At 36.0% G+C, this 72089-nt stretch overlaps 1 protein-coding gene across 8 annotated transcripts; it reads right to left on the minus strand.

The window, feature by feature from the left end:
* Window positions 1-19021: 19021 nt before the first annotated feature.
* Window positions 19022-58663, minus strand: LOC311192041 (sodium channel protein type 2 subunit alpha-like; the record flags this gene model as incomplete). 8 transcript variants are annotated; one of them, XM_084264444.1, is made up of 26 exons in its annotated part: window positions 19022-20205; window positions 20513-20783; window positions 21144-21268; window positions 22729-22870; window positions 23675-23728; window positions 26510-26791; window positions 27074-27196; window positions 30376-30549; window positions 30781-30935; window positions 33944-34061; window positions 40775-41227; window positions 42389-42745; window positions 43843-44016; window positions 45774-46012; window positions 46483-46615; window positions 47453-47833; window positions 48488-48778; window positions 49597-49803; window positions 50604-50745; window positions 52018-52081; window positions 54332-54568; window positions 55620-55711; window positions 56157-56285; window positions 57135-57229; window positions 57600-57710; window positions 58386-58655. In XM_084264444.1, 26 exons carry the CDS (start codon window positions 58653-58655, stop codon window positions 19022-19024), a joined length of 6003 nt encoding a protein of 2000 aa, XP_084120570.1. The 8 variants fall into 8 exon arrangements, with proteins under 8 accessions (XP_084120570.1, XP_084120572.1, XP_084120576.1 ...); XM_084264446.1 differs by lacking the exons at window positions 57135-57229; window positions 57600-57710 and having other exon boundaries at window positions 22729-22866; window positions 23671-23728; window positions 58386-58456; XM_084264450.1 differs by lacking the exons at window positions 57600-57710; window positions 58386-58655 and having other exon boundaries at window positions 22729-22866; window positions 23671-23728; window positions 47537-47833; window positions 48488-48769; window positions 57135-57217.
* Window positions 58664-72089: the final 13426 nt, after the last annotated feature.

Consider the following 72089-nt stretch of genomic DNA (forward strand, 5'->3'; position numbering starts at 1 on the left):
CTGAAGTGTTAGAATCACCATATTCTTTGGCTATGAATAGCCACTAGAATCCATTACCAAGATTCCTTCAGCACTCCTCTGGGGAAATTTCCTCCCATTCCCAAATACCTTTGCAGTCTATCTGCTGTAAATATATACTTATTAGAGAAAGAGGATTCACACAGTCTCTGGATGAATGGTGAATATCAGACAAGTTAATACAGGTTTTTGTGGCGCTGAGAATTCATCATTAATATAGGTTGGGATTTCTTGCCTGCAGGGACAAGGATCTCTGCATAGCTATTGCGTGCCAAGAGCTATTGATCTTAATTTTTTATTGAACAGAAACTGGAGGAAGCTGAAATAATTATAGACATATAATGTGACAATCTCCCAAAGGATCTTAAGCTTGTAAAAATAATAAGAAAAATAATTACTAAAGATGATTTAGATTATTTTGAAATGAAAGCTTACAAGCAAAGTGGAAAACATTTTTTTTTTAAATAAAATAATGATCTTTAAAAAAGATAAAAAATCCCTTAGTCTAAAACATTATCTGGCCTACTGAAATACCAGTAGGAAAAACCTGTATTTCCTATATAAATAAATTTTTCAAAAACCAGAATAAATAGCTGAATAAAATGTAATATATAATATATATACATTTTATAATATATATACATTTAAAATTTTGAGTTGTATTGTTTTCTGTGCATTAAAAATCCTAAGCTTTTAATAAAAACATATTATTACATAAAACTATGTATGGCATTTTCTACATGTGTGTCTTATCTGTATTTTTAAGGTTTCGCTATTGATGTTTTAACAGCTTCTTGAGGTATTCCCAGGGTGCACCTGTGTGAAGCTGCCTGCTGTTAATGCTGCATTTAGCTTTCTGGATTGCATTTGCAGACTGAAGTCTGAAGCCATTACAATCATTATTTTTATATCATTATTTTTCCTACAATTTGGCAGGGAAGAGCACAGTCATTTTTAGTAATGTAAGTCAATGAAATATACTTACTAGCTTATGTTAAAATTCATTTAACCCATACAGCTGGACACCTACTCTGTTTGGGAGAAAACACCCCAAACTGAGCAAATTATTCCATTTTTACTAGGCATTATCAAACCATAATCTTTGGCAAAAACTTTTAGGTTTCTTCCTCATGTGACAGGTACTCATGTCTAGATATGTATTTCTCTGTTGTTCAATGCTCACATGTTACAGTTCAATTACAGAGCTTGATTTCCCCACAGATGCTGTAATAGAGGATCACAGGGACTGAGGAGCCTTTACTACGACCTTACCTCTCAGTGTTTTCTTGCCTGTACTAAAATGATTTGGAGATAAAATCTAAGCCATATCCAGATAACACAGCACAGGAGATATTCTGGGAATGGGAATTCCTTTGATCATAAGGAACAAGAACTGATCAGAAACACAGAAATTTTGTGCAGCCAAAGTAAAGGTATATGTGTGTGCTTCTGTGTCGGCGAGTCTCTAGAGGAAAACATATGCATGCTGTTTTATTTACCATAATAATCTCTTTATCTTTCAAATATACCTGATGCCTACATTTCTATTTTCAAGAAGACTGAAGCATTATATATTCCAGTAATTTGAAAATCAAAGCGGAAGAAGTTTCAAAAGATCTTAACCTATTGTTCAAAATCTCAGTGAGCAAATATCATTAATTTGATGGACCATAATACCCAAAGTTGTTTTCTGTAACCCTTTTGCTGCTCAAATATTAGTGAAATTAGTGTTTAAAAACATTTTTGCAGTGTTTGAATGAAGCTGAGGCCTAATTTTACAAACTGCCACCTTTTAAAGAATTCAAAAGTCTTTTTCCAGCACTCTGTAGATGTTGTTTGCTTTTCAGTGCTCTGTCTAAATGGTTACGAACTAAAGTAAGATTCATTCCCCTCCCTTTCCATTTATGGTGCCCAGAAGGTAGCCTGAACGCATAACTGTAAAACTGACTACATAGTCAAGAGCTTCTGACATGGACAATACACCTGTTGTTTTCTTTGGCCTATTCTATTGCCCTTTCAGAGTTGAACTGGTTTTTTTTCATCAGCTGATCACCCGCCATTAGCCACATTTTACAAGAAGCTATATTTGGATCAGTTTGGTATTCCTCCTGGTCTGTTCCTTAAAACAAATTTGAATTTGCTGATATTTGTGATGCTTTTAGATTATTTAGAAGACATTATTGATATTATTGATACATGGATTTGAATACCTCTCTGTAAAAGGGTCTGAATGGTATGGGAAGGGTTGCAATGTTAATGAGGAATATCTGGTAACATGAACTGAAAAACGAAATAATGAACTGAGTTGCCGTGTCTTAATTTTTCTGAATTGTGCTTACCCAATTCCAGCTGACACTCGCACCTGTAGGTCTTCCATTTGGGAATTTGCTGAGTGGATGGTGGCTAGGAAGCTCTGATTTAACAGAAGAACAGGGAAAAGATTTAGAACAGTATACGTGGAATTCCTGTTTGGCTAAAACATTACCTAGATTTGTCCTAAATTCCGATATACTGAACAGGAGGAAGTTGAATAACTCCAAATACCTATCACCCCTCTTAGAAGACAGGCCCCCTTTTTTCAGTCAGCACTCCTGAGGTACTGAAAAGCTCCAGGCATTGGCTCACTAAGTTGATGTTTATGGAACCTGTAGCAGCCAAGCAGGGAGTCTTCTGACTCATTTGTTCTGACCTGGTACATCCCTCACCCTTCAGTTAGGATCCTCTAGAATGACCACATCCAACCCTTTTTTTCCATGTCCTCATTATAATCTGCTGACTTGTTAACAGTCCAGCCTACTACAAGTGAAGCATACAGTATTCGGAAAGCATTGCAGAGATGCTTTGTGTTTGTCATGATTCAATTACAATTTTCCTTCTATGTCTACTTTTTTCCAGAATATTTTTGTCCCTTTCCCTGCAAGCTTCAGGTCACCCACTTCCTCTTGCCTGTTTTTTCCTACCATTTTACCCTTTCTTTTTAGTTACAAAACTCCCTCTCATCCACCCACTTCTCACTATATCACTTTCGTACTAGTTATGAAGTCTTCCAAAAACTGGTAACTATGCTTGGGAGTCTGGAATGAATGGGACAGAGAAAGTAGAACTGTGGACAAAAATCCCAAATGTATCATGTACTAATTCTTGAGAGGAAAACCTACAAACAAAATCAGACATATTTTATTTATAAAAGTCAGTGTAGTGTATATATTTTGTTTCTTCAAGAGAATGCCACCTTTGCTTAATCTATCAATTCCCCCTTCCCCCCCTCCAACCACAGCAAAGTCATAAAACTTTCTGCCTTACCGAGAACAGAGACTAGTCAGAGGCCTTTCAAAGTAATATTATGACTCTCCAGCTATTCAGTATGCATCAGCTCTGACTTGTCTTCCCATCCAGAGATTCATTCTTTCTCCTCCTGAGGAGATTAACTTGAAATTTGATAGCTTTCAAATATGGTTTGAAACCTCAAATAAGAAATAAGAGCAGTTGGGACCAATTGTTCGGAACAGTGAAATCTGTCACACTGTATATAGCCAAGCATAGGCTGACAGTTCTTTCACTCTGAACTGGGTAATGTGAAAGTCAGTGAAGAAAAGTTACATAACCTGCCTTGAAGCCCATATTATCTGAGTTTTAGAGAATTAGAACAAAACACTAAGAAAACTGTATTTGTTGTATAGGAAAAGAATTAGTTGGTTCTGCTTATCTTCTAAAGTCAACTCCTCCAGGGAGGGACTGGATCTTTGTACTTTTTACAACATCAAGTGTGCTGCAAGCACTTAACAATTAATAATGAATAATAAGTAAATGCAAAGATTGCATGAAGTGCCAGACTGACATCTCTGGAGAATCCTCCTGTCTATTTATATAGAGAACAGGCAGAGCGGCAATGCAGGCTTGTTTACACTGCCCCACAAATCACTGATGCATTTCACATAGGCTGCTGAATGACCATCAAATGGTAACTGCTCACAGTCACTAGAATCCTAGAGAGATTTAGACTGCTGGCTTGATATTCTAGAGCTAGAAGTGGGGACTGCATCTCATTATGAATCACAAGAATGAAATAGCATCCTTTATGTTTGATTGTATTAACACTACTCTAGCAAATAAAAGTTTTGTTGGGTACACCAAAAAATATTGTAAGTAGGATTAGAGGAACTACTACTTGCCTGATGTCAGTTTATGTGCCATAGCAAAGTAACCTGTTTGCATTTTCGCCTGATATTTTTATTTTACTTAGCATGTCTTGTCATTTTCCAAAATGCTGAGGAACATAGGTGCAGCATAACTGGCAATAGGTAAAATTCTTAGGTAACTCATAATCATCCTCTTTGAATTTCCTTTTAAAAATATTGGTATGATAATTTTCAAAAAAACCTGAATGAAGTAGAAGAATACTTCATTCAGCATTGTACTTACCAGGATGGTAGAGTCAGGAGACAGGAGGAACTTCTTCATGCTGTGCAGAACTTATAAAACAACAAAAACCCACCCACCAAAACAGGAAAAAAAAAAAAAACCACCACAAACAAAACAACTGAAATTATTTCCCTGTGTCTCCATCATTCCACAGAACAACAGGTTTGCCTTCACATCAGTTGTTTTGTAATTAGTAAAGCAGCAGCAAATCAGGCTTATCTTTATTACAGCCACCAAAAATCAAAACAGTCTTTCTCATTACACAAATAATGGTAAAAATAGGAGTAGAAGGGTGGCATTGTGTAAATGTACCCATTTGATTTTTCACTGAGTCAAGGACAGGGCTCATGTTGAGGCAGGGTAAATAAAATCAATCTGACCAAAACAAACTCCTGCAGACCTATTGCCCCGTGTCTCTGCACTGTGAGTGTAAGGGGTTCAGGCACAGAAAGGCACAAATGCACTAAGATCTATGTCACCAAATGTTGAAGGCACTCAGTTTGTCTAGACACTCTGGCTTTTAGGAAAAGATGTTGCAGTGCTTGCTATACCCCCAGACCATAGCTGTTACTTCTAGAGAAGAACACCTATTTTACAACACAGAAGTCTCCTGCTCTGGCTCTCTGAACACTCATGGCTCCTTCTCTGTAAGGCAGGTAGAAATGAAGTCCCCTACAGTTAGTTTGCTACATTTGGTTTTGCTTACCAATAAAATAAAATTCAAAGTAATGTTTTTCTGCTTTGTTTGTGTGCTGATAACTTCACACTTGGCTCACTAATCATGTAACAACTACAGTAGTGAATGACTTCACCCACTACACCAGCCATCAGCCTGGAGATTTTTTTGCTGTTCCTGGCTATACCATGCACTAGAATTTCATTTGATGGTTCATATAATCAGTACTCTAATTTCACCCTGAAAAAAAATTCATCAAAATGCAACTATGTCTATTGTACTTAAGAAATTGCACATCTATCATTCACCTTGAAATAACAAGTTCACAGGCACTATTTTGGTTTTGTTGTCCTCCCCTTTACTCCCCAAAATATTTTGATAGTGAATATTAGTGTGAGGTGTTGCCTCTTTTTTTTTTTTTAATATTGAAGTTCATTATTTGATCCATTTGTTCCACACTTGGAACAAAACCCACAAAAACTACAGAGTCACTACCAATCTCTGTTCCTACAAACAGTCAAAACAGCACTAACAGGGTTTTTTATTACTAGTTACAATAATATGGACACTTTTCTGAGCAATAACATGGACATTTTTACACTTTTTTGAAACTGTATAGTGAACAAGGTATCATTTTAGCCAGTACATAGTTCTGGATTTTATAGTCTTAATTTATGTTTGTAAACTTCTAAGGAACCAGGAGTTTACTGAATTTCTCAATATTCTCTTAGAAGGCATCAGCAAAATCAATGGATCTCCGAGAACACAAACTGCAAAAGGCTGCTGCTGCCTGACAACACCTGCAAACTGCTGCAGAGTGTACTGGCTGCCTGCTTCAGAAATTTACTCCCCTGGTTTGCAGCCATGCTGCAGAATTAATCCAGTCTCTCAATTTTAGCCCCAAAAATCTTGGTGTATATATATTGACCGTGGCATCCAAATGAATTATTTTTTCTATTTTATTAGCATTTGTGTAGAGTCAGGAGAGATCTAATTTTAAAGCCTTCAGTGTCATTTTTTTGCCATATTCAGAATTCCTGGCACAGAGCCCAAAGATGAGGTAGGACGATTCCATTCATTTGTAGGGGAGTACTGCTTTAATTAAATTCTTTATTTTCTTAGGAGTTTAAGAGGCACAGTAATTATTAGATATAAGTATGAGTTAGGTTAATCAATTATTTTCAGATGCAAGGCTTAGATAATCATATCAGAAACAGTGGTTATTCAAACAGAATTTATGCATCTTCTTTATCATAGAATCACAGAATCATAGAATGGCATGGGTTGGAAGGGACCCCAAGGATCATAGAGCTCCAACCTCCCTGCCACAGGCAGGGACACCAACCTCCAGGCCTGGATCTACACAAGGCTGCCCAGGGCCCCATCCAACCTGGCCTTGAACACCTCCAGGGACGGGGCATCCACCACCTCTCTGGGCAGCCTGTTCCAGCACCTCACCACTCTTTCTGTAAAAAACTTCCCCCTAATATCTAATTTAAACCTCCCCTCCTTTAGCTTTAGTCCATTCCCCCTTGTCCTGCCATTATCTGCTCTTTTAAAAAGTCGAATCCCCTCCTGCTTATAAGCTCCCTTCAGGTACTGGAAGGCTGCAATGAGGTCCCCCCGCAGCCTTCTCTTCTCCAGGCTGAACAAGCCCAGCTCCCCCAGCCTCTCTTCATAGGGGAGGTGCTCCAGCCCTCTGATCATCTTCATGGCCTCCTCTGATCCCTCTCCAACAGTTCTACATCTTTCTTGTGTTGTGGGCCCCAGATCTGGACACAGGACTCCAGATGGGACCTCACGAAGGCAGAGTAGAGAGGGACAATCACCTCCCTGTCCCTGCTGGCCATCCCTCTTCTAATGGAGCCCAAGATACCATTGGCCCTACGAGCTGCAAGAGCACACTGCTGGCTCATGTTAAGTTTCTCATCCACCAGAATCCCCAAGTCCTTCTCAGCAGGGCTACTCTCAAGAAGCTCTTCTCCCCATCTGTATCTACGTCTGGGATTCTTCCAGCCCAAGTGCAACACCTTACACTTGGCAGTGTTGAACCTCATTAGGTTCCCCCGGGCCCATCTTTTATGAAAAGGTTTATTGCTGCTATGAGCTGAATTTCTTAAATATAATGATTGATAAGGATTTTGATGTAGGGAGAATATCTCATAGTTGCGCACATGTGGAGGTAACTTGTCCTGGGTTCATCATATCCCTATCTGGTTCACTTAAAAAAATCATCATCTGTGAATCATTGTTTTCTGCTTAGATATAATCTGCTTTCTGATGGCATGACTCAGGTTGGTAGGCCAAGGAAGCCAAAAGTGACAAAAAGCCACAAGAGGGGGGATGGCAAGATGCTAAAACACCTCACAGGTCATTATGTCTTAAAAATATTATCTGTCCTCACAAATATAAAGAAGTGATTTGAAAAATACAAATCCCCAATTTTGACTCTAATTACCTTAAGGACAATTAGTTTAGAAATTAAAAGTAAAAAATCAACTGCATGGTAATAAACATGTACACAGCCTATTTTACAATAAAAGTTGTGGAGACGTTTTGTTTCATAAAAAGATCTCTGGAATTCAAAGACTTACCTTTCATTGAATAAAAACTCCTTTAAAAAAATTAAAATCTCTTCTGATCCCTGGAAAACATAACTATGGTAAAGACAGTTATGCATGATACACTTTCAAGTTATGTAAATCCTGAAGAGGAAATCATATTAATCCCTAGATTCTATACATTCTTCAGTAATCATTTCTTCTGCCTGCTCAAAATCCATAAAGAATCTGAACTTAACACTTTTTTTTAAATGAGTCTAAACACTCACAGATCTTTGTGCAACAAATAATACCTGAACACGCAACCAAAAGATGAAAGTCAACTTGAAAGTGAAGGTAAATTCACTGAATGGATGACATCTTATCTGTGACCTTGGATTTTACACAAAGGTATTTGTTTATGGTAGTTGCTCCCAGACATTTTGAGCCACAACAATGTGTTCTCCTCCTAACTTACTAGGTCACTGCTTCTGCCCAAGCCCACTCACCTTGCTGCCATCTCACTGTCCCCCTGCCTTTTCATGTCAGACAAAACTATACTACAGCTGAGTAACAGATGAAATTCCTCTGCTTGGAACTAGAGCAAAGTCCTCCTCTTTTAAAATGGATGTCGCCTGTGTTGACTTTCTCTACCTCTACAGCCCTCTAAACATTCATTGACAAAAAAGTGGGTTTGGAAACTGGAATAACCAGAATGACATCTTGAGGGGTAGCACTGTCTATTATTTAGGTACTGCAGTGTAGTCATATTTTTGTGTAATTATTTGTGGCAAAACTGGGAAAGGAGAGGTAATGCTCAAGAAGAGTTATAAAGGATCTGGCTCTAAAAAATCATCACTCATAAGTAAGAGAATTTATCAGCTATACATCTTTTCTTTCACCTACAGGTAGATGAAATGAATTGCTGATATATCAGTAGCTACACTGCTGCAGTCTGCTTTGGAAGTGACAAATATAGGGACTAAGATGCTGAAAGAAGAGAGCAGTTTTCTGGCTAGGCAAAACTTGAAAGAAAATAATTCCTGTAGTAAAAGTAAAATGATTGAAAGACACAATTAGGAAATTTTTCATCACACTTTTGAAGCTATAAAAATAGCTGCAGAAGGCATGGAAAATAAAGCTATGCAAGCAAAAGCTACTCCTAGATATATTTTAACTGGTGATTAAACTCAAAGAACCTAAGAGCTATGAGGGGACATATCTATACTGCTGACACAGTTTATAGCAATACAATACCAGACAATGGTGTTTTTCACATAATCTTCTTAACAGAGCAGAAATTTAAATAAAAACTGAAACTTTAAATATTAGTTTTCCACAGACATGTTGTTCGTAAGTCATAAATCATGAAGGTTCTAATACAATGGTGCTGAATTTCTAATTTTCCATAAATATCTTTGGGTTTTCTTTGGTTGTTTTGGGTTGGGGTTTTTTGCTTGTTTGGCTTTGGTTTTTAATGAGCATCAGTTTATAACTTAGAAATTATAGCAGAGAGAAATATTTCAGAAAATTGTAACACCAATATATTATATATTAGCTGATGCTTGATGTACAAGTCAGCAAGCATTTGCATAGAGGTAAAGACAGCAGTCATGCTCCAGGGAATCACTGAATCATCAGAGGATGGTGAGGCAGGTTAACTAGTGCTACCTAACTTCTGGTCTCTACTGAGCTATGCACTCAGTGGAAGCTCTGGCTTCTCATCTTGGCAAAATCCTGCCTAGGAGGAGCCACTCACAAGTACATTCTGAAGCCCATTCGGTTTCTCCTAGTGGACTTACCTGGTAACCAGTTACCATTTTAAATAAAAAAAGCTCAAAATAAATTAATCATATGGCAATTTCAAAAGAAATAACATTTTGAGAAAATTGATGAATATTATCTTAATAAGAAAAATTCTATTTTGGCAAAGTGAATTTAATACACAAAGTGAAATTCTGTGGAGATTAAAATTGAATCTTCATCCATATTACAAAATTGACAAACTACCAATTTTAGTTAACAAATTTCTTGGGTTTAAGAACAGACTATGCCAAGGGTTTAAACTGAACATACACAGGATTGGGTTTGTCCTACATTGCTGTTTTGCCACAGAATACCATGAGGTCTGAATTCTGACTTTTAATTCTCATCATTCTTGTTTACTTTGTATGTCTGTACAGTGAACTTAATAGGAAAATTATCTAGGTTGAAAAACTTTTCTTCCTCTTACTGTGCTTTGTTATCCAATCTAGTCTGTTGTAGGGTTAGACAAATGGTTGTGCAAACCTAGAGAAAAGGGGAGGTCAGGGCTACTTTCACTTACATTGCTTACGGCAGTTAAATATGCTTGTGAAACTATGGCCTAATTTAGACATTTTACTTGAGAATTAGTAAGGATAAGACACTTTCAGAGATGTCAGCTGTCAGAAGTGCTACTGAAACAAACAAAAAAAAAAACCCCCACAGTGAGTCACCAGCACCAGATCTCAGTTACCAAAGAGTTCTCTAGAATTTTAAAGAGGGAAAGACAAAGCCACAGATATGCAAAATATACCCACTTAAATTGAATTATGATTGTATGGTAACCAGGCTTTATAAAAGTTATGGCTCAGTATTATGCGTACTATAGTCACACTTAATCAAGAGATCCAAGAGTAGCACGCTACATTTCAAGGAAAGACATACCGGAATACTGGGGGGGAAAAAAGTCTATAAATTAAGATAACAATTTTGCATTGACTATATGCAAGGAATGACATTTTCTTTCTAATCACTCAATTTCAGTAAAATACATTTATTTGGTAAGATTTCATCCTAACACTTCTCAGTGTTCCATTCACTGTCTAGAAGCTGTGTTAATAAGTTTCTTATATAAAGCCTGAACATTAAAAGTACCTAACAGTACTATAACAAATTCTTTTCAAAAACACTTTGAAAAGGCTTTCCCAGAATGCCTTTCACAACTGCATTGTGAAAGAACCGCTAAATTAAGAGTGTATCCTAGAAGACTTCTCAAGCCACTTACAATAGTCTTCAGTTATACTGGAATATAAATGTCTCCATGTTTTTAATCTGCTTTGAAAGGCCAGACAATTCTGGAGGGAACAGTGCTGATAAAACCAATGAGGTGACCCAGCTCCTCCAACTAGCTGAGAACAACTCAGATTAGGAAAGCGCAGTGGGATATGGAATGTTAACTGAAATAAACTCCAATATCTGTGACAGTAATAATTGATCATGACATGACAGTGTAATTGACAGTAATAGATCTAGATTGTTTTAGACAAAATTGCAATAATTCCTTAATACATACCAAAACTGATCAGAATAATCCAAAACCCCTTGAGCATACATTTTATATAAATAAAAAGATGTATTGCAATGGATTGTCTATAATACTACTGATAAACCAGTTCAGTTAATACAGTCTTTGACACTTTGGAACAGAAGTTACTGCCCAGCTTAATTTGTTCCTTTCCTTTGTGTCCTCACCTCCTTGTGAGCTTTCTGAACTGAGTTGCTGCTTCTCTTCCTTTCCATCTCTTTCCTTATTTCCCTCACCTCACACTCTGGTCAACAGTACAGAGCAGAAAAATGTGACAGAGAAACCCTGACTCAGCCCCAAGAGAGTTTGCCAGTTCTGCACTCAAAGCTTTCAGCACAGTGTGCAGCGTGGAAGAATGATTGGTTAACTACTGTGCTTTTGCAAACAGATGCATTGAAGGTTTAAGGGAATCAGCTAAAATTTAGTTTAGCTGGGTAATACATTTGGTATTCAAGATCCCTCATGGTCTCTCATCACTAGAATGGCCATGAGACATTCATCAAGGAATGTTTTCCAGATCGGTATCTCTTACCTACTTAGAAAGACTAGAAATTTACATTAGGCTCTATGACATTCTACTTTCTTTGTTTAGTTTTTTTAAGATACTTAATGGTGTATAAATTAGCAAGATTTATAGAAGTCATTGGGCACTATAAGAAGTTACATTTGAAAATGGCCTGGCATTTAATTATGTACTAGAAACTGTTAAGAAAACACAGTGAAACCTAAAGAAACTCACAAGTTTATGAATAAGCCAGATACTTTACAAAAGTCCATATTTTCATCAGATGGGACATATGTTTTAGGACAAAACTCATCTTAGACTTGACCATTGTGGACAGCATAGTGTCAAAATCAACTGTTGGTGCCAGCTGACATTACAAAAAACATTATCAAAACAAACAGTAGCAAAATTGTATCTAAAAGCAATAAATACCTCTTTTTAATATGTGTCTATCCCCCAAAAAGTTACTGGTAAAGATTTTGAAAAGAGCCATTAATAAAGAAAATCCCTTATCTAAGAAATCTTACTTTTGAAAGAGTCCAAATCATCAGTTTTGAAAGAACTACAGTGACAATGATAAATATTAGAGAAAGCAGTTGTAAAATACTACCTTGGAAAGACAGGTCTCATGTACTTGAAGTAATTGCTTTCATTTCTCCTGTTACATTCTCAGAGAATTGACAATAAATTAAGAAAGTATACTAAATGTAAATTCATTTTTAAAAGTTTCCTACCTGCTTGCTTTACCTTGAGATTATAAATCTTATTGATCATTAACAAAATAATGCTAAATCTGTGACCTCTTGTTTATACATCAAAATTAGCAGTAATAGCATATGTTGCCAGTCTTTGGCAAAGCCATCTAGAGAAAAATTACCGTCCTTCCTCAATATTGTACTGTTGAAAGCATATCTTGTACTCTTCCTTAGACAAGGCAATAAGGAAGCACCCACTTTACCATAAGGTAAAGACTGAGTAATTTTATTTAGACTATAGAGCTAGAAAAACTAGAAATACTTCTCTCTTAGGAAATCCGTAACTGGAAAACAGTTAAGTCAGTGTATATCAATATATGCATACTTGATTTAAAATCTCTGGAAAGCTGTTGCCGAACACACATTGTTTACAGTATTTTTCCAGCTAGATCTAAGTGTCTATACTGAAAAAATTAGTTTTCTTTTTTAGGTATAATTGAAATCATATGACAACTGCTGCCAACACAGCATACTATGCACACTGCTTACCTGTTCTTCCTTGAGACTCCCACAAATCTATTTCCATAAGAACAACGTTGAAATTAAACTCAGAGACTGTAGATTAAATGCAGTTCTGAATATTTTTTATGGTTTTGTTTTAGCTTTTATGCTTTATATACGAGTCAATACTGACAAAAACTTTCTGATTCAGTTCCTTTGATTTAACAGCCTGGAAATCTTTAAAAGCTAAGAACTGCACAAGAATTTGGGTTTTGAACAGCGTCTCATTGACCAGGCTTGGAAGGCCTACAAAATCAGCCTTTTCCTGTCTTTCAGAGGGGAAAAAATGTTTTACTTCATCATGACTTTTTAAAAGTTCATGCCCACCAATCTGAACAGTCATGCAAAGTGACTATTAAAATGGTTACTATCCTTTCAACACAAACATTCTCGCTTCCTTGTTCTTTCAATTTTCATACAAAGGTAAAAATTCTGAAAGATTGTTGCAACATGGCAGATAAATGAAATTTCAGGTAAATGCTTTTCAAATAAATGAGAAAACAAGAGCAGTAAAGCTGGTGAGTTTACAGTGCTCTTGAGCACCACTCCCCAAATACTTTTATTTCTGGATGTACACACAGCTCCGGACAGAGGCTATCATGGGCCTACATTTATCTGTCCACCTATTCATTACCTCATAAATCACATCTAATTTCCAGTCTCAAATAGTGAGAGCATGAGCAGCTGCCTTCCATCTTCATAAATATACCCGTATTTGCAGCAGTGCTGCATGAACCTTTGACAGCCATCAAGGCCATCAAGAAGAGAGAGGTTACAGGGAATCCAAATGCCTACAACTAGAGAGAGTATTTTAACTTTTTGCCTGCCTGAGATCATGAACATGATCATTGCCGGCGTAGTCTGGTTTGCCTTATGTGGTGGATGCAGTATTTACTAAACACTATATACAGATACTAATGCAAGTATTGCTGCAGCATATGGACTTATAGCAACTGTATATCTCGGCAATCAAAAAGTGCCACATGACAGGGGTTGCTATGGTATCTGCAGGCATGACATTTTTGTAAAGCAGTACTGCTAATAGCTGTACAGCATGGAATTCTCTGACCATTTTTGAACACAAGTATTACAGATACTACTATGAAAATAGCTTATTACAACATTGTTTCAGACATACATTTTCACAAAAATATGTTACAGGGTTTTTTAATCAGCTGTGAGATTCTAAAAAGATTACCGAGACCGCAGTTAAAGGCAAAGTAACATGGTTTTGAGACAATAGAAAATGCAAGTGCAGAGCATGTCTAGCACTGCTGGTTTTGATTGTTATAAATTGTTTATGAAGTGTCATTCCTTATTTTCATCAAAAGCTTTTCTTGCAGCAGAGATCATGTGTGCTTCAGCATGCAATTTTCCCTCTCTGGAGGGATGAGAATGTGCCGCAGTTTACTTTGCTTGGGTTACACTGCAGTACACTTTTTTCTTTTTTTTTTTTTTTCTTTTTTTCAAGGCAAGCACAAAGATATGTCTGTTTTGCTGTGCGACAGCTCCCACTGATCAGCAAGGAAAAATAAAATAAAATACACATAGACAAAACCTAGCTGGGATCAGAGAATGTGTACCATCCCCCACTGAAAATGATGTTACTAATGCAGAGGTTTGTGAGTCATTAAATATTCCCACACTGCAGATATGTCCGATTATTTCTCCTAATGTATTATAAAGCTAGATAAGCCTTTCTGAATATATACTACAGAATGAGTATTATAAGAATTTTCTATGTCAAAAATATTAAAAAAATTAAAATGCATTTTTAATAATATTTTGTGTCATCTATGACTGCTTGCCATGTAAACGCCAGAGATGCTTTCATATGTGATTCTTTTAGAAGGCTGGGGTTGTTTCATAGGTGTCTTGTGGAATTAACTGAATAAAGCCTAATACTACAAATACAGTTAATGCCCTCTGCGGAATTCCACAACGCATCAATACCCTTCAGCCACATTTTAGTAATCTCAGGTAAGTGTGGCAGTTCTTAATCAATGTGCTGTCAGTTTTGGATGTAGAGTCACATGCTCCCCTCCCAGCCCTCCCTGAGGGTACAGAACCTAAGTCCAAAAAACTGCTGCCCCAGTCACAAAAGATATACCAACAAAGCTATTTGAAGACCGTAAGGCAAATCACCAAGCTTTAGCTTCCTTAGTTCACCAGGGCAAGCCGCACATGAAACCTACAAATTCTGCGGAAAGCTGTGAGCTCTCCCCTCTGCCCGTGCCTGCAACCTGCACCGGTGGGTTCCTGCTGGGGCTGGACACCGGGCACTGCACCCCGGCATCCGGCAGGTGTTTGTGCCCTCTACCGGCCGCAGTCACGCTGCGCTGTTACTGCACAGCCCGTGCTGCTGACAGCTAGGGCAGAGGCGCTCGTTTACCGGATCTGACGTGTTTCCACTGCACAGCAACACACATTTCTGCTTAAAAATAATACAAACACCAGCCAGAAACGGCCTTTTTACAAAAGGCTCTCTGCCTGCCATCCTCCCCTTTTATATTTTACAAGTAACTTTGTATGCTGGGTGCAGAAGTCTCGTCCTTAGAAGTGAAACAGAGTTTTGTTATGGAGTTGAGCAAGGCCAAGGTTTCAAAATAATAGAACTTTTCCTCTTTTGTGTCCTAATACACGTCTGTTTTGTTGAGTGGTTTGGTTTTTTAGTGGGGTTTTAGGGGTTGGGGGGATTGGGGGGAGGCAGGGTGGGAGGGGCAGGTTGATGGCATCTTTATGAAATGAAATACATTTCTGGGTTGGGAAAAGGCAGGGAAGAAAGCTCAGTTCTAAAAAAAAAATTAAGGGCTCCTTTCTTAGTAATTTTTCATTCTCTGTGCAACTAGGACAGTAGGAGTGCAGTGTCCTCTGATTCTAGTTTTGCTTAACACTTTGCATTGTGGTATATGACTGACCCAAGACACTGAAATATCTGTCTTACATTAAAATATTAATATATTTTATACCTCCATGTTAAGGAGGAAGACTGCAATTCAACTGTGTCTTCCATAAATGCAAATATCTTCCAGGTATACTGGAATAATTTCAAAGATACATAAGGATGTAAGTTTTTCAAATATATACAACTTGAAATCTACAAATATATTACTCTCTTTGCAAAGGACCAAAAAGTCTAGAATTTGAGCCAACAAAAATGGAGAATGATTTCAGTTGGATGATGGTTTCAATAAACATAACTTTAACCATGAGAGAAATTTTATATTGTACAATGATTTTACGAATGACCTCCCATATTTCTGCACTCTACCAAATCTGTAGGAAAATTATTGCACGTACACTTCATGCATATTCCACATATAATTTTTAAGTTAACTACGTACCTCTCAAGCACTGATTTAAACCAACTTTGTTCTTTAAATAGCAATTCAAGAGTATGACCAAGATATTTTAAAGCATTTACATTACTGCTTTGTCCAATTATCTTTAGTGACTAAGAAAAAAACCCATCCATTTTGGACTAAAAACCAAAAAAGTTTTCATTCAAATCAGATACAGCTACTAAAGCAAAGCATCCCAACAACAGGGTGAGCAGTGTTTGCTGCATCCACTGCTCAGCAAAAATGTGGAGACATACTCCACTGGACTTGGCCACCACTGGAGCTCTTCCTGGGAAACTTGTAAAAATCTGACAGAAAACCACATAATTGGACTGCAATTCTGACTTTAGAAAAACTTCTTTGGTCAGCACAACATAAGCATCCCATTTCATCTAGATGGTGACAAGTTGGTATTGATCTAAGTCACAAAGCAATCTGTGATTTAGATATCTAAAACACACTGCTTCACTGCTAAAGTGCTTAATTTTTCCAACCATTACTTGTTAATGGGTATAAGCTACATACAATAAAAACCACAAAGACTAAAACAAGTACATAAAAAGATTATTTTTATTCTTTTGGGTTTGTAATGTAGTTATTTTTGGTAAAACAACTTCCTGCATGCAGTTCATCAGTACACTATGAGCCAATAATTTCTAGAAAAGCAGGAGCCCATCTATATATTAGGGTTTTTTTAAGAAATGCAAGGCATTCTGCTGTCCATTGCACAAGTTCACTATTCATTCTCATGAAGAAAGATTTTGAATAACAAACTATGTTTAAAGCACTTCTACTGCAGTATGAATCAAAGAAAAGTGGACTAGGTGAGACTAACACCAGGGAAAAGTAAAGGTTCTATGACTAAGATGAGCCTGAAGACTGGCAGACAGGGTTATAATTTCAAAAGAAATCCTTCTATCTTTCTTTTTTTTTTCACATACAAGGACCTACTGAAAGAGAATATTGTGCATTTCTTTTAAAATTATTCCTTACTAAAATGTGTCCAATATAATTAGCAGAAACGTAATTTCCAATTCACATTTTATCTTAGGATTCCCAACATTAAAGTGTCACAGAGAGACAGCAATAAAAATTACTAACAACATGAAGATATGTTTAGTTTCTTATTATAAGTATAAAATGTTATAAAATAAAACTATTTTCAAAATAACAAGAATAGATCAATAGATATATTATAAAAGTTTTTTTCTAGACCCACATTTTAAGCAATATATTTGTCCTGTGTAGTCTGATTATTTACTGCATTTTGTGGATTACAAAACTCAAACAAAATAAAATCTAGAATAGCTGCAAACTATTGCTTACTGGTATGAGGAATGATGGTCTCGGCAAACAGTTTTTTTTCTTTTTACCACTCATATGTCTTCCCACCTTAGACTTTAACAGCTGTAGGGTAATAGCAGCAAGCATGCATCAGTACAAAGCTTCACAATCATTTGGAGTATTACAGATTATATTATCTACTGAAATGTTCTAAGCTACACTTAGGGTATTTTATGCAATAAATACAGTACTTAGGTCACTGTCTCTTTGTTCAAACAGGTATCACTGAGTAAAACAATTGATTAAATAACAGAGGATATTTTACTTACATATATAGCGTCAGCCTTGATGATTAAAAATGCCATCTAAACCACAATGCAGGACAAAGCTGATTTAAATACACCTTTTTGGTTATCTCAGCTTCCTACAGATTGCGTTATATATAGTGGAAACCTGACTGAAGTGCCAGTGGGGGATGGTCAAAACCACCTCTGATGTATGTATTTTGTGTCTCTGGCATGACCCATGCTTCCAAAGTACGGAAAATTAAGCCTGAGGTATACATTAAGGTAGTATTTATCCCAAAAGGTATTCTGCTATCAGTTTATACATGTAGCTTTGATTATTGTCCTAAGGTGTTCACATGAAACAAGAAGTGTAGAAACAGACCTGGAATGAAGTATGGAAGCTACTCATGAAATTACAGGGTCTAGAGTTAAAAAAAGAAAAAAAAGACTAACCCTTTTTTTACTTCACTAATTTCCTGTAGGCACAATTTGGCATTTGCAGCATTTCTTACGACAAACTGTTTAAATCTATCAGGAATTATGAGACATCTTGGACTCTGAAATTAACTTTTTCATAGTTTCATGTTTCTCAAAACAGAAGTTGTGTGTTTATCATTGAACTTTATAATGAATTAAGAATTACTAAAAAGTACTAAACATAACTATATTAAAAACAAGATACTAAGCTACCAACCTCTTTTACGTGAAAAGTACTCCCTTGTTTTGCTTTCTGATAAATTCACTAGGTATACTCTGATCTTTTCTTATTATTTGTTGTTTATTTGACCTAGGATCCTGAGTTTCAATAATCTGGAGCACTGGCTTTCTGCTTTTAGAAGTGGATTGAAGAGAACTATGTTCATATTATAATGCCATAATTATGTATCTCTGACATTTGTGTTCCTCTGCAGGAGTATTTAGTTTTCTTCTCCGCACAGCAGAATTACAAATAGCAGTATGTGAATTAAAGCAAGTAAGATCATGAAAAAAATTGACACACATAGAAAATACATAGGAGATTAAATGTACATAGTGGATACACTTATTCCGCAAAAATATAGACTTATTAGGACTGGTAATTTTGCACTCCATTAAGTGTTCCTACAGTCCAAGTAGAAATTTTGTGTCTCCTCGCCATTAGTGCCAGCTGAGAATAAAAACTTTTTCTGGCAAGGTTATTTGCCTGTTGAAGACCAAAGTTTGCTCATGAAGGGTCATTGTCTTGTACAGGCACTGGCTGTAGTAGTGCATAAGTAAGTAAAATCTTGTAATTTTGGCATAATCCTCCAATAAGAGTGCTATGGATAAAAATGTCAACTTGTCAGGCTTGTGAGCATTCATCATGGAAAACTTCTCTATGCCTCTTACTTTTTATTTCCTTTTCTGTCTTTCCCCTTGTCTTCTTTTTCTGATTTGTCATCTTCATATTTTTCTTTTTCTGGTTTTGTTACACTATCATAAGAAGGAGGAGATGTGGCAGATGCAGACACATCCATTTTTTCTGGAGGTGAGTTTTCACTTAGCTTACCAATAATTGTATCTTTTTTGGTAAGCACATCGACCCCATCGTTACGATACATAAACGAAAGTTTCTTTACTGACTGTCTTAAAAGATAACGTCTGTAAGCACGCTGGATGATAGTAGCAGATACCTCCTCCTGTTTTCGTTTTAAAGTGGTTGTAATTGGCTCATAGGAAGCTTTTGAAGGATTGGCTGCCATAAACCGATCTTCCATCTGTATTCTGAGGGCATCCATCTCATCACTTTCCCCCAAAACGCGCTTTGTGAAAGCAAACAAGATGTCAAGGCAGTGAATTCTGTCACCGCTTACCATGGGCAGATCCATTGCAATCAGTTGAATTGTGTTTGGTTTTGGCATATTAAGAGGAGGATCCAGAGAAGCTGCAAAATCAGACAGCTTACTGTATTCTATGAATTGTGTTGCACCAGGATCATACTTCTCCCAAACCTCATAGAACATCTCAAAGTCATCCTCGCTCAAGGGTTCAGCGCTTTCTTCAGTAGCAACACTGAAGTTCTCCAAAATCACAGCAATGTACATGTTCACCACTACCAGAAACGATATGATAATGTAGCTGACAAAGAAGAAAATCCCAACGGAAGGGTTGCCACAGTCACCTTTCACTGAGCTCCCGGGATGTTCTTTGTTTGGGTCACAGTCTGGCTCCTCACTGTTGAGAATTGGGTCAAGCAAACTATTCCAGCCAGCAGAAGTGGTGATCTGAAATAGGCAGATCATGCTGTTGCCAAAGGTTTCAAAGTTGAACATGTCATCAATCCCAGCTTCCCTCTTAACATAGGCAAAGTTGGACATGCCAAATATCGCATAGATGAACATGACCAGGAACAGCAGCAGCCCAATGTTGAACAAGGCAGGAAGAGACATCATCAAAGCAAAAAGCAGCGTGCGGATCCCCTTCGCGCCTTTAATGAGACGCAGGATTCGGCCGATCCTGGCAAGCCGGACGACTCTGAACAAAGTGGGGGACACGAAGTACTTTTCAATCACCTTCGCTAGAAACATACCTGTGAAACATGAAAATTAAAACAGTAATGTTTCATCACAGATTACATTTTTCAAAGTAATGTATGAACAAAGAACAACTGTGCCTGTGTAGCTGGTGAAAATTATAATTGCAGATCAATTTTTCCCAGCAATCTTAGAAAAAAGGGAGCAATATTAAAATTAATACAAAATTAAGAAAGCAACTAAAGTGTATTTCCTAAATAATCAGGAGAAATTAAGTGTTTCCTGTAATCTACACTCTTGACAGAGATTATGCATTTAATACATATTTTATTATATTTAATTTTGAATATAAAAAAGTCTTACCTACTATTGAAAGTATAACAACCACAAAATCAAAAATATTCCAACCGATGGTGAAGTAATAATAACGGAGTGAGAACAGTTTGAGGACACACTCTCCGGTGAAAAGGACAACAAAGATTAAGTTAATCCAGTATAAAATATTTTGCATCAATTCACTCTGGTCATCTGTTTCTATCATCATGGTGACCATGTTAAGACAGATGAGAACCATAATGGTGATGTCAAATGCTTGCTTTGTTACTATATCAAACACCAGACCTTGCAATTTGTTCTGAGGGAAGAAAAATAAAAGGTAATAGTACTTTTTACATAACAAACAACCTTTTCCTCCCTCACATTTCCTTCTTCCTCCCCCAAAATATACAATGAAGCAAATTGGTGAAAAATCTAAGAGAAGTACTGTGCAGTAACTTCTTTATTTGCCATCTCTTAATTTTGCCCCTCAAAACGCAAAGGATTTCTATTTCTTCAGACTCTGATTCTCAAAAACGTGTACATGTTTAAATTCAGAATGAAAGGTTAACTTTAATTAGGCCTAAACCATTTTAGTTAAAAGAAAAAAGAACTGATAGTTAATGTATTGCTGCAATTTCTTCCCAAATGCAGATGACAGAGTAGTAGGACACATTACCCCTGGTCTAGGGATAGGTTTTTGTGGTTTCTTGGATCCCAGTTTCTTCATTGCATTGTAGTATTTCTTCTGTTCTTCTGTCATGAAAATGTCTTGACCTCCAAGGTAAAATGATAAAAATAGAACTGATTACAGCCAAGCCTTTAAATTCATTAATTCACAGGATTGGTGAAGAGCAAGAAAAGGGTGAAAAGCCCCGCAACTTCTATGTATTTGCTGTTAAAAAACAAATTACCTACCTGACGATTCAAGTAAATATGTAAAAAAATCCTTGTAAAAATATACATTCCATAAACACTTACAAATCTAACATCATAAAATCCTCACTGTAAATCAACCAACCAGGAATAAAAAAGCTTCAAAGGCAGAAAGTTTCACTGAGATCTGATACGCCTTCAGGAAAACAGTATGAGGAGAAAGAAGTTACTGAAGTTACTTTTCGGGATGCATGTTTTATCATTTGAGCACAGGTATCTCAGTTCAGATGGGCTTTTTGCCACAATGATACTTTTATAGCGTATCTGAGGCTTGATCATCCCTATATTGTACAGAGATCGTCAGAAGCATGGGGACACTATGGGATTCCTTGTCCTGGATAAGAGGATAATAGCCTGAGTAGAAGACACTGGTAGATATAGAAACACTTGTCGGAAGTACAATTATTGCTGATTTTTTTATTTCCATGCATTTATTTGTAGCTACATTCCAGGTATGGAAGATGCCAAAGAAACAACATTTGAAAACAATTTTTAGTCTCACAGGTGATTCTGTGACTTTGTCCAATACAGTGTCAATCTTACTCAATATGTAAGGATGAATTTGTATAAAGATATGTTTGACTCAGCTGTGGCTACACACAGACTTGAAGAAGTCAATAGAGATCTTGTTTAGCATGCCCTCCTCATAAGCCAAATATTCAAGTACAATTCAGTTCTTAGTAAGTGTTTTGGATGAGAAAGAAGAAATTAATTTGATCCTTATGATGGAAATGAGGAGATCGTAACCAGTAGGGAAATTAAAAAAAAAAAAAAAAAAATTGACAATTTTCTTTCTCTTGCAATTTCACTACTAGCTCATGAGACAATTTCCCAACCCTCTCTAATCTTACAATACAGCACAGTAGTTCCAGCATTCAGCTTGTCTGTACTGGCCTCTTTGTAATTCAGCGGGTCTTCATAGTATGATATACATTATCTGTTTATCACTTTTGATACTTGTAGTTTTGCTTATTCTCTTCCTTCCTGTCATCTATTTGTTTGAATGAAGTCATCTGAATTTTCACATAGCTTTGTCACAGCACTATAAGGGTAAGTGAAAAGCAAATCACAACTTTCTGATGTACAATGTATCATTGGGCTGTACAGTGATGTGAGAACACTCGGACACAGAGTATAAGCTTAAATTACTTCAAATGCCTCAAAAAGCAAAACCTTATTTCATTATTTTGAATAGAGTGATCAGAAATCTTAATAGCTGATTTCTTCTTTTTCTATTACCATGAGACATTTCAGACATATGTTTATCCTTACATACATTTGCTGAATGCATAACAACAATGAAGAGTTGTGATAATGGTACATGATACTTATCTTCTTTTTTTGTTGGTTGAAGTTATCTATGATGACACCAATGAACAAGTTTAGGGTGAAAAACGATCCGAAGATGATAAAGGCAACGAAGTAAATATACATGTACAAGTTGTCTTCATATTTGGGTTGTTTCCCTGTCTATGTATCATAGAAAAACAGCAACAGATCACAAACAACAGTTAAGACAAATTACAGAATACCAAGCAGAAACAGAGTTGCATCCAGATGGACAACTACTTGTCAAGGTGGAGAAAAGCAGCCTTTTTGGAGCATACCCTACACTTGCCCTGTCTCTGAACTTGAAAATCTATTTAATGGAGGTGTCTGCAATTGCACACACTCCTCCATTCCTCCCCTCTTCTGTCTGCCAGTCCCTTTCTAATGACTCTTGACGTTTTGTGTAATTACTAGTAAACGTGTCAGAATGAACAAATCTTGGTAAGCAATTCAGTTCCTATGGACTTTATGCAAATCAGGAGCCAGATAGAGAAAAGATGAAAACAAATACCAGCATTAACAGGAAAACAGGCGAAATTCAGCCATTTTATTTTTTTGCAGTCACTAGAGTCTGCAGCTCTACATTAGCTACTGCAGATGATGTCACTTGATTATTTGAGTTATTTTTGGAGACACAGGAAAAGCTTCTTTCCTCATCTGTATGATCTCAGTGACATAAATCAATAGGAAAACAGATATCATCAATTTTGTTATTTACAGATAATTTACAAAATTAGTAATACTTTATGCAGATCTACTGCTACAATTTTTTTACCTATTAAAAGTATATGCACTTAACTACTTCATAGTGCATAGATTTGTATAGAAAATTTATCAAGGTTTTATATTTTTATTCTTTATCTTTTACATTATTTCAATTGACATTCAAGAAGTATTACAACAATCTTATTTTTTTTCACTCTGTAAAATTTATATTGCACTCACTTCTCTAGAATCAACTGCAGCGTACATGATCTCCATCCATCCTTTAAACGTTGCCTAAAAACAAAGTTTGTTAATATTTTCTACCAAAGCTCCATTTTGTAAACATTTTAAATAAAATTGTCTTCTACAATATTGTTTTATCCCCAAAAATAAAGAGGGGTATTAAAAGTCTGGTAAGAGATGAGTGAAGTATTCATAGGAAGTAATTTACTGTGGAATATTTCTTCCTAATACTTAAAACACTGAACAAACCCTAATCTTCATGTAAATTTATATAAGCTTTATGTATGATGATATCTGAGCATAACAGAAAGACTGCAATTTATACCAATGCTCTCAGTCCTAAGTTTCTGGCTACCAAAAAAGTGCAGGACTCCAAAAATCAGCCACCATGGGTTGGCATTTTTCAGACAGAATATGTGAATAGTCCTAGAAGAAACTGAAAAAGCTAAGTAGTCCCAAGAAATCTTAAGAAAATTACAGAATTATAGAATGGTTTGGCTTGGAAGAGGCCGTTAGAGACTATCTAGTCCAACCCTCTGCTATGGCCAAGGATATCTTTTTACTGTATCACACACTTCCAATGATGGTGCATCCACAACTTCTCTGGGCAACCTGTTCCACTGTCTCACCACCTTGTTAAAAAAAAATCCTCCTTACAGCAAATCTGAATCTGCCCTCAAAAGAGTTCAAAACTATTGACTCTTTGTCCTGCCAGTACAAACCTTTTCTCTGTGTCTTTCATATAAGTCCCCTTTATATATTGAAAGGCCACAATAAAGGTATGATATTTTTCTTAGCCCTCCTCTGGACCTACTGTAAGAGGTCCTTGTCTCTTACCATCCACTCACAAGAGTCGAGTAGATAGTGAGAATCACCTCCCTTGATCTGCTGGCCGCACTTATTATGCAGCTCAGGATATGACTGACATTCTGGGCTGCAAGCATGTATTTCCAGCTCATACCCATTTTTTTTGTCCATCACTATCCCCAAGTTCTTCTGTGCAGGGCTGCCCTCAATTCATTCATCCTCCAGTCTGTACTGATGGCAGTACAAAACTGGGGTTTGCCCTCCCCCAGGTGTAGGAATTTGCACATGGCCTTATTGAGGTTCATGAGGCTCACATAGGCCCACTCCTCAAGCCTGACAAGCTCCCTTAGGATGGCATCCTATCCCTCTAAACATACGAAGTGCACTGCTCAGCTTAGTCATCTGCAAACTCCTGAGGATGCACTCAGGCTCATGATCTATGTAACTGAATAAGCTATTAAGTATTATTGGTTCCAGTGCACACCATTGAGAGGCGCCACTTGTTACCGGTACTGGTTTTACTTGGACATTAAGCCACTGGTTATAATCACAGAATCACAGAATAACAAAGTTGGAAAAGACCTTTGAAGATCATCAAGTCTAACCATTCCCATCCTATGCTAAACCATATCCCTCAGTACCTCATCTACCCTTTTTTTAACACATCCAGGGAAGGTGACTCAACCACCTCCCTGGGCAGCCTGTTCCAGGCCCTGACAACTCTTTCAGTAAAAATTTTTTTTCTAATATCCAATCTAAACCTGCCCTGGCACAGCTTCATGCCATTTCCCCTTGTCCTATCTTCTGTCACCTGGCTGAAGAGAGCATCGCCCACCTCTCTACAACCTCCCTTCAGGTAGTTGTAGGTGGTGGTAAGGTCTCCCCTCAGCCTCCTCTTCTCCAGGCTAAACATCCCCAGCTCCCTCAGCCGTTCCTCATCTGATTTGCCCTCCAGCCCCTTCCCCAGCCTGGTTGCCCTTCGCTGCACTTGCTTAAGGACCTCAATGTCCTTCTTATGGTGGGGAGCCCAGAACTGAACATAAGTCTCTGGAAACAGCCATCCAACCAATTCCTTTTCTTATCCATCCTGTGAGCTATCATATTAAGTAAAAAAAAAGGTATGAGCAGTATATTTAGATGAAACTTTACATATCTTGAATAGAATGGTTCAGCTAAAAGTACTGCTGTCCTCCACATTGGTAATTTATTCAAATACCTAGTGCTATGAATTAATTGCTACTGTTACTCCCTGGAGCAATCAGATGGTAGCCTACTAGCACAATGATAACTACTAAATACTACCAGTTAGAGATTTTTAAAGACAGGATAATTACCAAATGCTTTGAGCACAAATATTTTCCCAGAAGCAGTTTGTCAAGCAAAACCGATTAGGAATGTTGTGTCCTACTGACTCAAATTTACAGATACTGCCTCTACAGAAGGCTCGTGTTTAGAACTCTAGCACTAGTAAATTCTGCAACAGCTCTCCTAGAGTTTAAAACCAAGCTAACCATCCTACTTGACAAGAACAGACAATGAATGGAGTGGGACTAGTAAGAATAACAAAGAAAAAGAGAAAGGAAAAAGAAATTTAAAAATTTTTCTAAATCAATAATTGGGTTTCTTGTTTAATAATCAGATGAGCCCTAGGATGTATCTATTTGACTATCACAGGAAAAATTTAAGTGAACATAACTAAACAGATCAAGAAAATAAAACAAAACTCATCCTAGCTGCATTTAATTTCTTTTACCAGATACTGTATTTTTGTAGAACTTGAAAAGGCACTAAAGATTGGGTGCAGAGGAACTTTATATCCATCTGGTAGATATTAGACATTCCTCCTCTTTCAAAATGGCCACAGAATGTATCAGATTTTTACCATAATCAATATTAATAAACTTCATAGAACACAATTAAATAAAATCCTATATCCATTCAGATACTGTAAAATAATACTGAAAGTTAAGGAATTAAATGTCACTTTAAGATGTAAAACTAATTTATCTAAATTTATACACTTACTACTTGAAGCAGAGAAAGATAACCAGCTCCAACATTGTCGAAGTTTACTTTCACATTTTTCCACCGAACATTCCCAACAGTGCTCCTAAGATTTTCACACATAGTTACATTATTGACTTTCTCTGGTGAGAAATCCTCACCACTTGTGGTGTTAACACAGTGATAGAACTTGCCAGCAAACAAATTTACTCCCATGATGCTGAAAATTAGCCAGAATGTAAGACAAACCAGAAGTACGTTCATAATGGATGGGATTGCTCCAGTAAGAGCATTCACAACCACCTAGTAAAAACACACACAGAAAAAAAAAAAACGCTTTTTTAAAAACAGTATATAGAGCAATAAAACTATTTTACTTTCTTTTTTTTTAAACTCTAGCAAATGATTTAATTCAAAACATTAAAATATGCTGGCATAGTGCCAATAGAAAAGGAATAACACATTAATGCAAACATGCTACCATTGGCCTTGAAGACAGGCATGCAGTTCACTTTTCCCCCATGATTTTCTAATTAGACACATTTTAATAGATTTGTTTTAAAAACTATTTGGTTTTTTGCTTACCCTCATGCCTTCAAAGCGTGACAAAGCTCGTAGAGGTCTCAAAGCTCTTAATGTTCGGAGGGATTTAATTGCACTGAGTTCTGAGAAACCAAGGGCAGTAGCTACTAAGCTAACCAAGGAGACCTAGAGGAAACAAACAAAACATTTCATTCTTTTTTTCATAGCCTCACAATAGAAATGTAATGCCTAGAAGAAAGAAAGCTTTGATCTGGATATCAGAAAAAGTTCATAAGGACCCTAATTTTCTAGCAAGCATAAAAAAAAGAACAAAAAATTTTAAATATAATGGAACATTTTGTGCAAATTTCAGAACAGTTTAAACACAGTGAGACCTCACTCTCTAGAATTTTCATCACAAAGTGCTATTTAGAATTATGCACATTATACCTGTGCAAAATGAAGGGCAAGTTAGATAAAAAGAATCTGAGTAAAAGCTCATCTTCCCAACAAAGTCTGGCATAGCCAGAAATGTACTGAAAACCTAATGCCATTCCACCTGACATGTTACAATATTAAACAGTGCCCTATTATAGATGCAGCATGATAAAACGCTGTATCAGGAAGCAAACCTGTAGCATTTGCTTCCAATAATTTGCACTTAGAATAGCAGATACAATAATTCATATTGCCTGCAGATGGTAAGACTTGGAAGTGGTATATACCCAGTCACAGAGGACTCTGATATGCAAGATTCCTAACTGTAGACAGCACTATCCTGAGAAGTGGAGTTGTGACAGAGTTAATTTAATCATGAGCTTTGGCTTATTGTCTCTTCACACTACTGCAATTTGGATATTTAAAAATTATAATATCAAGTACCAGAAGATCTATGTTTGCCTCCATTTGGCAAAGAGCACTGTTTCCATTTTGAAGTTAAAACTGAAGTTAAAATTTCTAAGTCAAAGAATAACCAAGAAGCTGGCAGGTAGGTTTTAGAGTTACCTGCCATAGAATTCTGACAGGGATTCAAAAGTAGCAAAAATACACAGACCAGAAAGAGAACCTGGCTATTTTTTCATGTCTTTTAAATGTTTCGTGCTTTTTGTAAAACACACAAACTAGGTAAATCCAAATTAACTCAGGGAATTCAACATCTGTGCAATAGATGAAATACAAGCCAGTGATCACTACAGTGCCTTATCAAGGACAACCATATACCTGTATTTTTTAAATGACCCATCTAAAACTTTAGATAATTCAACTGCTGAAATAATAACAAGTTAGGCCATGTAGTTCAAGAGAATATTTAATTTAAAGAAAAGGAAAAAAGAAAACTAGAAGATCTGGTAAAAAACCCTCCACATTTATTGAGTGAAATGACCTTAGTTTATGCCACCAATCTAATTTCTAACTCAGCTATAAAACTCAGTTTTAGAAGACTGCTCATTCAATTCAAAATGTTAGACAAACATTTAGCACAGAAAGCATTAATTCATCTGAATCCATCAAGACCTTAAGATAATTATGCCTTACTTTTATAATCCTAGAGAAGATAGAGGAAAAAATACGGTTCAAATATTCCTGTTAGATAACTGTATTTTCTTAGATAATGCAGTTGTTATATTTGCACTGCAATAAATCCTCTTCCAGCAAAATTAGCACATCTCTACTCAATGATCCCATAATTTTATGTTTCTTTGGGAACCAAACTACAATTTAACCTATTGCTTTCTTCTGCTTTTATTTTTGAGAGGAGAAAGGAGAGGGAATATAAATCATCTCATCAGATGGTGCTGATGGCAATTAACACTTAATTCTTCTGTTACCATCTGTGGATGTGTGTGTATGTGCATGCAAGCATTTTTAATTTTTTAATAAATAATTTCCTCCTGTTCCTTACATATGATCATGGTTTGGACAAGTGATAGCAGCTCTGAAGTTTCTTTCACATATATAAGTGCAAACTGTAACATTTCTGTGATGTAAAATTAAAAAATAACAGTACATACTATCGCCAATACAGTAAATGCAAAAGGTGTATTAAAAAAAGGGTAGAGGTAAAAAATACACTTTAATAATATGTGACAGAATCCATCCTACACTTCATTTTCACTTTCTGTCTTGTAGCTACGGAACAGGCATTTGCAGAAAAGCAGATTATTAACTTAAGGTGGAAACATCTTATTTTGGATTTATTAAACTTTGTGCTTTGGATCATTAAAATGCCTTGAGATTTATTTCCTCTTTTAACATTATTACTCTTGTGGAAGTGACAGTCTAATCCACAAGAATTTTTGTAAACTTTAGTACAGGTGAATTAGCAGTTTTCTGGTGAGGGTCAATGATGTCTGTCTCTCAAGAGTCTTCCACTCCAGATAGCTGTCTCCTGTTGTATTTATATGTGAGGAAGCCTTAAGAAGATTTCTTTCTTCTAAGGGTCCAAGAAAGATGTCAAACACTACACAATGCCACATTTGTTCTTTTTCAGCATACCCTTTGAACTCACACATGGAAGGCTGAAGAATACCAGCAATTGTACTTGTTACCCAGTTAATTATCCTTTTCCAGAAACACTATGAGCATCACAAAGGGTAACAGTTTTTTGTTTTGTTCTGTAAATTCTTTCCCAAACAGGGACAGCTAAGGGGTTTAGATGGATAATGAAGCACTGGAACAGGCTGCCTAGAGCAGCTGTGGCTGGCCCCTCCCTGGCAGTGTTCAAGGCCAGGTTGGTTGGGGCTTTGGCAGCCTGGGTTAGAGGAGGGTGTCCCTGCCCATGGAAGGGTGACAGGAACTATGTCGGGGTCTTTCAGGTTCCTTCCAACCCAAGCCATTTTGTGCTTCTATGATCCTACAAAATGGAAATTTATATATCACATGGTTCTTGAAATACTTTTAGGATTCCAAGATAATGTAAGTGAGATTTGCCCCCATTCCTCCTCTTCTGCTGTCATCTGGATTTTCCAATGCTACTCTCCCCTTAAGTTCTTTACCAGTGATTCATTAAGCCCAGGATCAAATGTCCTATTGCCAGCCCCATGGGCTCACTCAAATTTCCCTTTCCTTTCTGTGTCTGCTTCCTTCTTTTTCTCTGTCACCAAATCAAGAAGACTGAAGCCAATCAGCTGTGTCCCTGGCTGGGACCCAGCACAGTAAAACGCAGGCAGGAGTAAATATAAAGGCAGATTCAGTTACTCACTGAATAATTACAATGGAATCTTATTCACTTGTATGTTATATTCGTCTCTTCTAAACTCAATTTATATTCTTTATTTTCTCTCTATATATGTATGAGATTGAAGTTACATAAAAGGAGCTGCCTAAAAACTAGAAATAGACATCTTAGAAAGTATAGTACCTACATCAACAATCAGGAAGTCCAGCCAGCACCAAGCATTAGTGAAATAAGTTTGAAAACCATAGGCCACCCATTTTAGCACCATTTCCAGAATAAAGACGTAAGTGAAGATTTTATCAGCATAATCCAGTATGATTTTTATAGTCTTGCGCTGTTCAATATATATATCTTCAAAAGCCTGTGAAAAATGGATTCATGTAAGTCAGAAATTTGTATGTCTTTGCAAACTAAAAATTAAACCAAAAGAATGGAATTAAAAATTGCAAAAATATTCTGGGAATTTAGGTCCAAACTCTCTTTAAAACTAACTTTACATTTTTTTCTTAATGAATACTGGTATCTTATAATACTATCTTTGATAAAACTTTTTTTTATAGGCACTGTTTTTGTGGGTTTATGTTCTACATACCAGAGCACCACTACTGAGAAGAATCATGAAGACAATGAATGTTTCAAACCAGTTGTGTTCCACTATCTTGTAGCACGTTTTTCGAAGGTTCCACCAGATTCTTCCTTTTGTACTTTCAATACTGCCTTTACAACATTTAAATTTCCGTATACAGCCTAATAATACAATGACAAATTGTTATATAGTAGAACGTTCATTATCCTGAAAAAGCAAGATCACTCTTAACTGGCTCCTGTTTCATGAGGTAGTTCATGCTTTGAATTACCATATCCTACTTAAAGCATCTTTACCTCCATAATTTGGTATTTTAGATGTAGGAAAACTTGCCTGTACACAATTTTTCTATTACCTGGATGCTACATCAAGCTCAGAATCAAAAGGAGTCATCTGATAAAGCTAATTTTCATTTATAAAGACATTTTAAGTAAATGGTTTTTACTTCTATTCAGATAATCAGAGAACATATGAGAACTGTCCAGTAGTAGAAACAAAGAGCATAAACATACAGCAGCTTTCATAGGAAGTAGTTTGAGAGCACAGCAGTTTCTTCTAAAAGTGCTTTTGTCTTTCAGCTATGAGCCAAACCACTGACATGTAAATACCCTTAATTTTATTATACTGAGGAATGACCTCTGCTTCAAGGACTGAATCTTTCATGACTTAAAAGTGATTCAAATAGAGATTCTGAGAGCTCTTCCATGTGGTAGAGAGTTGTGGCAATCATCCACACAACTTGCCTCACCTTGGAGAGCCCCCTACCTTATCTTGGGGCCTCGAGGCAGAGTTTTCAATGAAGCTCAGGATTCGCCTGTGTTGTAGTTTTGTGTGGCTGGGTTCTGGTGGAGAAGGGCCGGGGCTGCAGGTGTGGCTTCTGAAAGAAGCAGCCAGAAGCCTGCAGCAGGCCCAAGAGTAAACACCATCTGACTCAAGGCTGGAGTCGTTGACCAAGGGCAAGCCAATCAGCAGTGGATATAGCACCTCTGTGAATCACATTTAGGAGGAAAAAACCCACCGTGCAAGCAGCTGCTTTTTGCCACGAGAGAAAGGGGTGAGAAGATGTAAGAAATTGTACAGACACCAAGGTTGGTGAAGAAGGAGGGGGGGTGGGAAATGAAGTGCTCCAGGTGCCACAAAAAAAGATTCATCTGCAGCCCATGAAGGCAACCATGGGTAAAGCAAGGCTGTCCCCCCACAGCCCAGAGATGATGACAGGGAATAGAGATCCCATCTACAGCTTTTGGAGGACCCCATGCTGGAGCAGGGGCAGACACCTGAAGGACACTGTGACCCCCCCGGGAGTGTTGGAGCAAGCTCCTGGCAGCGAAACCTGCAGCCTGTGGAAAGACCAACCTATGCCAGGATATGTTTGCTGGGGAACTTGTGACTCTGTGAGGGACCAGGCTGGAGTAGTCTGGGCCTGAAGGTCAGCACCCCATGGAAGGCAGTTGGAGAGGAGCTAAAGCCCCGACAGAAAGGGTTCATGGAGAAGTTCAAGGAGGACTGTCTGCCGTGGGTGGCACCCCACAGTGGAGCAGGGGAAGAGTGTGAGGAATGGTCCCCAGCTAAGAAGGAAAACAACTCATGAGAAACTGACCAAAAAAACGCATTCCCTCCTTCCCTGCCCATCCCCATGTCACAATGAAGGGGGAAGAGGGGAGTGAAATCATGAATAAAGTTAAGTCTGCTAAGAAGGGAGGAATGGGGGAAGGTGCTTTAAGATCTGATTGCACTTCTTATCCAACTCTGGTTTCACTATGTGTGTAGTGTAATAAATCAGTGAGTTTTCTTCCCTTTATTCTGTGTTAAGTCTGTTTTGCCCATGATGGTGATTGCAGAATGATCTCTCCCTGTTCTCATCTCAACTCCTAAGCGTCTCAATATGTATGTTCTCCCTTGTGCAGCTGAAAAGAGGAGTGATGGAGCGACTTTGGTGGGCATCTGGCCTCCCGCCAGGGTCAAATAGTAGCTAATAGTAATCTCCTTATTTCTTTAAAAAGGCTTAATCACACAGAAACACAACCAAGTTTAAAAGACTTTAATGGGTCCCAAAGGCAGTATTGAAGTCTTCTTATGAGCGTCATTAAACTCGTATGTTACAAGTAAGTTATGAGATATTTCATCAGCTCAGCTAAAACAGCTACCACTGTGAAGAGCATGCTTTATCTCTACTCAAAATGGCTACCTCATGGAAAAATTAATCTTGTGCACAAGGATTGATAGATATCATACAATAATATTGCAATTCTTCTTTATCCTTAGTGCAAATATATTTGAGAAATGTACTTAGTTTTTAATGAAGAGATTGGTATGTTCAGTACAGACGTGCACTACAAAACAATTTTGTTTTTTTAAAGATGAGTGAAATTATGTTTCAAATTACAAGAGTCCTAGCCTAAATCAGATGTGTCTTCATAACAGTAAATGAAAAAGCATGGATAGGATAGGAGAGTTAATCCCGGAACATATTTTGTTTTGAATTATTTTAATCATAACCTAAAAGGACAAGATCTGTAGTATCACAAAAATGGGAAAAACATTCATTTACAGTAAATTTCAGTAGTCCCACAAAGGATACAGCAATGCAGAACTAGAATAAATGAAAAATTCTGAAGATATGCAAATATGGTGTTAAGACTTCCTTCCTAGAATAAAAATATAGGATCTCATCCACCTGTTTCATCCCACACTGCATTTATGTATCCCCTCACCCCGTAAATGGTCTAACATCAAGATAACAACTCTTTCATGAAGTAAGCTATCAAAGATCTGAATCATCCGCTGGATTGCTTTCTAGCACTGTGAAGGGACCACAAGTAATCACATGGTTCTGGTTTAAATTTCTCTTTTACGAAACCTTGGAGATTTCAACACTGAAAACATAATTTAAATCAACAGTATTACTCTGAATCAGTTTACAGAATTGTGCCTAAAATTTATTTTAAAATATTATAAATTATCACATAATCACGCATCACAGAAATGGCTCCATGGACTGCTCTACAACTATGACAACATACAAAATTAATTGTATCATAAGACTTGACAAACTACGATCCAGACTGCTGTAGCAAATAGCTTCTTTGAACTGTCAAGACTTGTTGCAAACCACCAAAATGGAACCGCTAAACTCAACTTTAATTCCCGTACCTTCTGCAAAACATACCTTCTGTAAAGCATGCCTGTAGCTCAGATGCTTTTTCTGGTTCATTTTCGGCTTTTTCTTCTCCAAAGAGAGCTAAATTGACTGTACTTCCTTCAGATGAGCTGGAAAAATTTAGCTTCTGAAAGTAAAATGTGGTAAGTTATACTTAACTAATATTTATATTTTTAAAACTGTAATTAACTTCAAGCATGCAACACCGTATGCAATTAATAATAAAACCAGTATTTGTCACCAGAAATACACACAGACACCCACACAGAGCAGTCAATGCTGTTGAAATGTGCATCAATCATCCACTTTCTACCTAGAGATTGGAAGGCACATCATGTAATCTTTCACGGAATTTCAGAATTTCTGGTCTAAATATAGTAGTACAATGTTATCACTCATCAAAATTAACTACTATTAAGTAGATTGTCTGATACTATTTATCTTATTCTATTTGTTTTCTTCTCCACTGTTATCTTTTTACTGTAATTTCTCAATACATTTTAAACCAATACCAGTTTTTACTATATGCTTTAATATGATGTATGTTGGTAGCTACTTTCATTACAGAAGTGTCCTCAACCTGAAGACAGTAAATCCTGACAGCAAGAAACTTTAAATTGAGAACTGCCAGAGCATACAATCCAAGAGAGAAAAATAGCAGACTTTTTAAAGACTGATTTTAATTCAGTGCCCATTATTCATAATACAACAATAAAACAAATTAGTTAGCTCTTTTTCACTGGCATCTTACACATCAGTATGATGCAAGCTAACCACTTATGACAATTTATAATATAATTTGGTTACCCTTGACAACAGAAAATTTAGATATTTTAAATTTTTTAATCATTCTTATGATCCATACTCAAAAAATGCTAAAATAAAATCAGGATTAGTATGGAATTATGAATTTGAACATGACCCTCGACAAATTCACAAAGCAAGTTAAGCCTGCCCTATCTTAGCCCATAATTATCACTATCATATGAACTACTTTTTATGTTTTTTTCATATGTACTGCTAAGTTTCAAAAAGAAAAAAGTATGATAAATACATTTCAACTGGCATTAATTTGCATTCTCTTTTGCCAATGCACATATGTATTATATTGTGCATTCTGAAACTACCCATTACTCTGGTACACATACCTGTACAGGTAACACTCAGAAAGGAAGGAATTATTTTGGTTTGCTTTATTAATTAAAAGTACATTATGTCACATTAGTACAAAAGAAAACCAAACAGACATCTAATAAGGGAATATGCCTTAATTTAATTTTTATTCTGTAATCTGCATTTGTATTGCAAAACTCCATAATCTAGAAATTTTAAAAGAAGGTCCAGTGTCCTGTACACTTAATCTGAGTATGAGTACCAAACTAAGTTGAAGTAGTTTGGATCACAGCATTCTCTGACATTTTACAACATTATTATCAAGAAGTATAAACCTTCAGTAATGAATTCACACAACTAAATGTCTGTAGGGAATGATGTAAGCACACTCTGTAAACAGCCTATTTTTTTAACACCATTTTAATTAATTTAGCTAGTCGTGAATGATTAAGAGACATTTAAGATACAAAAGGAGACAAGATACAGGCACAAGTTACAAGTTATATTTACATCTCAGTCATGAAATATAAAAGGGCAAAATTATTTTGGCATTAAAAATGGGGAGGAGGGGGGCAATTTTTGTGAAAGAGGACAGATAATTTAACAAAAAACCCTAACCCAGTGCTCTGCACTAACTTGTATCAAAAATTATTCAGTAATATTGTGTACTTTGCTGCTAGTTTAGAAACTGATTATATAGTTTAGAACTCTCAAATTACTCATTTAATGTAAACACCTCTATTTTAGCAGCATTAATTTAAAAATACTAATATTCACAGCAGAGAACTTCTCCTATCGCTAATTATACCGAACCTAATGATAGCACTATACATCATCATTTCATTCACATGCTGCTTTCATCATCCCATGACATAGCATATATATTGCAAAATGCTGCAGCAGTGGTAAGTGAAGTGAAAAAATTACTAATTTTAAAAATATACAATTTTTAAAAAGTAAGGAAGTTTGGCGTCATATTGCTAATAAAAATTAAAAACAACATCAAGTACCACTGGGTCATTTGAACTGTAAGCTACTTAGTACACTGTCTGAGCAGATGATATGTATTCAACTGAAAGAACACAGATTTTTAATGAATTAACAAGATTAAAAGATGAAGAACCATGAAGGGAAATGAAACTGAAAAGAATGTGTTTAGAACATGAAGTTTTGTATCTCATTTGATACATGGTTGAAGAATCAAAGATTAGAGATTTTTTTTTTTATTTTTAGTTATGAAAGGCATTTTTGACTCTAGAAATCAAATTAGAGGCTCAATTAACTACTTTGACATAAAAGGACAGGGAGCCTGGTTCCCTCTTTCTTCTAAGGACAGTGTAGAATATAATACTGTGCTTGAAGAGTTGCAGATTTAAGTAAACTAATCTACATAACTTAAAAACAAAACAAAAAAGGCATGCATATCTATTTAAAAAAATCCAAACAAACAACAAAACCAGTATCACCTTATTACGCAAGGCAGGTTACACTAAGGCAATGTAACATCCAAATTAAACAGATGCAAGTATTTTTCAGTCAAATGATTACACCTGTAATCTGTTCTACACCTGCCCAGATTCATGACAGCAGAAATTTGAAACAGCAGAAGCATCATGCAAACTATATTCATCAAATCTGAATGATCCCCCCATACTTGGCACCAGTAGAATGAGATACTATCACATTCTACTCTCCTCTACTTAAGTGCCTTTTCTGAAATTGTTTGGAAAAATCCTTAGAAAGGTATTTTTCCATTCTATCTATCTTTCTAAATAGCTTACATGCCCCTCAGCACAGAAGTGAGACCTGAAATATTTCCAATATATAATACAGTTCAAAGGAATACATGAAAGATAATGCAGGATTCCACAACAAAACCAAGTAAACAAAATTTGCATTTTGAAAAGGAATAACTCAATGACCCCTAAATGGCAAGTTGCAGAACTGCTCAATTAATTCAAAGAGATAGTCAGGAATAATAAATACGTAGTTTGGTACAATTAAGGTTTGTTTTACAGTTATGGAGTTCCTGAGTTTAGAGGCTTTGGGAAGGTGATAGTTTATATTTTGTCTTTCTAACAATTGTCTAAATTTTATCCTTATCCTGGATCTTCCTAATTTTTGTATTTCCTTCTTGATTCAACTTCTTTACTTATATTGTTTTAAACCATCCAGATTTATTTAGACACCTATGTAGAATCCTACAGAGACTTTTTGCTTGAAATTATGCCTTACGTCTATTTAAAAATGAAGAACTGTGTTTCCAAATAAACAATTATTGATGATGAAGAGAAAAACAGATGTGACTCCCTCACTTGCAGTCCTACAGACATACACAAACTTCATGGGTAGAATATATCAAAATTATTACATCCATATTCCAAAGGACTATGCACATGTATAAAAAAATATGTTTGAATGTGCTCAGGAATGTATCCTTCATCCTATTTTCTAGCTTTTCTTACATGATAAAACTGGAAAGTAAGTAATAAAAACATTGTGAATAAACATGAAACAATTTATATCAAAAGATATAAACATTTTAACATACAAGTAATTGCACATATGTAACATTACAAAGGCATTGGTCAAATGAACATGATCAGAAAATGTTCATAAATACATGACAGCTAAAAACATGGTTGAACAGATGAGCAGAAGTCAAGTGAGGATTCACTTTCCATTTTCATAAAATTATAAGCCATTAACCTTTTTAAAACTTGAACGTTCTTGATGCTTAATCAGTCAGTTAACAATAATACAAACCTACAAAGCATGCAGGTTATGCCACGGAAGTAGTACAAAAAATATCAAAGATGTAACAAGGAGAGAGGCACATGTCGGGGTTGCCCTCAACCATGCTGTGACACGAGCCACGGGACTCATCTCACAGGGCGCTGCGCATGGTTCCACTACACCGCAATGAATGGGGAAAGTATATTGTAGCTGAGTAGCATGCAGGCCGATCAATCTCAAAAGTGATCATATATGTATGATTGGGTTAGGTAACCTGTGTAAACGTGCTGACATGTTGCTCTGCCTGGTTAAAAAGCACCAGATCTGCATTCTTGACTGATCCAGCTTGAATTTACTCCTGTGAGAAGTAAGAACGGTACGCAATGAAATTAAAGCACGGTACCTTTTAGGTTGTGGAAACAGTGGAAGCATGGATTCCTACTCATTTAAAAATATGTTTCATAGGTATGTCACACACATATGCAAAACATAACGTTTATAGTTACGGATTAGAGATAGAAGCATCTACAAAGGCACACTGAAATAGGTAAATTAGCAGAATATCTGAAGCTCACAGATGTATATTGGTCTTGTGTCTGAACTCAAAAATAAACAAAAATACCCAAAAAAATCCTCCACCCATAACCACTCCCACCCATACAATAACAAAAGTAAAATGCAGATACACCCATACTAACTATGCTACAGCTTTAAGCATCCTCTAAATAGTAGCAATTAGTAATAGAAATACATTTTTCTTGCATTTTATTTTCAAGTTTATTCCCGGTCTTTACTGGATGCTAAATATGCATGTGAATCTGTGAATCTAGGATACACTTACAGAAAGAACCTGCAGGCAAAACAAAACAAATCAATCACATCAGGTCAAACACAAAAAATTCTGAGTAAGCAATCTTCCCCAGCATCGTTAGCTTTTTTAACTGCATGACTTAAAAAAAAAACAACAAAAAAAGAAATGTTTCAAATAGTTTAAGGGACATTATGGATTGTTACAGATAATATAGATATGTAAATGTAAAACCAAAACATCATAACTAGCATTAAACCTGTAATTTCCTCAAGTACCTCACATCTATCCCATCAATCTGCTTATATAAATCCAATCTCACTTCTCACCAATGACTCCTCAAAGGCTCATCAAATAGCATAGCCCTCTAACAACTCCAACATAAACGGCTCTCATTTAAAGGGAAAGTCTCAAAGAGCTGAAATAATCCACAAACGAAGGACAACTTTGTTACTGACCATGAAACCTTTTTTCTATTAAGTTACATATCTACTATGATTGTTTTTCAACTATGGCTAGTGGGTTAAAATTACTGATGTTTGATCTTGAATATCAGAGGTGAGAAGACATAGATTTTTGTATCCTAATTCTTAAACACCAAGTAATGAAGAACAAGGTATCTTCAATTGCTGGATAATTTCACCCTAAGGGTTAGATTTAACACAGTTATCACAGCAAGAGTAAATTACCTGTATTCATCAGATAGTCCTTCCACAATCCAAGTTTTATTAAAACACACTAAGGCAGCCAGTACCCTTTATTCAGATTAGTAAAATGTAAAAGATGCCGCAGCTGTTCAGCAGACACTATAGCTTACTTATAAAGCACAGTTAATACTTTAAACAAGTGATGAATATTGTTTGCTTTGCTTTTAAGAGGCATTTTATTAAACTAAGTTCTCCTCAACTGTGAGGTCAACATAATAGATGGAGTAACTGAACCTCCAAAAAGTGGATTGTACAAATGAAGTGTCAGGAAATAAGCTGCTGAAATAGCAACTGAGCCCAATACTATTGAACACTGTAGTCTACAATGAAAGAAATACCTGAAGAGTCATTTTGTTACACCTTTCAAATTAAGGTTGAATTTAACTACACTTTGGTAGAACAAACTTACTTTTCTAAAATTTGGAAAGACTATGGGCAAATTCTCTGCCAGGTCAAACCAAAGCAACCAAAAACCTAGAAAGTCCAGAACCAATCAAATAAAAAAAAAAAGAATCCCACTCCCAAACTCCCAAAGGAAACAAAAAATTCAGAGAAAGCAATCCAGGTTGGAGTACAGCTGTCTGCATAAGCAGGGACACTTCATTAAGGTCTTTGTGTCTTCTGGTGCCAGGGAGCCGATCCCCAACAGTCTGCACTGGAGTTAAGAGCACAGCAATCTGAATTTTCAGTGTGTCTCCCAGGATCCTGATGAAATCCATGATTTTTCTTTCCCTCTTACACTGCAGCTGCTGACAAATGACTACTTTCCTAAAACTGACCCAGTTAAAGGTCAGGCAGTTGTCTGAAGTGACTAGTTCAAAATTCTCACAAATAAGCAAGAATTATTTTTTTTTTTTCATTCAGTAATTCTACTTTTTCTTTATAGTTTTTACTTGACACATTAACCTTATAGTACTGACATTGTTCCCTGGGCTTTCCCCCATCATTTTAATTTCAGAACTCAAGAACTGTTGTTGGTGCCCTCTGTAGCCTAAATTAGCACCTTTGTTAGATTATCTAATACAAGTAATGCTTATCTTTGTAGAATTCAATGAACTTTAAAAATCAGATGCAAAGGGGCATTAATATACTTTAAACTGCTACTGAAAAATATTAGAGAAGATATTAAAACTTTGACCATTAGTTCATGGAAATATTATGATTATTTTTTTTTAAATCATGTATTTTGTATCTGTTTAATTCTGTATGTTTATACTAGCTTGCCTATTCATATAAAAATGTGGAAAAACTTGTTTTTCAAAACCGTTTTATAAATGGGTTTGTACATGTTTATACAGTTCTGCTGGATTTCCTACTCCCTTTAGCTCCACTTTCCCATTTCAGTTTATTCACTCAGTACAATACAACAATCTCATATCATAATTGCTTTCTATTTATAAGCAGGAAGAGCAATACTATGAAAGAATACAATTGGTATAATTAACTCATAGAAAATAGAAAATATTTAAATTTTACCTCCTTGCTTTCCTCCAAATCTGAGTCACTGCTAAACTCTTCTGTATTTAGATGTTCAAAATCAGATTCTCCAACAGCTATTGGTACTGTAACAGTAAGGCCTGGATTGTTTATGAATGATGTAAAGTCACTGCCACCTACGACAGTGGCCATTCCATTCTCGGTTTTGTGGTAATTCGTATCTATCCTTAGTTCAGAGATGGTACGGTTGGAAATGCAATGGTCTCTCTCATCATTCAACTGATCTGCTGCTGTTCTTTGATTTACAATAGCTTGTTTCCCCCAACAAGACTTTTGGACACATTCACCTGCTTTCTTCTTCACATAATCTATTCCCTTCTGAATTCTTGCAACAGCAATCTGTAAATTGTTCATTTCATTATCATCCTCCGTAGGAGAAAGGCTATCTGAACTAAATGAACTCAGCAGCAATGCCAGAAAAAGGTTTAATACCTAAAAAAACAAAATACATTAATAAAAACCAGATGAATTTTCTCAATTTTTCATTCACACTTTTTCTTCAGTCAACAAATTTCAGTGTTCTCTTCACTGTAAGACAAGAGATTTGCAGAAAATCAGGAGTAAGTGGCTGTGGTACTAGTAGTAATGTATGGCTGGTTTAAACATAATTATCTATTCCTATTGCTAGAAGTTTTATTTTAAAAGAATACCTCCACAATGGCTAATTTAAACTCTCTTTTGCTAAGGACAGTTGCCTCAAGAAAATATGCAGAATAACAGAGGAAGCCTAGGTAGGCACTGAGAAAAGCAGCACAGAAGGAAGTGCAATGGAGGCCTCTAATACTGGTGAGTTAAAACATTTTAAAAGACAAATTTATACACAGTAAAGTACAAACTAATATAGATCTGATGCTTACCTCTGCAAAGAAACAAGAATAAGATATAACACAGACCACTTTAACAATGTCTGTAAAAGGCACTTAAGAAATAGGAAGCAAAAAATGAAGAGGTAAAAGAAAGTGTGAAGCATTTGAACCTGGCTTTTTTTTTCCTGCAGAAATGCTGCCTTTCAATTTGTTTCCTTAACCTATTTGTATAAAAATTTGGCTGTGCAGCAAAAGCAGAGCTAAAACCAGCTTAAATTTCAGTATCTAACAATGTTAAAGCAGACTTTCAGACAGGCAATAGAAGAAAAAGAGAAAAAAACAAAGCAAACAAAAAATAATTCTGGCTATATGTTATTAGAAGTGATGTATCAATTACTGAGAAAAGGCTCTGCTATGTCTTCTGCAAAATGCTAACTCCCATCCTGGCAGCATAAATTTTAAGGTGCCTTTACTTTCCTCTCTCTCTCTAGGAAATCAGGAGTAGCTCACAAAATTGGAACACAACAATGTTTCTCTCTGTCACCCATATACTCTGAATTGCACCCTTGACCCCTGAGGGAAGCCATCCTCCAAGCTGAGGATTCTCTATAGGATCAGAAATCTAACAAACAGAAAACTCTATTTCAGAACCCATATTTGTGGCAAATTCAAAATTATAACCCCCCTGTATTTAAATAAACACTTTTAGTACTGCTTTAAATCTTCATTACTGTTTCTGTTACCTTTCTTTCTCTAAATGAATTCTCAAATTATTTTGGCTACATACCACTAAGTTTCCAATCACCATGACCATCAGGAAGACAGTAAGGCACATAGGTTGGCCTGCAACCTCCATGCAGTCCCACATGGTTTCTATCCACTCTCCACACAGCACTCGAAATACAATCAGGAAAGAGTGGAAAAAGTCATGCATGTGCCAGCGTGGAAGTTTACAGTCGCTAGAAATCTTGCAGACACATTCCTTGTAGCTTTTCCCAAAGAGCTGCATCCCAACCACAGCAAAAATGAACACAATGATGGCCAGCACCAGGGTCAGATTACCCAGAGCTCCCACAGAGTTACCAATAATCTTAATCAGCATATTTAGTGTTGGCCAAGATTTTGCCAGTTTGAAAACTCGCAACTGAAAAACAAAAATACAGAGACGTTATTTGCACTAGTTACAAAAACACAATAGAAACAATAGATTATGAACTTGCACCTCTTAGCAGTAACAAAAAGAAGAAACTTCCACATGATTCCAACAAACATAATTTAGACAAAACCAAGAGTTTAATAAAATCCTCATATTTAAAGCTTAATGGATGTGAGACTTTGCTCCCTTTTCCTGTGTAGCATTATCTATATTCCTCTCTACATGAAAGAAACACTGGCTGAATTTGTTTGGATAGTGAATTCTGAGCATGGTATACATCTTAATCATTATGTGCAGAAATGAATTAAATAAAACCGAACAAAAGCTCAACAGGATTCTACTGAAAGAAAAGAAAGGATTCTGAATGCCTCGAAGAATGAGGTATGTCCAAAAGAATATTGCCTCCAACACATTTTACAAGGTTTAGACAGACCCAGAGTCTGGGGAAACACCCCCCCCCCCCCAAACAAGATACACATTTCAATCATGAAGGGGAAAAAACTAAAAATTACTCTCTTTCTTACCCATAATCCAACCAAAATCAAAAAGTTAAATATTTTTTGTTGTCAGGTAAAAGCAAAATGGGAACAGACAACATAGTTAAGTTCTCATTTTTAAAAAAAATATTTTCTAATAAAATAAAGCATTCCTTCTTTTTGCCAAGGGGAAAAGAAAAATAAATCTTTAAAATTTAAACCCCATAACTTTATATTTTTTACATTTTAAAAGCATGCTTCTTGCAATTCCCAGATATGGAAGGAGACAGAAGACTACAAAATATTTATTTATATGTCTCTCTTGTGCACTAAATAAATTGTACACTTCACTGTGCTTTACCCCTCCATGTTAAATCTATTACGATAACATTACAGGTACTTCCCTTGAAAAAGTACTTAGCTGCTTCTGAACTAGAAAATTGCACACACTATTCAATGATAACACAATTTTGTAAAACATGCTTGCAGAGATATCCTGTGACACTCATATACACATAACATTACTAGAAAGTGTCTTATTTATATGAGTACAGTTAAAATACAAAATATAATGCATTAATTGATGCAGATATAGTATCATTTATTTACCAATCTGAATGATCGGAGAACGGACAATCCATCCACATTTGACAGAAAAAGCTCCACCAAACTAAGGGTAACTATAAAACTATCAAAAATATTCCAGCCAACTTGGAAATAATAGAAAGGATGCATGGCAATTATCTTGAGAACCATTTCTGCTGCAAAAATTCCAGTGAAAACCTAAGGGATGAATGTTTATTGTTACTTTATAAATCAGTATGAATAAGTTGAACCAGCAGACAAAGAACAATTTAAAAGAGAAGTAACAAACCTGTTAAGAGCTGGACATCAGTAAGGAAAACTATCACATGCTGAGCCTCACAGAGTGGTGGTAACACCAAAATGAGCTGTAGCATAGCTAGTAACTTTAGTTGAACCTGAGGTACATTTACTGAGTAATGAAGAATAAACTATTCCTAACAGGCCTCCTGTTTGATCCTCATATCTGCCTTCCATCTACTTAATCTCCAGCAAGATAATAGCAGTTGCTCTTGCCACAACGGATGCTGCTTTAACAAATGTGAGTGGAAAAGTATCAGTTGGTTATAAATTGGGAGTGTTATGTGCCATTAAACAAAGTCTTCATAAAAATTCAGAGATACAGCAAGCACATCTTCTCTTTTTAGCTGCCAAAAAAGGCCAGTTATGCTGAGGGTTATGTATGAAGTAAAACTCTTTCCCACATCTGGATGCCTCTGATGCCTTACAAAACAGAAAGCAAACAATGGTTCTGAAAAGGGAGTAAATTCATTGTATATACTGTGGTTGTATGACCAACCACTATCTACAGAACTGCAGAAATAATCATCTTCTATTAGAAAGATGAGCAAATTTTTTTAAAAAACAGGAGCATTTCCAGTCTTTAAAAGATCATGGTACACAGTTGAAAAAACAAGAAATCAACTGCTGAAACTACATCTGTATTATAGTCTCATTTCAGCTGACTGGGAGTAAACACAAATGCTTACTGGCAGAAAGGAGCACAGCTCAAAATCAGACTAATATTAAGCTAGCTTATTACACATAAAGTAAAAAATGGTTGTGTTTCTCAGGTAAAACATGCAGGCATGATCACAAGACAGCCCTCTGCAATAGCTATTGATCCTCACCTATGCGGCTTCCCTGTCATCCTCAAATACATCCTGAATCTATTTTACACAGCAACATGACACAATTATCTTCCACAGATAACGATCTCTGACTCCAGTTTAAGGTGAAAACGTTGAACTAACTATATATAGGCTAAAAGTATCAGCATGTGATTTAAATGTTGACACATTAACAACTCTGGGCTTAAACCCGAGTATATTCCCAACATATACTAGAACTTCATATATTCTAATAAAAGCACAGTTTTATTATATTGCTACATCATAATTACCAGAATTACCACTTACAATAAGCACAGATTAAGAAACATTGCAGATAACATTTTCTACTATAAAACAAACCATCCTAAACCTGACCTACCAGGGAACAAAACCCAACAGTATCAACAGACACTCTTGGAGTATATCACACATTCTTTGCCTTCCAAATTGTTAGGGACCAATTAAGGCAACGTTCTTCATGGAAATACAACAGAAAAACATAAGAGTACAGAATATTAAAAAAACCCACCCAAGTCTTTGTGTGTTATCAATAACACTTACAGTAGAACAGACCTAATTTGGTTCTTACTCTTCTTGTTATAGTAAACAAAAACAAATGAGGTTTCTTTTGGTTTCATGTCATCCAAACTCTCACTGAAAACTACATTTGCAGAAATTTTAATAGAGACATTTTAATATATAACATCTCAGGTGGGATTTTCAGACTATTTTTAGTACAATTAAACCTTTAATACTCATTTTAAGGGATGATGATAAAAAAGAAACTCTGTTTCAAAGCAAAATCAGGTTCCACCTATATAAAGTGATATAGTTTGATGGACTTACCTGATTTCCTATTTTAAGTACATTATTGAATTCGTCAGTCATTGGATAATGTTCCATGGCCATAAACAGCGTGTTTAAAATTATGCAAACAGTAATAGCCAGATCAACAAGTGGATCCATTACAATAAATTCAACTACATTCTTCACTTTTAACCAGGGCTCCCAACAATTCCAAATTAAGAAAGTGTGGGCAAATTTATACCAGCAAGGTGGACATTTTTGTCTGGATTCTTCAAGTTCTGGGGGGAAAAAGAACAAATGTATACTGAACAAGTTCCAGAGAAAGTGAAGTTAAATTTTTGTTTATCAAATATTTTTTGTCTATCAAATAATCCTACTCAAAATTTCCTTATTATTATTATTATTAAGTAAGGATTGGCCTTTAATTTTCTGTAGCATTTTTACAGTATAGGTAGTGGAAAATTTATCACAAGATATTTCTTTCAGTAATGGCATTGTGAAATATGAATAACTAGTATAAAACTCATAAACATTATCTATTTTAATTAAAATGTTTTAGATTAACCTACTTTTCAGATTCCTTTATTTCTTTTTTCACTATGTACATGCACTTTTGTGCTATTACTCACTTTGTGTATTAGTTATGGCTACATATTTTTTGTTGTCTGTATTTGCACAGTGATAAAATACCTTCAAGCAAGGCTAAGAATATCTCAAGAAAGTTCTCACATCTGCGGTTATAACACACCTTCCATTGTATTTGTGATAATGCCAGCTATACTCATGGCTCTTTGCCTTAAATTGGGATCCTCCAGCAACTCCATTGGTATTTGGTATGAACTTGTACGCCTCTTTTTTATTTCTAGTTCTGTAGTAGTGCTCTATTTAAAAATAAAAAAAAAAAGAGGTTCTTTTTTAAAATACTCTATTTTTCAAAATTGAAAGCTGTGTTATAGCTGTATCATTGATCGCACCTCATTTATAAAGAAGCTTTGAAAGCGTGAACATGGGTAATTTCTTTTTCAGTAAATTAAATAAATGCATGAAAATGAAAGTATAATAAACTGCAAGAACACTACAAGTGTTCCTGAACCTGTCTAATGCTGTCATTTATCTAAAGATTTTTGTTTCAATAAAATAAGGTTTCTATGCAAAAACATGCAACAGATACCTCTACTCCATTTCTAAAGTAAATTATGGAAAAAGAGAAAACTGACCAGAAGGAGAAAAGAATGAATTAGCATGTACATCAGGGTTTTTTTTAATTATACCCTGATCCTAGGCAGTGAAAAGGTCAGATCATTTCTGAGAAAAAAAGTTTTCAGAGTTTCTAAAATGTCAACATAATCTACTAAGTCTATGCTACATTTGTAAAATTCCAAATACATAGACAGGAGAAAAAAGCAGAACCAGAATATTACGTTTTAGAGAATTTGGAAATATATTTAAAGGGAGGCTAAAACCATAAAGAAAAAAAATCAAAACAGCATAATAATATGCAGACTGTTTAGAAAGCTTAGCACCCTATTTTGAGTTCTAGCAGTGAAACATTATTAATTTTTTTTCACTATGCATCTGTAAACCCATTTCATTACACTAAGATAGGCAAAAGCATTCACAACTTCTCAAGCACTTTCAAAGCATTTCATTCCATCAAAACATTGTCTGGTGCAATACAGAAAGGTCATGAAACCTGGAGTAATTTAAAACTTCCTTACGTTGTCATCAGTTGTTGGTTTATCTATTATCACCTCTGGCAGAAGCTGTCCAGTAGGCGACAACAGACCTGATGGTCCATCCACTAAGGAAACCACTCCATTGCAGTCCACAGTGCTGTGCATCTTTCCATTCACTGGAAACACTGTCAGCCTTCTTGATGATCTACTAGCCTGACTAATGTTACTACTGCGCCTTTCACCATGTCTGCGTGGCAAAAAGAGAGAACCTCTTCTACTCCCAGTATCCTCAAATGTGCTGTGCTCATCATCAGCAAAGTCATTTTCAGACCCTATCTCTCTTCCATATTCTCTAAAACTGAAGAGGCTTGTTCTGCTACTACGTCTGGGAGAAAACAAGGAGCCACGGACACTCAGTAAAGACTGCGAAGGAAACAAACAAAATGACCAGCTGAAGATTTTAAACAGACAAAATGCAAGTATATGTATTAAAAAAATAACACATTGTATTCCCCAGGAATCTGTCAGCCCTATTTTTAAATATAGTGCCTTAAAGGTATGTTTCGGGGACATGCACTAGAGAGTCATCTGAATGGGTAAATTTACAGTATATTTAAAACAAATATTGGAGAGAAAAAAAAGAACATGCATAAGGTCATAGCCATTTCTATCTCTGTAATAAAGTGAAGAATCAAGAATTCTAGAAATTCTAATGATCCACATAGACCAGGAATTATGTTAAAAGATATATATACGCTTAGTCTTCTACATTGATACTTTATACATTTTTTTTTTCCTTTTATGAATTAAAAAGGGATTTCTATTTCAAATTCACCAGGAAAACACAATGATGCTGTGGATGTTAAGACCCATCAAATCCCAAACAATAAAAGAGAAAGATCAAAACACTTGTTCAGATCACTCTAGAAAATAATACCAACAGTAATAGATCAGTATTTAAAACAATGCAACATATTTTTCCTTGGGTGCATTACTTTGCAAAGTTTCAGTGAATTTTTCTGGATATTACAGTTACCTCACAACCCCCCAAACTGGCAACTGTACTATTCACAGTACCTGGTGTGGTGATGTGAACGGCTTCCCATAAGCAAGTCTGTTTCCATCAAAAGAAAAACGGAAACCTTTCCTTCTGATACTACCATCTGATTCAGATTTTGGAAGCTTTTCATCCTTCTTGTCATCCTCTTCTCCAGAGAGCTCCCTCTGCCTTCTTTTCTTCCTTCTATTTTTCCTTTCTTTGGCACTTTTTGAGCTAAGCCTGGATGCTTCTGAAGAACTATCTGAGGGTCCACCAATCCCACTTTCACCACTGTACTCGGTCATCTCTGCCACAGCTGCTGCTATTGCCTGCCACAATAATTATATGTGACACATTACAGATCATGCAATTTTTAAGGAAAGGTATGGGACTAAGATTCATATCAAATCACTTCTAGATGTGTGACAAAAGCCTAGATGGATTTGTGCAAAACTTCAAATGGAATTCTGTAATATGAGTTAAAAGAAAAGGTCAGTTATGAAAGTTGCAAATAGAATGGAGTTCTTCATTGCATCCATATCACGGACTCAGCCCCCATTGTGTACAGCATTCTGCTACAAAGCTCCATGGAAAATACCTGAAAACTAATAATTTTACCAATTAGAGTGAATGTAATTGGAAAAAAAAAAAGCAAGCTAGTCATACTACAGACTATGTTAATGTAGAAAACTTACAACAGTTTAAAATAACTTTAAGTAACAGCTTCCTGAAGTGGCTCCTAGGAAATCAACTTTGGGGTACTACATCCAGGCTTTGACTCACTGGTGGAAATATAACTAGCAAAAATTAGTCAGAAATCTGTCAATATAAATTTTAAGCTCCAATTATTTCTAAGCTGAGAATCTGTCCAATCATGATGATAGGTTACTAGATACTACCCCTATATAACAAATATTTATTTTAGAATTATTACTCTGATTTGGGGAGTACTTTTTGTTCTCAGCTCAGAAATTCATTAATGCTTTAGACACCATGCATTTAAAAGCAATAAGAAAACACAGAGAAAGCAGTCTAAAATACTTTTGAGCCATGTAAAAGAATGGCATTTTTTAATATCTTTATTTATTTATTAAAAGAACAGCATGCAACAGGATATACTAAAGCTCAAACTCTTGTTCAAAAATACCTGAGCTTCTTCTTGCTGCCTCCTTAGCTGTTCAAGCATCTGCTGCAAGTCTGCCTCCCTCTGTTCTGCTTCAACCATAGTTGCTTGGTTTTGTTCTTCATAGGCCATAGCAACCACAGCCAAAATCAAGTTAATCAAATAGAAGGAACCCAGAAAAATGACCAGAACAAAAAATATCATGTATGTTTTGCCAACGGCTCGTAGCGTCTATAGGAGGAGAAGAGAAATGATCCACCTGGTGAAGACATGCATCAGTTCTGCAGTTCATGAGCATTTACTGAATTTGAAAATTGCAAAGGTATTACTGTTCTTCCTTCTGTAATAAGACCATGCAAGCTTTCTGAATTACTAAGTCATCAACATAAAAGGAGAATTCATGTACGTGAAAACCATGTTTAAGGATTGTGCTGCTTTAAGACAAACCTCTTCTAATACCTGAAAAGGATTTGGGATGAAAGTAATTGAAACACATCACAGGTTGGATGCACAGTATGCCTAACAAGTATTAGCATGCATTCCCCTTGACATAATGAAAATAATTTAAAATTCACAATTTATTAAAAAATTAAAAGACAATATTTATGATAATTAAGAATTTTGCATACCATATAATAAAAAGCTATAATAAGGAATTCATATCAGGACATGCATTCTTAATTATCAAAAAGGGATTCAATGTGCAGAAATTAAGATTCAGATTTTACTGTCACAGAATGTATTTACAATTTAAACTCTTAATACTGAGCTTTTGAAAATATGATCTTATCGTGAGGCACAAAATGAACACTGTAAAAATTAAATAAAGGATCAAAAAACTCTCATGTGCCTCTTCAGAAATCATGTGAGATTCTGTAGTAAGTGCCCAAGTATGCTTAATTCTGCAGCTGAATTTGTTTCCTTTCCTTCATTTTCAATGGCCAACAATAGCATTGGTATGGAATATAACTACAACTGGCTTTCCATGATTAATTTGAAGACAGTAAAGCACAATTTAACTACACACTCACCAGCTGATAAAGATTTTCCCAGTAGTCCTGTGTCATCAGTCGAAACAGTGACAAGAATGCCCAACTGAATGTGTCAAAGCTAGTATAGCCATAGTTGGGGTTTTTACCAGCTTTCACACAGATAAACTCTTCTGGACATTTACTAGGACAGCAAAAAAAAAAAAAGAGGAAAAAAGTAATCCAATGCATGAAAAAATTAATCATATAACATTAAAATTGTTTCTAGATTATTGTACCTTGAGCTTCTAAGGAAGGTTCATTACATCTAATCTGTGAAGAGGGCTGCTATTTGTGGCTTATCACATTTTTATAGCGAGGAAATGAAAGAGAGTTGGGTTTTGTTTGGTTCTTTTTTTTAAATTATTTTAAAAGAGCTGGAGAACAGCAAACAAGTGAACAAAAATGTTTGTTCACACCTTCCTTCACCATTACACACAAAATAAAGCTTACTCCCAGCAGTGTGGTATTACCTCTGCAGATACTGCTTCAATGGAAACAATGTATTTAATTAACACAGAGATTCCATGAGGTGGATAATTCCATGGGATAAAAAAAAGCATACATATTTTAGGCTCGATTTCATCTTTCAGCAGGGCTGGCATACCAGATTTCTTGGTTTCATCATGATTGTGAATTAGTCACATCAAATTCAAAAATTCTACAAATTCCTCAATACCAAATAACCACCACAGTGACACTTTTATCTCCTGAAACTATACGTATCAGTTTTGATAGCAGGTGCTCCAATCCTGATATCAACTGTAGGCACACAGTTTCAGTTATAACTCCAGTCTTCAAGAGCCAAAGGGTTCTTGCCTCCAAAACCTCTACAGAAAAACACTATAAAGATTTCTTTTTGTATATTTCTGTATATATTTAAGGTGTATTTACACAGACACACATAACTAATATTTATTTACATACATACACACAATGTTTACAAATAAATCTATCTTTAAGGACCTAATCAACCAAAACCAAAGGTCTGATGAATCAGCAGACTATAGAATTATGTGACTTTGTTACAAAAAATTGTCACAAAGATAAAGAAAGGCTGCCATATACACAGCCCACTGAAAGAAGTCTGTCAAGACCAAAAGATGTCTCCCCTAAAGTTGATCATAGATAAAAAATGGCATGAAACCCATGTTAAAGTATGTTCCTAAATCATTGATAATGCAATATCTAGCTGCTGAAATTGATTTTTTTGAGTTACATAAGCTATTTTTTAAAATATTTACAACAAGTACTTTTTCATTTAACATTTTTACTCTGTAAAACATTTATTTACTATGAGCCATGGCCACATATCATTCATTGTGAAGTTAGGTAGCTAATTTGACTTTGTATGTTTGGAGTGACAGTTTCTACACTTTGTTTAGATGGGCAGTACATAGTTTTCAGTGTACCTTACCCTGCATCTGAGCTATTGCCACAAAGCAGATAATCCTTTTGCCCTTCTATGCGATAGAAATGACCTAAAGAAAAAATGAGTGACATGATTATAAACAGAAGGAACTATGCTAAAGTTTAAGAATTCAAAATCTCCCATTCAAATTTTCCCAATAAGAGGTTCACTGTTGAACTGGCACAGCCAATCTGGTAAGTTGCAAAATAAAAGAATAAAATAAAAACACAATATAAATATAAAATCCTTGAATAATGATTAGAACAACATAAATTGCACAGCCTCTGCTTGAGTCATGGTAAAGACCGAATATCCTTCAAAGTTTGATGTTCAATAAAATGAGAGAAAAATCACAAAGCTTAAATTCCTTCTCTTATTCAGTAGGTAGATTTTAATCAGACAATTAAACCCTACATTACTTTAAAAGGAACTATTTACAAGGGGTGGCTAACAGCTTTGAAGTCAGAGCAACATTAACTAGCACATCCTGTGACTGAAAATATGAAGTTAGAATTTAAAAGTAAGATGGATTTTTCCAATGACACTGTTGGAACAGCTGCTTCACTAGAAACAACTCGACAGAATTTTCCTTTTAATTGTAAGGTGGTAGACGCCAGAAGCAAAGAAATACATTTTGTTATTAATGACTGTACAGGCCTTACAAAAAGAAAAAAATATAGTTAGAAAGATGGTAAAAAATTGGGAAAGTTGGTATGAGTGAGGACAATGTGCATTTAGAGGGACCTATGCCAGCTGGAGGAATGGGCCGACTGGAAAGACAGAAAATTCAGCAGGACAAGTGCAGAGTTGTGTACATGGGAAGGAAGAGCCCCTTGCTACAGGCTGGGGTCTGACCCACTGGGGAGCAGCTCTGCAAAAAAGGTGCTGGGGGTCCTGGCAGAGAGAAGTCAAGGTGAAGGTGAGCCAGCAGCCTGCCTCCCGGGCTGCATGCAGCACAGCTAGCAGAGTAAGGCAAGTGACTATCCCCCCTCAGCTCAACGCTCACTAGGCAGTACTGAGAATATTGTGTCCAGGTTTGGCCTCCCCAGTGCAAGGAAGACATTGATAAAGTGGAGCAAACTCAGCAGAGGGTCACCAAGGTCACGAAGGGGCTGGGATATTCACCCTGTGAGCAGAGGCTGGAGGGCCTGACTTTGTTCAGCCTCAAGAAGGGAAGAATACACGAAGATAAGAGGGCTGTAAAGCAAACACTTAAATCAAATCTAGTGATGCCAAAATCCTAATCCAAAATCAAGAATGGTACTTACACAATGTTAGAATAATTACAGTTCTATTACTTCCATTATATCATTAAAGCTGGCCAAAACTTTTAAGTACTCAGATACTGATCTAAATACCAGCTGCCAATACATTGACGTGTGGATCCAAGATCTGTGCCTATCTTTTTTAAAAGTAACTCTGGCCTTGTTCCTTTATAAATGAGAACATGTGGATGTTAAGAAATGTCAGTAGAGCATATCACACTTGGTCACAGCAGACCAGCATATGATATGCCAAAAGTAATATTAGGAGGGCCCACTACTGAGCCCAGTGAAATCGAAATTGAAGTGGCACATACAAATGGTTACAAACAGCTTACAGGAGAAAGGATGAATATAAGCACAACTAGATGGAACTGCTTTGCCTGCATCAGCACACTGTAGAGACTCACAGAAAAGTCAACAGTCATAGCATGGGAAGCAACTGACATCAAGGGATTTAGTTGTACTATAAGTCTTTAAGATTGATACTTAGTGGGAAATGGAAAAAGAGAATCTATACACTGTACTTTAAGAGAGTTTGCAAGTGTTCTACAGCATATAAACTATTGCATAACATTGTGCACATAGCACTATCACCATTCCATTGATGCACTTCTTAAGCAAATAAACTACCTAAAATGATAGACTGCACAGAAAATGTAGAAACAGCCACAGAATTTCCAGAACTTTTAACAATTCAGAAGTACAGAAAGAAAATCTAAAAGTACAGAAAACAGCAGATAACTTCATTAATGTCCATTTCTAAGAAGGAGAGAAATATGACTCATCAAAACTCAGCCTGTAAGAATTGTATTTTCTTTTACTCTTGGGTCAGTGAGTAGAAAAGCTAGCATCCATTATTCTACCAATTTATTTTTTTCTTTTTTAACTTAAATACCTGAATTTTACAATTAATTACCATTTACCATGTAAATCCACTTCCAGCACAAACGCGCACATTAAAAAAAAAAAATCAATCAGTATTTTGGCAATTAAAAGTTGTGTGTGTATGTGTACACACAAAACTTAATTTAGCAAGTTACAAAAGTATTTCTTACTTTCATTCTCAAGGTAGCCCATCCAATCAAACTCCGTACCATTGAAGTACGGAACGAGGTATTTTTTAAAGGACGTGGAATTTTCTGATGGCCATAACAAGCATTTATTCTTCAAGTTGCCCATGAACAGCTGCAGCCCTATTAGTGCAAATACGCTCAGGCAAAACACAGTCAAAATCATGACATCCGAGAGCTTCTTCACAGACTGAATTAAGGCTCCAACAATAGTCTTCAAGCCTGCAGAAGCAGATTTTTATTGTAATATTAAACATTCATCTAAGATGGAATGCAAATATAAACTACTCCAATACACTATTAAGTATCATGCACAGCTTAATAAAAATTGTCTTAAAATATTTTCCAAAGGAAAAAGGTACCAGTAAGTCTCATAGTTCCTGACAAATTAAAGTGAAAATATGAACGGAACTGAATGGTACACATTCCAAAGCACCTGCTCTTGAAATGAAGAGGTAACTTTTTATTCATGCTCTCTATACAGGTAACTAATTGTGAAGAAAATTATTAATTTTATTTTCTTCTTGATGCCTCTTGCTCCAAATCTTTACTGGTGGTGTACTCCACTATACAATATATTGATTCTGTAACAGCAAACAAAACCAGAACACAATTGCATTGTAGAAATTTTAATGACTGCACTCTGTTGCATGATATCAAACTGGAGGTGGGATTTGGTGAAGATAGGCATCTTATGGTAATGCATACATCATGCAATTCCCATGCTACTCGCTTATCTTATTCCTTTGTCTTTTTCAGGGATTCAACTTTTACAATACACAGAAATTTTCAATCCCAAACATCTCTGATAAAGAGTAATATTCACATTAGTGAGAGAAAAATAAAAAGATAACTAATTTTGATCCTTAATGCGGGAGAGAAAATTTTACATCATGAAATGTGTCCATTACATACACATTCAATTTCTCATGCAAGAATGTATTAAACTCTGAGGCTGAGTGTTTTAGAGAATTAGAAAAAGGAATCAAATTTATTACTAAAACCTGGATGCTTCTGTTAAAAATACACGTTTCAGCTTCTGTGAGATTTCAGTCAGCCTCAGTGTTTAACCTAGCTCTCACCTGGAATGACTGATATAGTTTTCAAAGCTCGGAGAACTCTGAATGTTCTCAACGCTGAGACATTGCCCAAGTCCACAAACTCTGTCACATATCTGTAGTGAGGGATTCCACACACAAACACAATGACAGCACACACAAAATTAAACAGAGGTGATGTAATGGGCCTACTATTTTACACAGTTACTTCTTACCTGGGATTACAGAAATAGTTTTCAAAGCTCTCAATACTCTGAAAGTTCGAAGAGCTGAAACATTGCCTAGGTTTACAAATTCTGTTATATACCTGTAGGATTAAATCACAGTTATTCAGAATTGAGGTAGAGTGCATACTACTTACCTGGACCTGTAATCCAAACTATTTTTTCTTTGGAAGGGGCAATTTTAAAGGAAAGGCTTACATTTATATTTTCCTGTTGCAAAGAAGTTTTCCCTAAAAAACACCCCTTTAAGAATTTAATTGAATGCAAATTAAAAGCAAAAGGGATTCCCCTGATTTTGTTTTGTAAATACTATTTTAAATTGATTTTTCAATGGTAACTTCTCTTTGAAACTGAGATAGCCTACCAATTCTGATGTATGATATGTTAGCATAAAATATTAAAATGGAAAAAGCTGAAACACAATTAAGGAGACTTCAACATAAATGGGCTAAAATAAAATAAAAAAAAAATTACAGGTTCAAAACCAATTCTAACTGATATTTTACTTTAAAAAAATTGTATACTTACGCAAAGGAAATGACAACAAAATCAAGCCAGTTCCAGGGGTCACGAAGGCATGTAAAATCATTTATACAGAAGCCTCTTGCAAGGATTTTTACCAGAAATTCAAAAGTGTAGATTCCAGTGAAAGTGTACCTATTAGAAACCATCCAAGCAGAAGTTAAAGATTGTCATTCAGTGATACATCACCACAGACATATAGGAAAAGCACTCCAAAAAGTGATTAACACCTGTATCATAATAGCAGTTACAAACTCACATAAACTGACTGTTTTCCCACCATTCTTCTGCAAGATAAATTGATTTATTTATTTTATCTGAAACATATTTTTACAGTTTCTGGCATAGAAGATTTTGAAATTTCAGCACAAGTAAGAATCATCAATATGAAGAAAACATTTTTCTTCTCAAATAAAAATTTCAATATGCTTGCCATGTCAGAGATATGTATTTACTAGGATTACTTCAAGTCTGACCTGGGAGACTTCAGAATGTCAAACAACAATCCTCAGCAGGGGGATTTTCTTTAAAGAGACCGTGCCCCCCATTTTTACATTTTGTTACACAAAATGAAGCTGCTTCATAAAGGCTATAGAAAGCATCTTCCACACTGGAAAGTTTCAGGTTCAATAGATATTTTCTTCCTTTTTTCTTGCTCTGTTTTATTTTTCCCCCTCAATAAAAGTGCTAAAGAACAGCTCAAGAGTGAGAATGCATAAAATCATTACTTGAACAAATACTCTAAAAAGGAGTTAATTGGAATTTTATTTAGGAAAAAAAGGTTAATATCACAGCTTCTTTCCTCACTAGAGCTTGAAGGTCTATGCTGCTTTGAGCTGCAGCTAGGATTAAACTCCAGGCTAGAAAAAGGAGAATATTGGTATTACATGCAAGACTAAGTAAAATTACATGGTCCAGCTTTTAATTTGGCCTTTCATTTTTAAGCCACTTTAAAAAATTATTAGTTAATTTAAGTATACTTACTCTACATTCTTTGTCCAGTCTGGAAGGTTAGTCCATGTCATAAATACACAGTTTGTCAAAATAGTGAGCATAATGAGCATGCTGAATAATGTTGACTGTAGTTAAGAAATATACTCTTTATTAATGCTGAATTAAATGAGGGATTAGCTAGGCTACAGAATAGTGACAATTTATATGATACAAATTAGTTTACCATCATTAAGCAACGTCATAAATAAAGCAAAGATGTCCTACAACAATGATGGCTATAACACTAACTGCAATCTAGGTAGACACGCTGTATATCTCTTCCTCTGAATTTAATCAAAGGGTCAAAGAGACAAAACTTAACTCTGCTTCAATTTGACTAAAATTAATTAAGAGCAGGAATACATTTAAACACTAACCTAAAAAACCCTACTGTTATTAAATATTGAAAAAGACCCATAATATTTTTTAACAAACTTGAAAAGGATATGAATGAACCAAAATCTTAATAGCTACTCTTCTAATAATATTGAAGGGAGATAAAAGGTACAAGGCAGGTGTGGCACTGAACCTGAAGATTGTCTTCCCTTTATTCAATACTATAAATGTCTTTAAAAAAAAGAGGGAGGGGAAGAATATAGGAAATTAAGAACACATGTTAGCAGCCAAATTTATTTTCAGTAGAATTGTAGTGGCAAGTATCAGATTCAAATTTTCACACAAGCAATGAAAACTGAAGACAATGCATTCTCTGTCACTGTGCTCTTAAGTGAAATCTGCATTCAGAATTTTCCGGGATTATGTAATTACATTAAAAATATAATTTCAAATTGGTAATTTTTAAAAAATTGGCTATATTATTTGCATTCCAGATCAAAGTTATTAATGCAAAACAAAGCAGCTAATTAATCACTTATGGAAACTTACAACAACTCTTTAACCACTTCAGCTCTGAAATAACACAGCCTTGAGTTTTAGCAGCTTTACCACCTTTATTGCCCGTGCATTGCTATTACCATCTGTGCAACCATTTTCGAGTATATCTAAGTGATACAATGAAACTGTGATCTAATGAAATTTTAATTCCATCTACATCTCATAATTATTCTCCCAAAAGGCTAATGTCCAGAAATGAGCAGGTTTTAACATTGAAATTGTATTCAAAATAATTAACATGATTATCACACATAGTATAACTTTCAAGCAGGGCCCCACACCAAAGCACTTACCACTTTACAGTTCAACAGAAGCATTCTAATTGCACTCTTATTATAAAACACTTACTTTTTTATTGATATAATATGGATCCAGGTCCTCCAGGGGCTCAGACACCATTCCTGGAGGAATATCACCATAAATAAATGGTAGTGTCTTTCCAGCCTCCAAGTCATTACTTGGCTTTGGGTGATTTTCCTCATCAACATCATCTTTATGCTCATCTTTGTCACAATGAGACTTTTCATCAGCAATACGTTTTTCAATAGCTGCAAGAGATTCTTTGGTGAAATAGAAGAAGCTGTCAGATCCTGGCGGTACCAGCATTGCCTGTGCCATCTTTTCATTCTGCAAACTTTAAATGCTTTTAGGCTCTTCTGCAAGAAGATCCTGGGAGAATATGAAAAGAAAGAAAGAAGAAAAACAGAAAATAGCAAGAGGAACAAAAATCCCCAAGAACAGCATGGCCATAAACTTTCTCTCTTCCAATTTTAAAGCACTATACCACAAAGTATTTGAATTAATTGTCAAATACTTAATAGAAAATTAGCTGCCCTAGCTTTCCCAAAATGGTAAACAAATACAACTTAAAAGAAAATAAAGGGAAAACAAGCAAACAAATCCAATTTGATTAATACAAACCTCACAAGAGAAAAGCATTCACACTTTCACTAACCTAAATATCAAGTTAAAACACACCTTGTTATGAAAAAGAACATAGCTATGTATTATGTCAGTGGCTACAGGTTCTAACATGGGGATTTATACATCAAGTTCAGACAGTAACTTCAAAAAACTTAAAACGTGTTACAATAGCAGAAAAGTTGCATCTTTTCATTTCTGATTGCAACAGTCTCCATCTGGTGGCTTACACTATGCTTGCTAAACTTATGTTTACTATACTATTAAACAGGTACTACATAAACACATTCTACATTTAAAGCCATATGCACAAGCAGAAAGCAACAGGACTAAAGTTTAGTCTTTCCCTTTTCGCATTTCCAGACTTTCATCTTCCTAATTTTTAATTGCAACTCTGGTGGTGCTATGGTCTGCAATTCAGGAAGTTATGATGGATGAAGCACTTGAGATTTATACCAAAAAAATCCATGGCACACTGTCCTCTAAATTACAGAACTCTGAGGCCGTATGTATTTTCAAAAGACCTACACGTTATTAAATTACAACAAACAGCAGATTACTTCTTTCTAGGTTTCTGTTTTCTACAGTGAGACCACAGTTCACACCCATAGGCACAATTTCTTCAGAATAAACCAACTGTATAAAGAGACATAATGGAATCCAGCTCTACTTATTCACATTGGTTGAGTGCAGGAACCTTTGTGGTGTTTGGTCTGCTTCCAGACTCCCAGCCAGCTGCCCTCCCACTTCCCCTCCTTCAGTGTGGTAGGGGAGAATGAAGTGAAAAAGCACACGCGTTGAGATAAAGACAGGGACATCTCCAATTACTGTCATTGGCAAAATAGACTAAACTTGGGGAAAAATAATTTACTACAAATTAAAATAGATTTGCATGATAAGAAACAAAGACAAAAACCTAGAACAACTTTCTCCTCTTGCCTTTTTTTTTTTCAGGCTCAACTTCTCTCCTTTATTCTCAACTCCTGTACTTCCTCCCTCTCCGAGTGGTACGCAGAGGATGAGGAATGAGGGGCTGGGGTCAGACTACTGCAGTTCCTTTCTGCCACTTTTTTCTCCTCACTTTTTTCCCCTCCTCCAGAACTGATCCTTCCCACAGGCTGACAGCTTCAGTATAAGACTGATATAACATGGGGTCTCCCTCTGACACAATTCCTTCAAGGAATACAGTATCTACCTACTCCAGCATGATATCTTCCCCCAAGACTGCAGCATGGATATGTGCTTCTCTATAGGCTGCAAGGAAATACCCACATCACCATGGCCTGTCCCACAGGCTTCCAGGGAATGTCTGCCCCAGCACCTGAAGCCCCTCCTTCTTCGCTCACCTTGGTATTTGTAGGGCTGTTTTTCACACTTTTTTCCTCACACCGACATGTGGCAGCTGGCCATTTCTTGGATTCGTTTCCCCCCAGGCGCCACCGTCCTGGCTGAGATGCTCAGCCATGCCCTGCTGTGAGTCCACCGACCCGGCTGGAACTGGCTGTGTCCAGCACAAGCCAGCCTTGGCTGGGAGGCTGGCAGCCTCCCTCTCCTGCCCAATGCCCCCTCAAATGGACAGTGCCACAGGCAGCCAGTACAGAAACATGAATGCTGGTCAGGGTGCTGTGAGGCCCAATTCCCAAGAAGAAAAAAACTGAAACAGATGTAGATGAGTTGCTCTGTTTGCTACAGGATTCTGCCACTGAAAATGTCGCAGACTGATCCTGTTCTACAGATGAGGTGAGAGTTGGCTAAACACATCTTTTTTTCTGATCACAGTACAAGTGTTGGGGTGTGCTGGGTAGGAAGAAATAATAACGACGTACTTTTACATTAAGTGTAACAGCTCTTAAGTTAATTAACCCATGAAACCACAAAGTCCAGAAATCTGCTTCTTCTAGGTTAACATGAATTCAGGAAATTTTCTAATTTTTAACAATTTTCCAGCAGGAACAATTCTCATGGGCATGCAACCTGATGTCAGAGAAGCCATTTCTTCAACATTAGCCAGTCAAAGGTACATTGAGACTTCAAATCCCTCCTTTTCAGCTGTGCTGCAACAGGTGCTGAGCCCTTCTCAAATATGCTTTACTACAGTAAAAGACACAGAAAACGGATCTTTGAACAGGCTAGTAAAGAGATGAAAAATTTCCTAATAGCTATAGAAATCAGACATTTTTCATGTCAGCCACAAAGCACTTCAGGAAAACACAGAAATAAATGTTTTTTCTGTGGAACAGAAAGCTTGAGAAGGGCAAGTCTTCCTCCATTAAAAAATGAATAATTTCATCCATGACATGTTAAAGTGATTCACCATGCTCAAATGAAACATTTGATTGTTGTTAAGACCTCACTGGCAAACCCTTCTGAAATTCATAGCATCAGTGACCCTGAAGATCTACTGAGCCGTGCTTGGACTAAGAATCAGCTGTCTCTCAAAAGGTACTTTTCCTTCAGAAGCTCAATGACATCTGTGGCTCTAAATACCCAGGGAACATTCACCAGCAAAGACAGTTATCTGTCTTACAAGGAAGGACACCAGGATGCTTTTCCATAAACTTCACTTTTACCCAAGAGCTACAGTAATCCAAGTGTTATTAAGTACCCCTAGGTCATTTGAGTTTACAAATCTGTTTTTCAGAAATAAAATGGGGGAGGAGCTATTATCTGCTCCTTTATTTATAAATTGAAAAGTAACAAGGATTTCTTTAGTGCAGTCGTGTGCTTTTATATAATTCAAAGAAAGATCTTACTAGCAGGGGCTTTTTTTTCTACACCAAGGTGGTAGCAACATTAAGTTAAATAGGTTTTCACAAAAAAAACCCCAACATTCCTAAATGGTATATTAACCAATATTGTATGTGTTGTAACAGATTCTGAGGACTGCACTCACATAAAATTTGCTTTTTTGTATTGAGTGATGCAAACTACCGTTAATATATGTGCAGCCTACACAGTTATCTAAATTGGTTAGATGGCTGCCCAAACTCTTTTAGAACCTGAAGAGACGGGAGAGCAAATACAGCAGTGCCTTGTTATACTCAAGCTGCTCTTTATCAGCTAAATACAATACAGCATTTTCAGCATATCTGCACACCACTGACCAGTCCACCAACATGTGGGGACATACTTGCCAGTCTAAGAGATACTTACACAGCTTCATGTTTTGATTACTATCTTCAGAAACAAAACAGACAGAAACTAATTTGCCAACAGAAAGAAAGGGGAGAGGCTCTCAGAATAAGACAAACGTATCCCTAATGTTCAGCTAGTCTTTTGAAGGATATTGTCATTAGTTGGAGAAAGACTTTACAAATCTTTAAAAATAGTTTTGTAATCAACTTTATGATTGTAGACTCAGAAGGTGATGAATGTCTGCAGAAAATGCTGGTTATTAAACACATACTCAAAAAATGTCACTAGCTGTTATGTCTGTCTATGCATTTAAGCTACATTCACTCTTTAGAAGTGTATGTAAAAGTTCATGAATGTTCATTTTATCAAATACCTCAATAGCCTTATGGCAGTTTTTTCTGAGTTCTTACCGATGTCATCAGAATGAAACCCAATGTTTCCACTTGCATTTTCATATTCCATTGCATTCAGCAAGTGTTAAGTGGTATTCTTAGGGCAGAGATGAACTCCGGTATTTCTCTCTAGAGACAATACAGCCAATGACTGCAGCAAATATCTGAGTGTTAACGTAAACCATAAAGAGTTTATTTTCCAATACATAAGAGGAATCTCTTCTAATAATGATTTACCCTAGCAACCTAATCACAACCCATACTGGAAAAAATCGCATACCTATTAAACACAAACTGAGTTACAGTTCAGTACTGCAAATACATGAACTTTGTAGCATTGTGGAGCAAACTCATGCCAATTACCTAATGGAAATTGGTTCATCCCAGAAAGAAACTGAGTAAAAATGTTATGAGAGTGGATGGATTAATGATTTAAATGTTCTCCCCCTCTTTTCTGCAATCTTGATGGCGTCTGTATTACAAGTGCTAATACCAAATCAAATCGGAAAACAAGAAATAATGTGAATCCTCAAGAAATCCTCAAGAAATCCTCCCACCACCAAAACCCCACAGAGGTCCTTCTGAAAACTTTCACCCCCAAAAAGAACCCCAACATTAAAAAAAGCCACAAACAGTAAAAAATGGAAACCAACAGAGGAAAACCCGTTTTCTCAGGATACTATTAAGAAATGGGCTTCCAACCCAACACGGCTGCATTGTGCATGTAAGCCTAAATGGAGACATTCTCCATCAAGCAGGACAGATAAAACAAGTTATAAATGAAAGACTGGAGATGACTGCTGCATATTGCTGACTATCTAGTAGCACAGCACTAAAAGGAAACTCCTGAGTCCAAGAACAAGCCAATAACACGTGCTTCATTTGAACATTGCTATACTCTTAGGGACTGTGGTTGAATTAGCAAGAATAATTACCTTTTTAAAGAATGCATCTTAATATGTACATAAAGAAAAACATGAGGGTCACAAGTCATTTTAGGTAAAATACATCTCTCATTACTCCATTTTTTACATTTGACAAGTAAACAGATTGCTGCTCCAATACATACTGCACTAAATTGCATTAAATCTAGTCCTAGATTATTTTACGGGTAGAAGTTTGAAGTTTTGAGCTTGAGTCCACTGAGTGCAGGGGGGTGGAGGGGAGTTGAAGAATTAACACATTGTTTGAACTTCTGATAGGACACTAAAAATAGTTTCTATTTACAAAACTAATGATCAAGCTTAGATCTAAACCATGGAGTAATAAACCTTCAGTACTGAGAAAGTATCTCCCACACAGACACAGTACATTTATCTTCATATTTTTCAGAATTAGAAACATCTGCTCTTATTCCTCCTCTATATTCACTAACAATAATTTTTTACTATTTTATTTTCAATGTTCTCAGTTGCATAGTACACTTCTTCGTGCTATCTGAACAACTTGAATAAAGCTTTCAGCATATTAAAGAAGCCAGGTGAAATTATTAAGTCTCAGTAACCATTTAAGTCTCACATGTATGAAAAATTAATTAAAAATAAGAAGCTACTATCATGACAGTAGGTGAAAATGTAAAGTGAAACTCAATTAGGCAAATTATCAAATTTGGGAAGTCATAAGGAAACCTACATACAGTCTCTTTGACGTGCATTTGGTGAATGTGTGCATATAAATGACTGACTATGGCTTTTTTCCAGGGATATTGAATTTTATTATATAAATTAAGACTTACATTATTAACTGTTATATTGTCATTCAGTGATGCAGCCTTCAGACTGTTACAGTTTCTATAGAAAACAAGCTGGGTTTATCCCTGCTATTTCAATATTACTATTCTGTGATGGTTTGCAAATAAAAAACAGGCTATAATTCAAACCCAGAAAGTTCTCCGAAAAATTGATTAATCTAGAAAGCATCTGCTGTAATCAACAATTAAAAATCTAGTGTTCTTCCTTCTCCCCTCAAATAATTTCCTGTGTAGATGCTAACAGTACATAAACTATTTGTCTACTTATAATGCTAAACATCAATAAGAACTAAAACATTTCTGAATTATTAATTGCTCTGAGATGGAATAAATTAGACCTATGGTACATCTCACCCCTGATACTTCTCGGCAGGAGACTGCAGCAATACAATATGACTAGGTAGCACAACTCCTTTTACACAAAATATTTTGCCATGTCTTTAGTTATTAAGTTGTTTCTTTATAGCTTGTTCATAAGAATAATTTTAAGGGCCAAAACTAACACCCATGGAAGACAGAATGAATTTCTAGTCGGACCTAGGGATTCAACTTCTTATATGTAATTCATCTTACATGACCTATATATTTACAAAATTATTCCAAACTAGGTATTTTCAATTCAGTAACCTCTCATTTCAATGTATGAATATATATTAATACTCAGAAAATATCTGAAAAAATTATTAATACTATGTTAATAATAATGTAAGAAAGAAAAATATTTAAAAGGTAGAGGATTCAACAGCAGATCTTAAAAAGAAAAAATGTCTCTAATATAAGTCCATTTTTAGAATCTGCAACCACTTAGGCAAACTGATCTTCCTCTTTTCTTTTACGTCACAAAATGGTTTTCATCAAGTGCAGATCCAGGAAATTCACTGTCCCCAAACAAGCAATCAAATTGTTGATGTATCAAACAGACTCTGGAATAGTGCCAACACACTGCAAACACACAACATTTTAATTATTATTGTTGCCAATACAACGAAAACCAGTAAAAAAAAAAAATGATCTGCATTGTCAGAAACATGACATGCACATATTTTTATTCCAGCAAGTACAGGATTGCTGTTATTCACATGAGTGACTACTATGACCTTTTTCCAGATCACAGAAATACTACCCAAAATTTCGGGAGGCTGCTTCTAGTTAGGTCCTAATAAGTCACATAGCCAAGTCCCTGGATAAAAACAAGTTTAGATCAGATTTGCTCCTACACTAAGGTTTTCACTTCCATTGCCCATTCTTACTTTCATGTACTTACAGTAAATTGTATCATCTCTTAAATTTTCATCTGGTAACGTGTTCGAGGAAACTTTTCTTTGAGACAAATTATACCAGTCATTGAAAGCTATTTTTACTTTTTTGTGTTTATGTTACTTTGCAGGACAGATTTGCATTTGTAAATCCTGGTGTTTCGTCTTGAAAGGTTTCATTACCAGTGTGTGGTTGGACTTTTTTTTTTTTTCTCTTCAGTTTTCCAGATTCTTCAGTTTGCTGCTGTATATATGTGTTGTTAAATCAGTGTACATCAAAACAAGTTGTATTGTAGTTTCCAAGACAAAAAATTGATAATGTGTCTAGTTGACCTATGCTTCAAAACAGTTCTCTTTTATGACACTGAAGATGATGACACCGAAGATGATGACACCAAGTAAACTACATTATAACCTTTGCCTTTATAAGTTTGGATAATTTTTCTGTGTAATTTCACAGCTAGGACAATGTCAAAGTTCTTAAATACTGTTTCTATTTGTGGATTTAAATGATCATGCATCTAACTATCTTTTAATCATTAAAAAAAGAATAGAAATATTAAATATCTCTATGTATACCACATAATAACATTCTGTAGCTGCTTAGAGATTTAAGCTATGAAACACTATTCTCTACATGTATTTTCAAATAATTATGTTACTTGCACAGTGGTTAGTTTTCCTGTGTTTATTAGCTGGAAGAGAATGTGAAGGGCAACCATCACACAGAATAAATTTATTTTCTTCACACAGAGTACTTCTAATCCAGTAATTGTGTTCAGCTACGAAACTCAACACACCGCTTTTTTAGCTGTATGAACTCTTCAGGATTTAACTGGCAGACTCCCCAAATGATAATTTAAATTGTATTTTATCCAGAAATTGTATAGACTTGATACTGTTCCCTTTAACTCTTGTAACATTTTGCATCAAGAGAAGTCCACGAAAACAGTGAAAAGAACTTTTTCTCCCTTGTACAAGAATAAAAGTTTTAGAAAAGGCAGGTTTAGCAGGATGTTTAAAGGGAAACTGAAACCAGTTCTCCAGGAGGGAGAATTCTCCCGAATTCAAATTTAAATGAATAAAAATGTTAAAAAAAGACAAAACTCCAGTTAATTAAAAAAAAAATAAATACTTACTCTGGGCCTGACATACAGTATAAGACCTCAAAGGTGTAAGAAAAACAAGAATGTCAGCGACAATACTACGAGTTACTTTTCAAAGATAGATTTCTTACATTACAGATTTGCTGCAGTGATTCCAAGAAGCCACTAAATAACACTTCCAGAAATAAAGTACTACAGTACTTCAAGATTAAATTTTCAGAAGCTCTATGTCTCTGATTCCGCCTTCACTAAATGAATACAGCTGCAGGAGAAAAGCAGGTATCCTTGAAATGAAACTGTGAAGAAAAGAGTTGCTTCAGCAGGCAAAAGTATTGCTTTAAAATGTTCTGCCTGTGTAAAATCCAGACCTTTTCAAAATTCTTACAGATTACAGTCTTGGCATCATGACCACCATCACATGTGGTCACTTCACATTTTCTCAGACAATGCAATTTTAAAAATTAAAATAATCTTTTAGCTCAAAAAGAGTATCTTTCAAGGAATAATCTTTCATTTCTTTTTTTTTTTTTTTTTTTTTTGTGGAGTGGGAAGAAGTATACAGAAATCAATTAGTTTTGGTTTGTTTGTTTTTTCAAATGGGATCCTGACAAAGCTGTATCATTCTTGATCTTGAAGGTCTTTTCCAACCGAAACCATTCTATGATTACGGGGCCTCTAGTCCATAGAGTAAGAGTTTAATATTCCCATACATGTACAAAGCAAGCCAGAAATTGGAAAATATTTCTCTTAAATTCACAAGTTCACTTCTTATCTGTCAAATGCTATGTTACAACTAACTTAAGAACTTGGGTCAAGTTCTGGGTCTTAAGTCAAGAATTCTTATTTAATTTCGCATACATATGAGAACCAAAGCTTTTAACATAACATCTAAATCTAATTATGCAGATCCTCCTTGCATAGTGGACCACTTAATGGGAGACACTCTGCTACTCTGCTTTCTCCCACAGCAGAATAAGCATAAGTGTTAGGTTACGTGACTAATGTTAAATCAGTTTAATCTAAAGCTACTTGTAACTTCCACCAACATGACGGAGACTAAAAAAACCCTGACTTATGTTTATAGTAGTTAAGTCTCCCAAACAGTCTTTGTTACCAAGAATGAACATTTACACTCTGAGACAATAAGTGACATTTCTTTCCTGAAGTAATGGAAAAATGACAACTTTCACATGAAGAGAATTTGCTTTGCATTACAGCTGCATGTAAAACCAGGATAAAGTTTTTAACGTGTTTAGTGATGTCTTTTGAGGACACATTAAATGCAAAGCAGAGGCATTTACACATGCATAAAATGCAAACTGCCTGCAAAATAAAATGGATAGGGAGACAAGATACATAACACCTGTCCTAACTTCTACATTAAGTTGTGAGAAGCCTCACTGATAAACCACAGGCATGATACTTCTCTGTGTCAAATGCATTCATGTTGAATTCAAAATCCAAGATAGTTTTAAACTTCTGTTGTCAGAGATATTTAAGAATATTGTTTTGTGAAATTAAAGGGGAAAAAACACAAAAAGCACCAAAAAAAAAAGTAAACCAAACCCACACAGTTACTCTACCAGTCCTACAGGCAGCACTACACCACTAGAGAAAGTTTCAGTTAAATCTCCCCAAAAACAGTGCTGTGAATAAAGCTGGTGGACTGAAAACATTCTGTTTTAGGCTGAAACATTAATTAGTAAGTCAGAGGATCTTCTCAAAAAATGCTGAGCATCAGAAATCTCTAGGCAACAGTCAATGTTGCAATAAGCAATCACCATTAAAGTCACACACAGAAGGCCAGTCTACAACCTACTGGTCAAATCAAAGCAGTTCTGAAATACCTCCACTTCCTTGAGAGCTTGAATTCTGGGGAAGTGTATCTACAAACAACGGCAATCAGATTATTTCAAACAGCATAGACAAAGAATATGCATTTCCTTTCACATATAGAAACTTCTATACATCTCTACATTTAAGAATTTTCTGGTCTCATTGCAAAAAGCAGGAGTATCTGAAAAAAATCTAATGGCCAATCTAATGCACCAAAACAACTGCTATTTCACAAAAAGTTTATGACCTCCTGTATCTATAAAGATATTATTCCCCTGCTTTAAATTACTGATATTCTGCTTTTCTTCAGAAATCAAATGCAGAATTTCCTTCCTTGAGCATTTAGAACTTGTATCTGCACAATACAAGCAAGGAATTATCTTTCTAAAAAAATATATGATTTACCTGAAATTTTGAATGATACAATCTTCTAAATGAGTCTCCTCTGACAGAGAGCAACTGAACATCAAGTAAATTGAGGAGGAGGAATTAGGTCATACTGCACACAGTATCAGCAAACCTGCTGCAGTGAATAAAAGGAAGTGAGCCTCTCTCAACTATCTGCATTCAGTCCTTAAAAAAAAAAAAGCATTTCAAGATATTCCATATGATACACTGGTTTTAACTTTGTTAAATCAAACACAGTAAGAGCTTTAAATAACCTATTTTGTTTACTGTTTATTTCCTTGTTACACAGTGATACTGCTGATGATCAAATATATTTTTCTGTTAATCAGAAATTTCTCAGGCACAGAGAACTGAGCTGTTCTAAATAGCTTGTATTAGCTGACGCAAACAATACGGCTTTTCTTGGATTTGCTCATACAGACACATGTTCCTCACAGTGTAGGCCACGAATTACTAATACCTACACAGTTCTGCCCATGACCCTGGAAGACAAGGTAAATTTACCAATTGGTTATTCTTATCAATCATTACCTATAAAGCCATGGCACAGGAGAAGCCAAACATAGCAGATAGAAGCAAAATGTCTCAAATAAATTATTTAGTCCATTAACAGTGCTATTTGAGGAGAACTCTTGAATGCCTACAGTTGAACCTCTGCATCTGTGCCTGGGGGAACCCCCACATCCCACAGAACTGTCAGTAGCAACCAGGCCACAATAAGATCAACCTCTTTGTATTAAGAAGGCAACTTGCTGGATGTTGTGTAATGTATATGTGACTGATTCCAAGAATCCTCCTTGCTAAAGACAAAATACACAAAACATTTACTAAAATAATAACCTATACCAAACAGTTCGTGGAAAAATTAAGACAACCCAACAACCCCAGATTCAGTTCTCTCTCCCTCATGAAAATAAGTATATAATCCTCCCATTAAAGATATTTTCACTGCAAGTTAAAGGATTTAGGGCTGGGAAGAAGAAAAGAAGTTTAGAGCTTCTCCTTTTTAAAACGAAATGCTGGAATTTTCACAGTGAATCCATTCCTGATCCATTAAAATATCTCCTCTCAAGTTTCATTTACTATCCAGAGAGACTGCCTCAGTGGCAAATCAAAACTGCTCTACAATTGCTCCAGAGCTCATAATTTAGTATTAATCAATTATTAATACATTAATAAATAAATTACAGGCACACGATATTACAAAAATATGTAAGCACTTTGCAGAGCAACAAAATCCCACACATCCACATACATGGGATTTGTAATTAGTTTGGCTCCTACAAGCATGGAATCAAAGGCAAGTGTTAAGCCACATATATCAGAATGTTCCATGTAAATTACATGAAGTTTGTATGTGACTCTCAGACTGCAGAAATATCTCCAAGTGATTTATTCCAGCTCATGCAGATGCACCACTCATGATTTTTTTTTTTATTTCAGACTTGCATAGTTCAAAATTTTGTTATCACCATGCCAATAACTTTACTGTAAAACTGATTTAAAAATAAAATTGAGTGCCTTATCTCTATTAGCTAAATGTCAATGTACTGGATCCCTCTGACTGTACCAATACTGTCTTTACATGAATGAAGCTTTCATTAATGCAGAAAGCATTAAGTCCAAACTTAAGCTCAAAACAAGGCAAAGCTTACCCACGTTTTATCACCTACGCTAAGAACTCAGTAGGTCCAAACAGTCTGCTCCAAGTTTCTTCCCCGTGTCCCTCCACTGCATCTCTGCAGGATCTCCCAAGGTACTGTAGTCAATCCTCCACCCTCCACATCCCTACTTACTCCTTAGTCAAGCCCAGGCTTCTTGTGCCAGCCCTCTATTAGCCCTCAGCATGGTTTGTGGCTGTGTTTTACCAAGTGGAACTCGTCAATATTTACTGCAGGTTTTTGATGATCTGTTATCAAATTTTCATTTCTGTTTTTCTGGTTACGTATTGGGCCATCATTAATGCAAGTAACCACTACAAAGCAACAGCACTAAGTGATGGTAAACCAGCACAGCTCCCAGAAAACTGCAGCAGAAAGCTTCCCACCTAAGCAACAAATATTAGAAAACTTGTCTTGAATAGTAATAATTAAAAAAAAAAAATAGAGTAGAAAAGCGTAACAAAATCCAACAAGATATAAGTTAGTAACATACTGCAGAAGCCAAACCCATAGAATCACAGAATCATAGAATGGCATGGGTTGGAAGGGACCCCAAGGATCATAGAGCTCCAATCCCCCTGCCACAGGCAGGGCCACCAACCTCAGGCCTGGATCTACACACGGTTGCCCAGGGCCCCATCCAACCTGGCCTTGAACACTTCCAGTGATGGGGCATCCACCACCTCTCTGGGCAGCCTGTTCCAGCACCTCACCCAGGTTTTCTCCCTCTGTAAAAAATTTCCCCCTAATATCTAATCTAAACCTTCCTTCCTTTAGTTTTAATCCATTCTCCTGTTTCCTGCCATTGTCTATCCTTTTAAAAAGTTGACTCCCCTCCTGTTTGTGTGTTCTCTTCAGGTACTGGAAGGCTGCAATGAGGTCCCCCCGCAGCCTTCTCTTCTCCAGGCTGAACAAGCCCAGCTCCCCCCGCCTCTCTTCATAGGGGAGGTGCTCCAGCCCTCTAATCATCTTCGTGGCCTCCTCTGATCCCTCTCCAATAGTTCTACATCTTTCTTGTATTGCAGGCCCCAGACCTGGACACAGTACTCCAGATGGGGCCTCATGAGGGCAGAGTAGAGAGGTCCACTGGATTTAAGACATTAAAAAATTCTCAAATTCTTAAAATTACATAGACTCTGTTTTCTATCTATCATCAAGCTCAAAACTTTGTTTCCTCTAGGCCATAGCAGCAAAGCATATGTCTACCTATAATACAGAATACAGTTTTCCACCAACTGAAAACTGCTGAAATTCTGAAGCAATCTTTAAGTTTATTTGCTGTTACAGATAACATTGCTATGACATAATAAAACACAACGGGATTTTTATTATATGCTTTTAACATTTTTTAAATTATTAATTTTGTTTCACCTTGATTTTCCATGGAGTAAACGTGTTCTGCAAAATGGTCAGAGAGCATAAACTGAACAGACACATCCTTTGAAATACTTTAGAAAGCAAACATAATTTGCTTTGTTAGAGCTTTGTCACAAGCTTTACAGCATGCAAACACCAACTGCATCAGGTTTTCTCCCTCAAATGGTGAAAAATAATAAGATGCTATTTTCTTTTTGCAAATAAGAGAAT

This window comes from Gallinula chloropus (assembly GCF_964237585.1).
Source record: "Gallinula chloropus genome assembly, chromosome: 5".
NCBI lineage: Eukaryota > Metazoa > Chordata > Aves > Gruiformes > Rallidae > Gallinula > Gallinula chloropus.